Below are 72089 nucleotides of genomic sequence, written 5' to 3' on the forward strand. Positions count from 1 at the left end.
TATTACTTACAGGAATGGGGGGGGGAGAAATCTTAGTTTTCTCTTTAAAATTGGCTCATCTCAAAAATTCTCAACTCAGAATATTCCCTCTTTGAATATACTCACTTGTCTATCTCTCCTACTTTGTTACAGGAAAAAGGTGGTGTATTGATAGAGTATTGGAGCAAAAGTCATGAATAGGTTAATTCAAATTCTAACTCATAAACTTATTCAGTTATCCTACTCCAGCCTCAGTTTCCTCATCTATAAAATGGGCATAATAGCAATATAGTACCTACTTCATATGATTGTTGTGAGGATAAAATGAAATATTGTATCAATCACTTTGCAAACCTTAAATAATAAATAATTGCTAAGTGCAATTATTGTCATCATGGTCATTATCTCACTTGCTCTGAACCTATACTTCATTACACACATCCATGATCTTGCCTTGGTAATACAATATCCTTGTTCTGACCTTACTTGCCTGCTTTCACAATATTGACAAAATGAGCCATTTTAAGAAAATTTGTTCTATAACATTAGATCCATGATTCTATTTCTTCCCTACTTCCTACTTCATTTATATCACCAGTCTTTGTTAGGTATTTATAAAACCACATCAATAAGGTCTTCTAAAAGCCCGTGGTATCCAAGTATATGTGGGTCTTATCTCTACATTATATATATATATATATATATATATATATATATATATATATATATATATGTATATATATGTATATGTATATATGTAGATGTTTTTATTTATTCCTGTTTGATTTATTTTTCTTACAGCAGCTGTTCCAAATCATTCCTTTTTCATCAAATCATAATCTACATTCTGATAATCCTATGTCTCATTGAAGTAAGCTTGACTTTAATCATCATAGAACATTACAGTCACTTTCACTAAGCACCCATGTTCAATGGTTCAAAATTTCTTTAAAATATTTTCTTTCATCTACTCCAATTCTCAAAACTCAGAAAATAATAAGGCTTACTTCTTCATTGACAAAGTTGGAAATTCCATCAATTTCATTCTCTCATTTCTTTTCCAGGACTGTGCTCCACTGGTAATCTCTTTCCTCATCCTGTCTCATCTTCAATCTCTCCTTCCCAATTCAGTCTTTTCTCATTGTCTAAAATTTTATGAAAGCTCTCCTGTCTTTAAAATAAAATACGTTTCTCCTGATTTTACTTCACCCTCACGCTATTGTCCTAAATCTCTCTAGCAATAGATTGCTATACTTATATAAAAAAGTTGTCAACATTCAATACATTTGCTTCCTCACTATTCAATCATATTTCAACCATCTGATTCTATTTTTCATTCTCACAATTATATGACAGCTTATTTCTCCAAGTTTTCTAGTGAATTTTTTGATGTATCCAACACTATGTCATTTTCTCAGGCTTTACCCTTCTTGACCATTTAATAATTTTTCTCATTATTCACTCTTCTTTTTGAAAATGTCCCAATCTTCAATGTACCATAGAAAAATAGGTCATGAGGTTGAAAGGAACCTTAGAGATCATGCATTGAAATCCTCTTATTTTACATATGAAAAAGTTGAGGCTCTAGGAAATTAAATTATTTTTCCCAAAGTCATAGAAAGTAATGAGTACAGATTCTAGAGTTACTCTTTCTAATGGTACTACATCCTCTCTGATAATTTCTTTTCTTCCTCTCTTATGAATAATTCTTGCTTAACCTGCTCTAAAAGTCTGAATGCTCCCAATGATTTTGTTCTAACTTTACTTCTACTCTTTCTCTCTTAACATTCACATGTTGTTTTTTCTAGATTAGAAAACTTAAATCAAGAGAAATAAAACTACTTCATCAAGATCAAATAGGCAGTACTGTATAAAATGTAGCAGAATTCCTGTAACATTTCCATCTTCTGATTCTATTCATGGAAAAAGATAGGAAACAACTAGCAAAGTGAAGAAATATTTTTGAAGTCCATCTATGTTCAAGGCACTATGTTAAACTCAGGGAATAGAAATGCTAACAAAAATAAAGACAGAAAATGCCCTTAAGAAGTTTATAATTAAGTTATTAGATATGTAAAAGTAAGTTGAAGAAATGAGGAGAAAAAATATAGCCAATTAAAGAACCTCTGCATGTGAATATGCTAGAGAAAACCCACAGTCAGGAATATAGCCTAGAGAAAAATGAAAATATGATCACCTTGACCATCTGCCTTAAAATGAAGAGGAACCAGTCATTCAGAGGGGAAACCATGAACACAGATGGTGTGAAAAATCTAGTATTAAAGTGAAACTTTTGAGATGATTAGATTAAAAGAGCATAGCGGGGGGAAAAGTCCAGGCATTGTACATATATTATCTTCATTTTCAAGATGAGGTAATAAGATTAGAACAGTGGTTTGAGGAATAGACCAGGAGTCCATAATACCTAAGTGAAAATTAAGCCTTACATCCTTTCTAGTTTATTGTTTTCCAATGTGAAATTTATTTACAAATTGGCTGAGTACAAACAGAACACTAATTTGATAAAGGTAAGGTGAGCATCAATAACAAATTATATGGAGAAAATGAGAAACGTATATGTCAACAAAGTCATGGGAACTCCAATTTAATCTATTTCAAACAGTTCTTAATATTAACCCCTGAGAATGAATAAAAGAACAAATATTGTTATACACTACCACCATTTCCTAAGAGCTTTTAACTAAAGTAAATCAATTACCACATTGTAGACACAAAAAGAAAGCTAAATTAAAAAAAAAAACTTTTTTCTGTCAGGAAACATCTAATTTGTTTGCTAAATGGGGAGACATTGCAACTAAGGGTAAGATCAATTTTAAATATAAATACTTTTGTAAAACTTTATGAGGATAATGGAAGATTATGAGAAATGTAGCTTCATAAAACAGTGAGAAACACTAGAGAAAAGTGAAAAATCCAATAAAGTTTGGCAAGAGAAACAACTAAAGTGGCCAATAGCAAAGATTTTCACATAAAAGAATCTGTCAGAAGCATAATAGTTGTAAAATGGAAAGGAGTTGCAAATATATATATATAAAAAACAAAACAAAACTCTTTCCTCCATCAATGGCAAAGGATCCACTACATCTGTGTTCTAATATAACATTTTCTACTATACTGTTCAAGGAATTGGAAATTTCAAGAAGGAACACAAAGTTAGAAGGAACAAGTAGATTTGACCAAACAGAGGAAGGTAGGAAATGAAGATCATCAGAGACAGGTATTTGTAGAAAAGAAAATAGATCAATTAATTAACAAACGTAAGAGGTAACTGACCAACCAACTTCTCCATTGCTCTCTGTACAGTATTAAGAGATATAAGATAGGGGGCAGCTTGGTAGCTCAGTGGATTGAGAACCAAGCCTAGAGACAGAAGGTCCTAGGTTCAAATCTGGCCTCAGAGACTTCCCAGCTGTGTGACCCTGGGCAAGTCCCTTCACCTCCGTTGCCTAGTCCTTACCACTCTTCTGCCTTGGAGCCAATACACAGTATTGACTCAAAGATGGAAGGTAAAGGTTTTTAAAGAAAGAGAGAGAGAGAGAGAGATAAGGTAAGCACACTAGGGTAGCTATCACATGTAGAGTTTACTGTAAGAAATAGACAAGAGTAGTTAAAAAAAAGAAGTCATAGTTGATTGGGAACTGCTCTACTAGATTAAGTCCCAAGTTCCTGCCACTATAGTTGATACAAGAAGGCACTTATTATCATTTGGTGAACTCTACTAAACTGGAATTTGAATAAATGAAATTAGATTAATTCTTTTCTCAACCTCATACATGTTCAGATTTTCTTATGAATTTCATCACTTTCATTTAAATATCTTTTACTCTAGCTACAAGTGTAGCACATGTTATAATTATAAATACTCTTCAGCAATGCAGATTAAACATCATCATATCTTAGGAAACATTTTTGAATAAAGGTCTATAAACAAAAGTTTCATTTTGTAGTAAACACTTTTCTGGTGATGGAATTATATAAATTTATTTAGGCAAACGCTACAATGGCAAATGTATACTCTAACTTGAGGACTATGTATGAATCTTGTTATCATCCCAAACCTGTGACAATCTCTACAGAAGGAAAAAAAATGGGACCGAATTGAAATAGTTCTACATTACTTATTAAATGCAATAATCCCTCTGTTCTGTCAGGATTCTTAACTCTGTCCTACAAGTGTTTGTTTTTAGCTTCAGAGAATTTTGATTGATGAATGTCAGTCTCTGCACTCTGCTCCAAAATATTTTTAAAACAATTACACACACATATACACATCTATGAGTATTTACTTTTACTAATATATACATACAAAAGTATGAGCATGTACATATGTGCACATACATCCATATACACAAGCAGGTAGATAGTTCAGTGGAGAAAGCACTGAGCCTGGATTTTAAAAGTTCTGAATTAAAATCTGGCCTCAGACACTTATTAGCTATGGGACTGTGGACAAGTTATTTATCCATTATTTGGCTTAATCTACTAGAGAAGGAAATAACTCCATGGAGAAATAGGGTCATGAAGAGTCTTGTAAGAGTGATAACTGAATAACAATAATATATGCATACATACATGTATTCATACATACATAATTATTCATATTCTCCTATAAATGCACGCCTACATAGTAAATATGTTTATGTAGATATGAGCATAGCATAGGTATACACACATGCATATATACACACAGAGGTATGCATGTTTTTATGTGCATGCATGTAAACACACACAAGAATCCCTTCCATATCGTGGGAGTTGGGGTATGGTGCCCCCGATATCTGGGAAATTCATATAAAAATTTTGGTCCATCCTTTCCTATGAGAGTAAAAGTCTGATTTTGTTTATCTTTCTTTGATGGGATGTTTACTTATTATATCTTATTGTAATGGATCTTATTGTAAATTTTGGGTTAAGTATGTATTTCTGAGTTTTTAAACTTTGTGTCATCTGCTGGTCTTTGAGTGTCATCTGCAGCTTCTGCAAAAGTCCTTAAAATTTCCATTTAATTCTTATTGGATCATTTCCAGAAACTTCCCCAACCACAATTTACATCTGTTATGAGTCAGCCCAAGAAACTGAATGGGAATTGTATATATTTGTAATATACAATTAATTTTTAAATTAATGGTAATTTCATATATTTATAAAGTACATAAATGAGAGTTTTATATATTTAGAAATGTACGCATGTATGTAAATCGGTGCATATATACCTATGTATATTTGTATACATGTGTGTATTTGTGTGTGATTCATGTATCTGCTGATTATAAGTATCAGCACATTCATGTTTTTAGAAATTACATGTTAATTGCTATCATATTCACAATATAAATACATATGCATAATGCTTTAGCTCTCTCTTTTTAAAGACTGTTTGCTCTTTTACAAAGCATTAATAGGAAATATGATGATTCAGCTAATTACCAATTCTAGTTAATGGAGAGATCATGTATGCCAAGTATAGATTTTCAATTTTCATAGAATTGAGATATAATAATATTAAAATTATAATTAACCAAATGTAATCTTTCTTTGATGAGCAAGAAAGAACTTGAATATCTTGTGATGCCTCGAGGTCATCATTAGGAAGATCTATTACTACCATATTGTAGATATGCTAAAGTGTCATTTAAAGATATTTTTAGTAAAATATATGAACCGATTTCACTTTATCTCGATTGTCTGTTATTCTAAATTATGTAGCAGCTAATCTAGTTCTGCTAACTTATTTGAACAAATATTTATTAAGTGACCATTATGTGCAAATATAAAAGGTATAATATTTGCTAATATTCATGTCTGAACACATAATAGACTGGCCTATTCAAAGTAATACCTTCACAAAATGATCCTTCTTTATGTCAATTTGGGATAGTACTACAAATTTAAAGATTTTGTTATCTCAGTATTAAGAAATAAGTTCTTAATTTGTTAAAGCTAAGTCAATTCTCTAATAGCTGATTTGATAAGGTGCATATATGATCAATTGTCTCTCTTTACAATCTAAAAACAAAATACAACAAAACAAATACAAAAAGGTGTTTCCCTTATATTTTGATCATTGTCAAAAGTTTAAAAAAAAGTTTTAAAATATTTTTATTTTCCATTGTAGGTAGTATTTGGCTTTGGGAAAGCAAGCTTTGCCAGGAGATAAGATTTTGGAATTAAGAAAAGTTGATAAGAAATATTTCATTTTTTGAAACTACTTCTATTAGGTCACTTTTCTAGGTGATGTTTTTTCCCCATTGAGTTCTGTTTCTGAAATAAGTGTATTGGCAACCATTCCTGGAGTAAAGCCAAAATAAAATAAAGCTAGAATTGTACATTTTGCTTTTTTTAACACTACAGGCTGTTATTCTCTTCATGAACTTAAAAACATTTAAATATAACGTTGAATTCTCTACTGGGCAATTAGCTGGACAGTTCAAGAAATTTTTTCGGCTTACTCATGACCTATAACCCAAAACAGGAGCTCTGAGCTTATAGGAATCAACTTAAACTCTGAGTCTTATCAATAAATATATCTACTTATCTTCTGCCCTCACTCAGGTTTTCCTCTAGGAATATCAGAATTTGGTTCCTTTCCCTTCCATTCTGGTTCCCATGGGAACATCATTATCTAGTTTATATGTAGGTCTCGAAAAAGAAAAAAAAAAGAGAAAGAAATTGAAAAGCATGTTCATTTCCCCTGTAATCCCCCCCCCCGGGCTGAAAACACATAAAATATAGAATACCACTTATATAACCACAATTTAAAAAAATAATCAGGTAAAAGACTCACATGCAAATCTATAAACAATTAAAGCAATTTCCCTTCACTTCCTTGTAGACCTCTTTTTCTATTCTGTGAGACTTTATCACCTCTGCAATCCTCTACTATATGTATTACTCTCGATAGGTAAAATATTTAGAACTGCTGGGCAGTAAAACAATTTCCTCCTTGTAAATCCGACTTGTCCTAATTTCCTATGTAGATCTTCATATACTTACAGTAATATCTTCTTTCATAAAGGGAAAGAACTTAGGGTCTTCTGAGAGGCAGTCTTCACCCATTCAATGCTAGATGTTCCACATGATTCATAGTATTTCTGAAAGACAAAATAAAGTTAGACAGTGTTCATCCTCTTGGTGCCAAGCTTCTTCTCTTCAATTTTAGGCCCCACAGATCCTTTAGTCTTTGAATTGATCTAATAATCTGACATGTTTCATAAATTGCTCATCTTGCTTCTCTTCTAATGAAATGAATCCTGCCTCTTCTGAGGAACTGAGGGAATCATCTGGTTCCTAGGAGGTATTATGTATATAAGCAGAATGCCATTCAGGAAACAAATTCTTAATTTATATAGAGACTCTTCATTCTCTGCCTTTGGAGTCCTAAATTTGCCAGTTTTGATACTTTTGGAATCCACACCCAGTCTTTTGTTTTTCTTTAATTTTTTTCAGTTATATGTAGAAATAAGTTTTCAAAACTGTTTTCTGACATTTTAGGATTCAAATTTTCTCTGTACATCTCTTCCCACTCACTCTGAGGTGTTAATAGTGTGATATTGGTTATACAATATTTTCATGATAGAAGACATATATCACACATACAATAAAAATATCATGAAGGAAATAAAATGGAAGATGGCATTCTTTCATCTGCAACCAGACTCCAACAGTTCATTCTTTGGATGTAGATAGTATTTTCATCATGAGTCTCTTGTGGTTATCTTGAAAATTTGCCTTGCTGAAAATGGTTTAGTCCTGCATAGCTGACCAACATATAATATTTCTGTTACTGTATACATTGTTAACCTGATTCTGCTCACTTTGCTTTGTATCAGTTCATATAAAACTTTTCTGTTTTTTCTGAACTGATCTTGTCCATTATTTCTTATGGCACAATAGCATTTCATTATAACCACATGCCACAACTTGTTTAGTCATTCCCAAAGTTATTGGCAACCCCACACTTTCTAATTCTTTATCACTGCAAAAAGAGCCACTAAAATATTAAAAAATAAAATATAAAATAATCCTTTTTACTAATATCTGATCTCTTTGGGATACAGATAGTGATATTTCTGGGTCATAATGTTATGGCTATTTGAGCTTGATTTAATATTTCTCTCTAGAATAGTTGTACTAGTGTACAGTTCCCCCAGTAGTGTATTATTAGTGTCCCAATTTTCTTAAATACCTTCCAACATTTATAATTTTCCTTTTTGGTCATTTTAGCCAATCTCAGAGGTGTGAGGTGGTATCTCAGATTTGTTTTAATTTATATTTAGTGATTTGGAGCATGTTTTCAAATGACTATAGATATTTTTAATTTCTTCCTCTGAGAACTGCCTGTTTATATTCTTTGATCCTTTATCATTTGGGGAATCCTTTGTATTCTTATAAATTTGACTCAGTTCTCCATATATTTGAGAAATGAAACATTTGCCAGAGATACTTGATATAATTTTCCTAAAATTTGTTGTTTCTCTTGTTTTATTTTTTCATACAAAACATTTTAATTTTATCTAATTAAAATTAAATATTTAATTTTTCATAATGTTCTCTATGTCTTATTTGGTCATAAATTTCCCCTCATCCATAAGCCTGAAAGGTAAACTTTTCCATGATTCCCTAATTTTTTTATGCTTTCACCCTTTATTTCTAGAATAAGTATCCATTATCCTTGTGTATAGCATGAGATATTGATCTGTGCCTAGTTTCTTCCATACAATTTTCCAGTTTTATCTGGAGTTTTTGTCAAATGTTGACTTTTTTCCACAAAAGTTTGTATTTGGGGATTTATTAAACACTATGTTGCTATAGATATTAATTGCTATATCCCTCAAGTTTTTTAAAGGACAAATCTAAGATTGTATGACCCAGGATGAATCATCATTAATATGTTGTTAATATGAGCAATAAATATTGGATGTAAAGGAAGTTTTCACTTTGACAAGTATTCATCCTCAATATTAGAACAAAACACTCATGAAAGTTGTAATGAATTCTCAGGACAAAAAAAATTACACATGGTGAATGCCTTGATCTTTTCCCAGGAATTTCACATCATGTCCAGAAGACAGTAACAAAAAGTGACACAAATACACACACACAAATACATGCACACCTCACAACTTTGATATAAATATATTAATTACTTTTAGATTCCAAGAAATTCAGGAAAATGTGATGACAACAGTATTTTCAATACTTCAAAATCCCTATAACTTCACTTACCTGGGTACTTCTTTCAATGTTGCAGAGTATAACACCATGCTATTCATTGTTATATGGTTTCTTGAGTTACTGGGCCATAAAACTTTATCTATGGCCAACCTTCTAGGAATGGCCTCTTGTAAAACTCAGTGGAATATCTTATACTAGAAAAAAAATATTTTGCAAAGCCTTTACTGAGATCCTTTCTCTCATGATAGCATCTACTGGAGATTTTCTTCTTTTGTCATAGACCTCCACATGCCAGGGTCACATACATATCTACTGGGGCTTCCAGATAGGGCATTAATGGAGGAGACATAAGTCTACTAAATTCAATTATTTGGAAGTAGTTGTGTGAAATTTTGTTTGACTTCAGACCTACAATAATTAGGCTTTCAAATCCCATTGCCTTTTTCTAGTTCTTTAGGTTTTATGGCAATTTTTGGTCCATTTTCTTTCTAATGACTATACTTAATCTGATACTAAAAAAACTACTCTACAGCACTCAAAAATAATTTCTATTGTTGTATTTTTAAAACATCACTCTCATTCACCACTTACTCCACCCTTATCTAATGAGGCAACACAAACAACTAAATTTAAATGTTTGATGGAGAGAAAGCAGTAAAGCAAAAACAACACTCATATTAACTTAGTCTGATAGCATATGAAATGTTCACATCTATAGTTACAACTCTGCAAAGAAAGGAGGTATAATTTATCATTTCTTCTTCAACACCAAACTTGGTCATTATAATTATGTAGAGTTCAAGTCTTATTTTTATTATCCTTGATATTATTCTCTCATTTACATAGTTGCAATTATTATTGACAGTTTAATCAAAAAATAAGCCACTCAACTTAATGTATATTGCTTTCTGGTTCTGTTTACATCACTCTGTGCCAATACATATAAATCCTCTATATTTCTTTGAATACTTCATATTCATTAATTCTTAAAATGAAATATTCAGTTGCATTTATATGCCATTGTTTAGCCATCTTCTAATTGATGGGAACCTAATTGGTTTGTAATTATTTACTAGATTAAGAAAAATACAATGATTATTTTTATGCCTTTATAAATTTCTTTGACCAAATTCTCAGGAGTTGTGTGAAAAGATCTAAAAACTTTTTAAAAGGTTTGCTGATATTGGGAAATGTCAGATTCATATTTCCTAGAAAATAATTGACAGTCATTAAATATTTACTCATTGAAACTTTAAAGACACTATTTGCAAAAGCAATCAAAAATTGATTGATTTTCTAATATACAAAATATTTTTTTTATTTGAAAACACCTAATTTGTGCCCTATAACATCTATTTCAAAGAAAAAAAGAGAATTCAAGGGGCTTCCAGGTTAAGATGGAGGCAGAGTAAAAAGCAGCTGCTTGACCTCTCCTAACCCATGCATATAGGACTCCTCAAAGGGACATAAAAACAAATCCAGACAAAGGAAGGAACCCCACAACAGGGTACAGCATTGAAGGTATGTGGAATTGGGGCACTTCCATGCTATAAGGGGGTGAAATAGCTCTCACTAAAACGTGTGCTGAGCAAACCTCTACTCCCAACACCACCTACAGTGCTGAATGCAGCTCACAAGAGCTAGAGTGAGCTTGGGGCACCCAATTAGTCATTGGCAGCTCCAGGGCCTGTTCCAGAGAGCAGCAAGACTTAAGACCCCAAGAGGGTAAAGAATGTGTGGACTTTGAACACAGACCCTGAGCTCAGGCCCAGGTGCAGCTGCAGATGCGGATTCTGAGTGAGGGCACAGACGGTATGTGGGGACCCAGTGCAGAGGGGTGCATGACTGGGGAAGCAGCTCCCTGAGACTGTTAAAGGAGCTTCAGGCAGAGGAACAAGCAAGGGGACCACCAGGAGGCTTGACCTTGAGAACAACTAGACCTGAGACCTGGGGAGCCAAAAGAGTTCAGACAGACCCTGGGTGTGAGGATAAAGCTGAGAGGGTGCTGGGCTAACAATGGCAAGCCAGAGACAAGAACCCCAGAAGAGAAAGATCAAGAAGAAATCTTTAACACTCAACAACTTTTACACAGAAAAAATCCAGACAACAGAGCAAACAGCAGAGGAGAACAAAAAAGTAATCATATCTAAACCTTCCAAAAAAAATGAAAACTGGTCACAAGCTATTGAAGAGTTCAAATCTGAGATTATGAGAAAGATGGTAGAGAACTGGCAAGAAAATAACAGTTTAAAAGGCAGAATTTCGCAATTAGAAAGTGAGGTTCAGAAATCAAATGAATTGATGAGCAAATGGAAGACCAGAAATGACGAGCTGGAAGTCTTGAAGAACCAAACAGACCATATTCAAAAGGAAAAACCAAAAGATTAAAGGCAAAAATCAGCATCTAAAGACTAGAATTGGGCAATTAGAAAAAAGGTGCTCCCAAATCAAAAGAATTGATAAGCAAATTGGAGGCCAAAATCAAACAGCTAGAAAACAGGATAAACCAAATTGAAAAGGAAAATCAAAAGAATATAGCAGAAAACCAGTCTTTAAAGCAAGAATTGGGCAAATAGAAGCCAATGATCTCACAAGACAACAAGAACAAATAAAGCAAAGTAAAAAGACTGATAAAATAGAAGGAAACATGAACTATCTCACCAAGAAATTGACAGATAAAGAAAACCAGTCTAGAAGAGACAATTTGAGAATTATTGGTCTTCCTGAAAAAGCAGAAATTAATAAAAATTTGGACTCCATACTAAAAGAAATTATTCAGCAAAATTGCCCTGAAGTTCTAAAACAAGAGGGCAATATAGACATTGAAAGGATCCATAGATTGCCCTCTATACTATACCCTGAAAAGACAACCCCTAGGAATATAATAGCCAAATTCAAGAGCTTCAAAGTAAAAGAAAAAAAATTTGCAAGAAGCCAGAAAGAGACAATTCAGATATCAAGGAGCACCAATCAGGATCACACAGGATCTGGCAGCCTCCACACTAAAAGACCACAAAGCTTGGAATATGATATTCAGAAAGGCAAGAGAAATGGGTCTACAGCCAAGGATCACCTACACATCAAAACTGACTATATACTTCCAGGGGAAAGTATGGGCATTCAACAAGATAGAAGATTTCCAAGTATTTGCACAGAAAAAACCAGGACGAAATGTAAAGTTTGATATCCAACCACAAAAACCAAGAGAATCATGAAAAGGTAAATAAGAAACAGAGGGAAAAGAAAGAAAACTCTTATTTTTAAATTTGCCTCTTTAAGGGCTTCAATAAGATCTAATTATTTGTATTCCTATATGGAGAAATTTTATGCGTAATTCTCTGTAGCAAACTCTATTCACTATTATAGTATCCACTATTATAGTAATTAGAAGAATTATTCACAAGGAAATGTTGGAGTACTAAATGGTCTAAGATGATAAGGGGGTGGGTGGGAAAGAGGTGGGTGAATAGTAGAGGACACCAAGAGAAAATTGAATGAATAAGAAAAATAGGATATTCTATTACACACAAAGAGGGCATGGGAAGAGGAGGGGACAAATACTATTATAAGAAGGAGAGGAAGAGAGCATTAAGAGGTAATATTTAAACCTTATTCTCAGTGGAATTAACCCTGAGAGGGATGAGTAACTATATCCATTGAGATATAGAACTCTAACCCTACTGAGAAAGTCAGAAGGGATAAACCAAGTGGAACAGAGGAGTGGGGAGGTCAAAAAAGGGAGGGGAGATGAAGGGAGAGGGAATTCATTAGGCCTTAAAAATAAAAAGAGGGGAATAACAAGGGAGGGGGGTAAAAGGGTAGTAAATCAAGGGAGGGGACAAGGGTTGCTGGTTTAAAACAAATCTCTGGCTTAAAAGGAAATAGCCTAAGAAGAAGGGGTAGAAATAAGAAAGGATACCAAAACGTTTGGGGCATACACAACTGATAATTATAACTCTGAATGTGAATGGGATGATTGATTATACTAAATTAAAAAGCTTTTGCACAAACAAAAACAATGTAGCCAAAATCAGAAGGGAAACAACAAATTGGGAAAAAATCATTATAACAAAAAACTCTGACAGCAGTCTAATTACTCAAATATACAAGGAGTTAAATCAATTGTATAAAAAATCAATCCATTCCCCAATGGATAAATGGGCAAGGGACATGAATAGGCAATTTTCAGATAAAGAAATAAAAACTATCAATAAGCACATGAGAAAGTGCTTGAAATCTCTAATAATTAGAGAAATGCAAATCAGAACAATGCTGAGGTATCACCTCACACTTAGAAGAGTGGCTAAAATGATAGCCGGGGAGAGTAATGAATGTTGGAGAGGATATGGCCAAATTGGGACATTAATGCACTGCTGGTGGAGTTGTAAACTGATCCAACCATTCTGGATGGCAATTTGGAACTACGTTCAAAGGGCTATAAATGATTTTGCCTGCCCTTTGATCCAGCCATACCACTGTTGGGTCTGTACCTGAAAGAGATCATAGATAAACAGAATTGTATGAAAATATTTTTAGCTGCATTTTTTGTGGTGGCAAAAAACTGAAAAACGAGGGTATGTCCTTCAATTGGGGAATGGCTAAACAAACTGTGTATATGCTGGTGATGGAATATTATTGAGCTAAAAGGAATAATAAACTGTAGGAATTCCATGTGAACTGGAAAGACCTCCAGGAATTGCTGCAGAGTGAAAGGAGCAGAGTCAGAAGAACATTGTACACAGAGACCAATACACTGTGGTAAAATAGAATGTAATGGACTTCTGTACTAGCAGCAATGCAATGACAGAGGAAAATTCTGAGGGACTTATGGAAAAGAAACCTACCCACATTCAAAGGAAGAACTACAGGAGTGGAAACAGAACAAAAACAACCACTTGAACAAATGGGTTGAGGTGGACATGATTGGGGATGTAGACTCGAAACTACCACACCAAAGCAGCTATCAACAATTTGGAAATAAGTCTTGATCAATGACATATATTAAAACCAGAGGAAATGTGCATCGGCTATGGGGGATGGTGAAGCTTGGGGGGGTGAAGGGGAAAGTAAGAACTTGAATCATGTAACCATGATAACTTTTCTACAAAATAAAAATTATTAAAAAAAAACAAGAGAATTCAAGATCATTAAAAAAAGAAAAGGAACTAATGTTTCAATTAGACCAAACCAAGATGATGAATTTTTATTGTTAAATGTAAATGATTTTGAATTTCAATGTATAAAAAAATTGCTCTACTGATAAAATATTTATTTCATGATGCATTAATATATTATTTTAAGTCAAATAAATATTTCCACCCTCAGATCTTAAATAAAGTTTGCTCAAGTGAAGCATGACACAACTTTCACAAATAATCTAAGATGTTTTTCTCTTGGTGTTCATTCTAAATTTCATTTATTCTAATAAAAATTACTAAATGTTTATTTTTAGCTCTTCAGCAAGAGTTATAGCATAAAATATTCAATGTTACTGATTATTTGTTTAAGGAAAAGCATTGGTAATAAATACATTTCTAATACAAAACATATCCTAACTATAAACACACTAAAACTAAGTTAATCAGACTTTAATTACCCAGAATTCTACACTAACTGGCACTTCTCCCCATCTGCAGTACATGATGGAGGATTTTCATAATGGAATTTCTGGGGCCCTGAACAATGTAAAAATGCCTCCTGAAACATTAAGAAATATTTATTAAGCATAGTAAAGAATTAGTGATGAGTATATTTAAGATTTTTACATGTACTCATATGACAATGATACCTAAATAACTTAATAGTAACCAAAGTTATAGATTAATGAAAAGATCCAATTCCCCCATAATTCTAGGCAACAGAAAATTTACTATAATTAGTAATATATATGTATTTATTTTTATTATTATGACTATAAATTGGAAAAGAAGAAAGCCTTTTGTAATATTTGGGGGGACAGAATTAATATTTTCTTAAGATTAAGCATGTTATATAGAAGTTTATAGTATATAATTAGAATTCAGGAAATATAGTCAAGTAGAATAGAAAGAACAATGAAAATTGAGGGGAAAAGACTTGCATTTTATTTCTGACTTCAGTATTTACTTCTCATATGACTCAGGAAAGTTGATCATCTTCTCTGTGTAACATTTTCCTTACTATAAAATGAGGATTATTAGATTAGTTCAATTCAATATACATTTATTAAACGTTTACTATGTTAGAGGCACTGAGCTAGTGCTGTGCTAGTGCTGAGTATATGAAAAGAGGAAAATGACATTATCCTGAAGGAGTTTATGTGCTAGCATTGATTGTCTAAAAACTTTCTAAGAATTCTAAAATTTTATAATCATGTAATTCAATCCTCAGATGATTTCAAATTTATCTCATAGCAAATTGCAACAAAAATGTGTTGTTTTATTCAAATATAAACATGCATGTACATATAAAAACAGGCAAAAAAGTATGGACATGTGTTTATCTTTGGATTGATGGATATATCTGGACATTTTTTTTCTACAGGGCAAAGAATCCTTCAAATGACAACTCCCTTGACTGATGCCAATTAGTATATGTCCCATATCTAATGTATGTAAGAGGGTTGATTGGAGCTCTGAGACATTAAGTCATCTGTACAGTCACACAGCTATATGTTAGAGGCACAATCTAAGTTAGTTCTGCATGACCCTAAGGTTAAGTCTACCAATGGCCGATACATCACAGGTTTTATTTTCACTACTAAATAAGCACAACTATTTCCAGGACCTTGGAGAAAAATAAGATGGCATCAGGGTTATGTCATGATTCTATACTTTTCAAAAACAATAAAATAATGAAAATAATAAAAAAAAAGGAGTTAAGTAGAAAGGAAAAAGTCCTATTTTAGAAGTTTGGTTGTTTGGTTTCCTGGTTTGTCCCTGTGTGCTTACTGGGAGAGGGAACCATAGATATGGTAGAGGACCAAATAAGACAAGGGCAAAGAATTAAACTCCCATCCAAAAAGCCCAAAGATTTAAGGAGATGGGATGAAGCAGAAGCAGAATCTTTATATGTTGCCTCCTGGTCTTATACTAAGCTTCTTGCATATTTCCTGATAAGATGACAGATCCAAAGCAAGGACCAATTTCAGAGCTCACATGCCCAACCCTCTCATTTTACTCAAAGGTAATCCAAGGTTTAGAGAAATTATGTTAGTTGCCAGAGTCATATAGATAGAAGTAAAATTTGAACTGAGGACCTTTGACTCAAGAGGTTGGGATTTGTTTTGTTTTGTTTTGTTTTTCCCACCAATCTCTACCTCCAAAAAACTTTAGTGCTACATCACTGAAACATTTTCATTTAGGTTTGCAAGGATCCTGATTCCAAGATCTCTGCCCCTCCTCTTCCCAGAAGGAAACTTGCCAGCCTTTCTCCAGCATATTTAGTGGGAAAGGAAGGTGAAGAAGCATTAAATAGTACCCTCTATATAACAGGCATTATGCTAAGTGCTATAAAATATTATCTCATTTGATCCTCACAACCCTACAAGGCAATTTAACCCTTATTTTACATTTTAAGGAAATAAACAAAGAGAGGTTAAATGACTTGCCCAGAGTCATTCATCTAGCAAATACAGAAGATATAGTAAGATGCATTTTTGTGCAACAACAACAAAAAAATGAGTTGCATGGGTCTCCCTATCACAATTATTTCTTTATTCTTCATTTAAAAAGAGAGAAAAAACTAATTTTTTTGCAAAAAGACTTAGTTTTTACGTATATGTGTTTTTATATTTATATAAATACATTTATATTTATATAAATGTATATGTGTATTCATGAAGACAATAGGAAGTAGGATACCACATAATAAGTACTGGAGTTGGAATCAGGAATTCTTGTATTCCTCTGCCACTAATTAGTTGGGAGTTCTTGATTAGGATCTCTATTGTCTAATTTTTAATACAAAAGGGCAAAACTAAATTATCTCTTGTACATCTATCTAGATGCAGTGAATTGCTACATGGAGTATTTAAAGCTCTTGATTCAAAACTGTAGGGGAAATGATATTTTGAAAAAAAGTAAAATTCTATTTAGGGCAACTTGAATTTCCAATATGTCCACATATGTCCCGTAAGATCATTGTAGATTATTTTAGATTGTTTTTTGAAATAAAGATTGATGTTAGTGTAAATAAAACTGAGTGCCTTGCTATATAGGCTTATGTTAAGGACAGAGAATTTGGTTAATGGGGAGTAAAACATTGATTTCAATTGTATGGTTAAAGTAAATCATTTTGTTTCCTCCAAATATTGTGATGGGACAGACCCATATAGTTCTGTGGGATTTTTTTTATATAATGTCACCTGAAATGGGTTTGAAAGTACAAGATTTTAAGTAGGAATAAAACCAAGAGTTAGGTGTAATTGCTAAGTCATAATGAGAAGGAAGACTTTGAGAGATATCTCATCCTTGGTGACCAAAATATACCAATTAAAAAACAATAATAACAATTCTGAAAGCATTGATTAAAACAAAAAAATATGAATATTCAGAGAACTTGGTTCTGGAACTGAGAAATCTCTTTCTGGAAAGGAAATATCCATTCAACAAAGGGTCAGAGCTCAAAACAACCTCTCATAAGTATACATATATTAACTTTTCTAGAAGTTATAACAAAAAAAAGTTTCTGTTAACCCTTTTTCTTTTTTTTAACCCTTACCTTCCATCTTAGAATCAATACTATGTATTGATTCCAAGGCAGAAGAGCTGGAAGGGCTAGTATTAAGTGCCTTGAATTAAGTCACACATCTAGGAAGTATCTGAGGTCAGATTTGAACCTCTGGTCTCTGGGCCTGGCTCTCAATCCACACTGAGTCACCCAGCTGCCCCTGTTAATACTTTTTCTAAGAACTCCCACCAAACGCAATTGTTGAAAACAACAACAACAACGTCAAAAAATCCACAAGCCTGTGTCCAGTTCCCCGGTTATACTATGTGACTGGTAGAGACTTTTAAGAGATGAGGCCAGAATAAAACCTGATGGGAGAAGTATGATTCTATCACACAAAGATGTCAGAGGCCCACCAGGGTCAGAGTCTTGAATTCTTCTCATTCACATGTAAGCCTGACCCCAACATTCCCTAAATATATGCAACTCTAAGGGAACACCCTGGCTTTACGTGTTCTCATTGAGTGTCTGTTCCTATCACTGGTGTTGTAAGTAGTATGACCCTGCATAAGTAAGGAGAGTTTGTCCCTATGGCCCTTTGAAACCTCCAGAACTTTTTCTTTGTAGTTCTGTGGGAATAACAGCAACTCATGAATTCTGAATTATACCTTGGGAGAAGATACCTCAAAGGTTGAAATGTGCCTACAGTAGAAATCAAGGAGGCAGCAAGTAATAGATTTGGTGGCTTTAGAGAGAGGTAGAGTATTATAATAGAAAGGACATTGGAAATCAGGAAAAGTAGGCTTGAAAAATGGTTCCGACGGTTTTTTGGTTTTTTTGTTTTTGTTTTTTTGCTATGTCCATCAACAAACCACTTAACCTCTTTAGGCCTGATGCTTTTATTTTTTTAAAACCCTTACCTTCTGTCTTGGAGTCATTACTGTGTATTGGCTCCAAGGCAGAAGAGTGGTAAGGGTAGGCAATGGGGGTTAAGTGACTTGCTCAAGGTCACACAGCTGGGAAGTATCTGAGGCCAGATTTGAACCTAGGACCTCCTGTCTCTAGGCCTGACTCTCAATCCACTGAGCTACCCAGCTGCCCCCAGGCCTGATGCTTTTATAAAGAAAACTTGAAGGCAGCTAGGTGGCTCAGTGGGTTGAGAGCTAGCTCTAGAGTCTAAAAATCCTGAGTTCAAATTTGGCCTCAGATACTACTTAAGTGTGTGATCCCAGGCAAGTTACGTAACTCTCATTGCCTAGTCCTTATGGTTCTTCTTCTTGGAATCAATACACATCTAAGACAGAAGATAAGGGTTCAAAAAATAAAAGAGAGAGAGAGAACTCATTTAATAATTGGAAGCTTGGTTCCAGTTTCAAACCAGAACTTACTGTATGTATGTCCTTGGAAAAGTCATTTAAACTCTTTAAGACTCTTACCTCTTGTTTCAAATAACGAATTTGGATTGGAATATGGATGTTCGCCTTTATTTTTATAGTGATACATAATTGAGGTGTTTTTAAAAATATTTTTAAGGGGGAAATACTGGGAATTCCTGGATTGCCTAGGAAAGGAAGACCCAGAAAACAATGAAAACAAATGGACATGATGGACCTTATATCATTGAAATTCATAGGCTCATTCATGTAAAGCTCTGGAGTCAACCCTCTAAGTCATTTTTCGGATGAGGAGTGAGACCCAGAGAGAAGTTCATTTACCTAGCCAGGATCACAGTTAGTATGTTGCTAATGTGGAATTTGAACCCAAGTCCTCTGTGGCCTGAGGCACTTGTCTTCCTACTGGATGCTACTATCTCCTTTATTTCCTCTCTGTGTCTATGGGATGCTGTATTTGACGCTCTCCAGAGACTCCAGATCAGGGAAAATCTCTGCTTACACTGTTCTATTGAAATGATAACTACACATCAGCACCATTTCTAATTACAGAGAAGGGCAATGCTACCCGTTAGTCTGCCTGCATCTCTTCAAGAGACTCTTCTGTTAGATTAACACCACCAGCAAAATGCCATGCAAGGTAGACAGAAGCCAAATCCCCTGGAAGCTACCCCCATTAAACTCTGTGTAGCTCCAATTGCAATTTAATAATATACATGTAATGAAACTCATAGTCGGATATTTGAAAGCCCTCAGAAAGCCCTTACTAAGGTGAAAATGTAAGTGCTATTCTAATTACCAAGCATGCCGGGAGATTAACAGACCTCATCAACAAGAACGTTTCTCCAAGTGAGCAGGACTCAGCACCCTCATCCACCTATTGTTTGCTTCCACTTTAGGGATGCTTTAAGGCTGATAGTTCTAGGCTTACATATGGATTAAGCAGCCAGGGAGGAGAAACACTTCAGCATATAATGAGTGAATAAGGGGAGGAAGCCATTCCTGGGACCAGACTGTCACCGCAGCAATAGGCAGCCAAGTTTAGTTGGTGTTCTTTGTCTGCCCACCCACTAAACTTCATCCTTCCGGCCGTTCTCTCCAGCTCTCTGTTCAGTTTAGAAACAAGACATAATATTGCATTTCTCGTTTCAAGCTCCAGATATAATATCATAACACAGATTGTTGGTGTCTTCCCCCTTCTCCATGGTTCTCAGGAGGAGTTGGATTGAAAACTGGGAATAAGTCAAGTGCTAAATTCAATATCCAGAATGTAGGAAGGTTTCTCAAAGGAATATGTTTACATGATAATATGCTCATTCTGTTTAAAGCTTCTTTTAGAATGCAAACATTCTTCACTCTTATCAAAAGCAAAAGGCTTTTACTTGCCTTTTCTCTTCAACAATGATTTTCCCCTTCTACTACATAAGAGTGTACACACACACACACACACACACACACACACACACACACACACAGGCACACACACAAATCCCCAGATAATGCTTTTAAAAATACACTGATAATACCGGAGGCATATTTATGAAGCCAAAATACTAAAAGTCAGACTAGCATCCAGATGTCTTTCTTTTCCTGAATTCAAACATTTTCTTTAGCTCTAAGGGGGAAAAAATAAAAAAAGAAAAAGCACAAAGTGAGAATTTACCTGAGCCAAAAAGACATCCAGTCTGGGAAAAGAGTATCTGACCCAAAGGAGGCTTAATATCTGCTACTTGCATCCTCATTGCTCCCTAATTTTTGTATAATGTAGAGATTAAAATTAATATGCAAAGAACTAAATATTATAATTTTATAAAGTTTTATTAATAATAAACAAAAAAGAAAACTAACTAAAAGGTACTAACCAGCCCACTCCCAAGAGCAAAAGAGGAAGAGGGAGGAGTTACAGCCAACTATAAAACGATATAACATGACAACACAAACGTGGAGGCGCAGGAGAGATTAAAGGCAATTTGGGGAAACAGTAAGGGACTTATGGGGGATGTAGTCCAAAGTTCAAAATCTCTGTTTATACAATAACTGCAGTGAAAAGTATATGGATCATCATTTCAGTGACTCATAAAGTAATATATTGACTGGAATTATTATGTGCCTCAAAGAACTAAGTCTTCTGAATTGGTCTAGTTAGGTAGGTTGTTTCTAAATTAGGTTAGTTCCAGTTTTCTTGTCTTCCTTCAACTCAATTCAAACACTTTTTAAGCATCTACTGAGTGCCAAATAACTATTCTAGATTGTAAGTTCCTTGAGGGCAGAGAGTGCCTTCTTTTTAATTGTATTTTTATTTGGAGAAGGGAAAGGAGAGCAGGAGTGGAGAGAGGAGAAATGAGAAAGAAGGAGCATTAATAACTGGGAAGAGAGCATCATGAAAGTTCTTAAGTTGAATTTGGCACTTGGAATATAATTTGAATTGAAATGTACTCAAAGGCAATCTCATCAAATCATTCCTGAACAAGTGTACTCTCTATTATATGTCCAATTTGCAGATAACTCAAAGTAGGAAGGAATAGCCAATATACTGGATAAAAGAATTGTGATAGAAAAAAATTCTTAGTAAGCAAGAACACTCATTTTTAACATTTGTTAATAGAATTAAAATATTTCCTGCAAGATGTTTAGAAATTACTGTTATTTTTCTGAGAAAGCTACATGGAGATTTTGCTACAATAATTCATAATACATCATTTTTATTACAATTGAGGCAGCCAGTCAGATAAACTCCTTCTGATAAGGAAAATGTAACCTTTTGGGAAACACAATCAGTGGTTGCCAGGAAATGCAGAGTGGGTTCACAAAGAAAGTCTAATCATATCTTCAGTCTCATTAGTAATAAATGTCATTATTAGTTCAATAATAACCTAGAATCTGAATTCAAATATTTCCTAGGCTTTTCTTTTCTTCTCTTCTTGTTGGCACTTCAAGTATATATATAGTATTTTATTCAGTATTTAACATAAAGAGTGGATTCCTGTTCAGAGCCCTTCATTGTTCTTTCTTCTAAAAGTTCAAAGCAGTAACTATTCTATTGCCCAGTACAGAGAAAACAGCATTTCTTGTCAAAGAAAAAAAAATTGCCAAAAAGGGTTCCTTCACAGTTTTATAAAGTAATTTAGCAAGTTTTTGCAGAGGACAGCATGCTGAAACATCAAAACCACTTCTCTTTTAAAGGATCATTTAGATACCACAGCGTAATCTTAAATAGAAGATTTATCATGTTATCATAGTGTCTGTTAAATTTGTATTTTAGCTGGAGAGGGAAAGGGTATCAAAGAAGCCATTCCCAAGCTATAGTTATACCCAACTGAAGAGGTGTAGTAATATTCAAGGAGACTCAGTAACCCTGGTATCAAGGGCTTACTGAGCTCTTTTCTTGATCTTCCATCTTTGGTGTCTACCTGGCACTCAACTCTCATCTGTGGCTCCAAGAAACTATTGCATATTCAGTAGTCACACTCCAGTAAATCATTTCAGCAGATGGGCTAAACCAGGTTGTGGGTAACTTGAAAAGTCACAAACCCAATGGCGAGTAGGAGGGGTATCTGCGTGGAAGCATGTGAAAACTTTCTTCAATGGAATGGGAAGATGAGAAAAACTTGCTAAAATGGTCATGAAACAAATTAAAGTAGCTGCTATAGAATGCTTAGGCCTTGGTCAGACATGAAAGATGCCACAGTCATTCACTGGACCCTTGCTCATCACCAAAAATATCTTTACTTTTGCTTTGCCACTGGTGAGGTTGAAGACTTTGTGCAATTTTGTCTCATTTAAATCCAATTCACAAATCAAGACATCACAATTACTGTCCTCTTTGGAAACAAAGGAAAAATGGGGCAACTAAGTGGCTCAGTGAATAGAGTGCCAGACCTGGAGATGGGAAGTCCTGGGTTCAATAGCCTCAGATATTTCCTAGCTGTGTGACTCCTGGCAAGTCACTAAACTCCCATTGTCTAGCCCTTACCACATTTCTGCCTTAGAACCAATACTTAGTGTTGGTGTATCACAATGGGTAGCTTAGGCAAGGGGGCCACAGCTAAATGTTACTTTAGCTATTCTCAATGGGTGCCATTTTGGAAGAACTTCATCTCATATGTCCAAGTAAATCTCCTTTAGCTTGCTACTGGATGAACTATGAATGTCTCACTTTGTTTTAATATTGTCTGGTCTATGCATTTCAGACCACAAATAATATTTTTTTCTTTTTGGACAATAGCAATTTATAGAACAATCTATTAAGGTATAGATTTTTTTAAAGGAGCAATTTTATCTATAAAATCTTTTAATTTCATTGATGATTTAAAAACATAATCAAGTTTCATAAAATAAAAGCACAGATAGATGGAAAGAAGACATCTTACAGGTTAAATGACTTGCCTAATGTCATATAACTATTGATTGACTGTACTTTCATTTTTTTCCAAGTATAATAAACACTTTCTGACACTTTGTGATCCATGTTCTCTTCCTCTTTCTCTTCTCCTTCTTCTCCCAGATATGACAGGTAATATGATATAATTTCTACATGTGCTATCATGCAATGCATAATTCTATGTTTGTCATATTGTGAAACAAGAAAAATGTTCAGGAAATAAAGAGAAGATGCAATACTTCAATCTACATTCAGACTCCATCAATTCCTTTTATGGCAGTAGATAGTCTTTTTCATTATGAGCTTCTTAGAATTGTCCTGGTTCATTGTCTTGTTGATAATACTTATGTCATTCACAGTCTATAATCATACATTATTCTTGTTGCTATATACAACATTTTCCTGGTTCTGTTCACTTCATTTTATACCACTTCATATGTATTTCCTGTTTTTTTGTGATCATCTTGTTTGTCATTTCATATGGGACAATAGTATTCCATTATAATCATATACCACAACTTGTTCAGCCTTTCCCTAGTTGATGGACTTTTTTTTAATTTCAAGTTCTTTGCCACCACAAAAAGAGCTGCTATACATATTTTTATATAAGTAGGTACCTACCAATTATTCTTGATCTCCTTGGGGTTTAGACCCAGTAGCTGTATTGTTGGGTCAAGTGGTATATAGAGTTTGATGACACCTTAGTCATGGTTCCAAATTGCTCTTCAGAATGGTCATATCCATTCACAACTCCATCAACAGTGTATTTTCCACATCCCCTCAAACACTGAATATTTTAGATTTTTTGTTATATTAATCAGTCTGATAGGCATGAGGGTTATATAGCCTCAGGGTTATTTTAATTGTTATTTCTTTAATTAATAGTCATCTGGAGCACTTTTTTCAAATGATCAAAGATAAATTTTTTTTGTCTGAGAATTGCAGGTTCAAATCCTTTGGCCAGCTGTCAATTGGTGAATGTTTTACATTCATATAAATCTATCTCAGTTCTTTTTCTCTATGTATCTATTTGAGAAATGAGGCCTTTTTCAGAGATAATTGCTCTAAAGGCTAAAAAAGGCTTATTTTTCTAATCTGTTGTTTCCTTTCTGCTTTGGTTACATTGGTTTTGTTTGTTCCAAGACTTTTTTTTAAATTTAATGTAATCAAAATGAATCTATTTTACATATCAAAATGTTCGCTATGTTGTAAGTGGTCATAAATTTTTCCTTCACAAATTGATGTAAACTATTTTGAACTTCCCTAATTTGTTTATGAAATCAATTTTTATTTCTAAATCCTGTATCTATTATGACTTTAGCTTGGTATATTGAGTGAGGTGCCAGTCTATGTTTTAGCCATACTGTTTTCCAGTTTTCCTAGCAGTTTTTCTCCTAGAATTTCCCATTAAAAGAGAAAGTCCTAGCTCTATTTCTGAAGACAATATCATTGAAGATTTGATAGTAATATCAATATCAAATAAAATTTTGTTTACTGTATGAGATATTTTAGAAAGAATGAAACTGAAATGATGATAAAGATGTTCTAATGAGGTAAATTTTTCCTAGAGAAGGCATATTATTAAATATGCTCAGTTGTCATTCTTGGTGGGGTGGATGAAAGTGATCTTGGGTTAATGAGTAACTATCAAAAAGATAGGAATGCCCAGTCTTTGAGGCAATCTTCAGTTCAAGAAATCCAGAGATTCTGGACGCCATTAGTTTGTAGGTGAATTCTCACAGACAGGACTATTTCAACTCTCTTAAACTGTAGGTTTAATAATATTGCCCTTCTAACTGTGGGAATAGAAACATAGAAGAAAAACAACTGCTTGAACACAAGGATTGATGGGGATATGATTTGGGATGTAACTCTAAACAACAACCCCAGTGCAACTATCAATGATATGGAAATAGATCTTGATCAATGATACGTGTAACAACCCAGTGGAATTGCACATCGGCTATGGGGAGGGTGGGGGGGCATTTGGTGGGGTAGAGAAAGGACATGAATCATGGAAACATGGAAAAATATTCTAAAAACTTTTAAAAATTAATAAAAGAAAACCCCAAAGAGAGTCACAAAGAGTCAGAAATGACTGAAATAACTAAACAAAAATAACAAGGGATCATAGACAAAATAGAAGAAAGCTTCTGAAGTATCATGGAGGATTCATTAAAAGACATGTATAAGAATACACAGGATGAACTAGCATGAAGGAATTTTATTTTGCAATTAAGGGATTACCTACACCTGTGGAGTTATATGGCCTTCAAAGTTTCAAAAGTGTTACACTGAGTAAAATTGTCAAAATATTTCAATATTAAAAAAATAATATTGCTTTTCTATTTTGTAAATTCATGTTCCCCTCTATCATCTTCATTACTAAATATAAAATCTTTAGTCTTTCTTTTAAGGCCCTTTATAGCATCTTTCCTTTTTTACCTTTCCAATCATCTTATACTTCATTCCCCTTTAAGTCCAGCAAAACTGGTCTCTTTCCTTTTCCTTTAAAATGAAACCTTGTCTTCAAACTTAGAAAAATTTTACCAGATATCCTCTTTGTCTAGACTTCTTTATTTTCTCATCTCTATCTCTTGGCTGCCCTGGTCGAAACTAATGTCTTGCCTTCTGCAAGAAATATTTTCAAGTTTTCTTTCATCTTTATGTCTTTCTTCTGAGATTATTTCCCATCTATCCTACATATATTGTGTTTATAGATAGTTGTTTATATGTTGTCTCCTGCAAGCTTGTGTAGGTCAGGAGCTGGTTGCTGGTCTTTTGTTGTTTGTTTGTTTGAGTGTTGTGTTTTGTATTTTTTGACTTAGTATCCTTAGCATTTAAAGAGTATCTGACACATAGCAAGCACTTGGTGAAAGCTTGTTAATTAAGTTAACCATTTTCTGGAAAGGATATGTTCTTTCAAGAAGAATGAGCTGAAGACTTTCCATAAGGGTTAAAAATTAAAGGTTGTACTAAATGTATAAAAATGTGGTTGCTGAAAATATATTATTCCAGTCAGGATGATTTTTATGCTAATTTATTTACAAAAGGAGAAAAAGTGAAAGTAAGGAAGTGAGAGAGAGTAGATAATTACTCCTGCCAGGTGTGAACCACACAGGGCTTCAGAGGCCACAGCAAAGGGGGCCCCAGAGGTAAATTAAACAAGGATTCTAGCCAGAAGGCCTCCTCCTAGATGAGAGGCCTCTCCCAAGATTAGTAGCTCCAGAAAACAAACAAAAAAACAAACAGGAAAAGGAGTTAGCCTTTTTCACTCACCCACGTGGTAGTTTAAAGGAAGAGATTCAAGAACAGTCTCACCAAATTACAGAGTCTCAGGTCCACAAAGCAGATCCTTCACCAGCCTCCAACTCAAACTCAAACTCGGAACTCCAAAGAACTGTGAAGGACTCACTTCACAGGAAGTTGCCATTGCTTTTAAAAACCCTTCTTTGTGTCACTTCCTTGCATTCCTTCTACTTCACATGGACCAATTATAGCTTTAGCTTTGCTTGGGACTTTAGACTGCTTTAGATTGCACAGGGGGCAGTTGGTCATTTCTGATTCATCACTCACTATAGCACACATGGGTCAGAGATCTCCTCATACTTAAGGGTAAGTGGGATGTATACCCTTCTGGTGATTAAATCTAAAAGTGAGCAAGGGGAGAGTTAATCCCATCTTCACACTTAGCAGACACCATCAGAAATTGTTATGATATATAGAGTTGAGGTGACATGTAAAATGTCTAATTAGTTCTGCAAATTGCTTTTTGTTCTAATGGGGTTGACATGTGATCATTCTAGCAGATTCCAAAAGTAGTTGTAATTTAAGCAACTGTATCATGTTTTCAAACATATTCTTATTGATTCTTCTGAAACTTTTATGTTTAGCATTTCTTTTTAGGGTAGGAATAAATTAGTTGTCCCATATGTAATTCATACTCCATTTTATGCATATCCCATTTTTTCATCTCTTTTCAGAAAAAAAAACCTAAATATAAAGCTTGGCCTAATCTATAAGTAAATTGTCCCAGGATTCCAGAACCATATTTAAAATATTTCACCTAGTATGAATATTTGTTTTATTTGCCCTCCAAAGAGTTCCAAAAATCCAAAATACATGAAGCCAACATCCCCGGAATGGTACTTGGTAAAATAGTATGGAAGGATAAACAGATTCATAAACTATGATATATGCCTCAAAAAAGTTGTATACGTTATCTCATGGCCAGCTTGTGGTAAAGAGCTTTAACTCTATGAATAGCAAGCTTGCTCCTGGATCCTAGTGTGGGTCTAGACAGGGAAGGACAAGAAATGACATAAAAGACCCTTTATCTCAGGAGTTCCATAAGCACAGCTTTATGAAGTCAGAGGATATATGTAATCTAAACTGGCACTGCTTAAATGAAATGACTTTAAAATGAAGAAGGCTGACCTTCATTAAATGGGAATACTCACTTTCTGTTAATAATCCAATTTCAAAGAAAACAATGGAGACTTGAAATGAAACAGAAAAGACAACAACTAGAATTCTAATACTGTTTATGTGCATTTACATTTATAATAGTTCAATTAAGTAGATCCATGTCTTTCATCTCATTTAGACAGTTATTTTGAGATCATAAAAAAGAATGTGTGTGAAGAACTCAGAAAGATTATTTAAGTTTTTTTTAGAACACTGATAATGTGATTTTGATGAGTATGAATGAATTAGAAATACATACAGATGAGAAGCAAAGGGGTTTTAGATTAAAAGAAAAAAGGCTTTTCAAAATATAAAATATTTTCAAGGGCCATGAAGAATGGGAAACTGGAAGAAAATAAAAATCAGATGTAAGAAATGTAAAGGACATAAATAGGAAATATTTTTCTTAAAAATTAGTTGGTTTATATGAATTGGAAGATTTCATAGGTATAATTTATTTTTTACCTGCTTAGTAACAAGTTTCACTATGTTCTTTTTGCCCGAGTATAAAAAAAAAACGCCAGACTAAATCTGAAAGAAATCAGGCTTTAAGAAATTAACCATAGTAATTAACATAGAAATAATTACTCTGCATATGGTTTTATTATCATGACTTATTGAGCCTGATTTTCTTGGTGCCTGCATTAGTCTTTGGCTATAGGTTAGGCATTTTGTAATGATGAATCATATTCAATAAATTATTATACTTCTAAATTATATGTTAAGGTATAAAACTGATAGAAGGGCAGAGGGGAGGGTCTTCATGGTCCAGTGATAATTACAGTTCACATTCATATTATCCTGTACAGTTTATCATTATTAATAATTATTAAAACTCAAACTTATGGAATTTTAAAGTTTACAAAGTGCCTCTTCCTCTGTCTCTCCTCTTCTTTCTCTTTCTCAGGTCTGTGTATACACCACACAACACACACAAACACACACACTCACAAGCACACATGCACACATATACACACACACTCTCAGAACAATGCCCAAAATAAGTAATATTGTCTCCAGTTTGCAAAAGAGTTAATTAAAGAGATTCTAGATTTGAAGTTAGAGACTGTGAGTTAAACCTTTCCCTTTCATCTTCATGACCCTTAGAAAATTACTGTGAATTTTTAAAAAATTATCTTACTATGAAAAGTGAATTACATCATTTATATGAACTACCATGTTTTCCTCATCTGCAACAGAAGAGGGTTGAATTTAGATCATCTTTAAAGTTCCTTCTAGTCCCAAATCTATCATCCTAAATGATGCTAATATATAAATTACTTGACAATAAGTGGCAAAACCGTAAAAGAAACTTGGAGCCTTTGGGTTCCAAGTGCTGTATTCTTTGAAATTATGTCTGAATATTGGACCTAGTGTCAGGAAATCCCAAGTTCAAGTTCTATCTCTGTTGTTTATGAGTTGCTTGCTCATTGGAAAATTACTTAACCTCTCTGAAGTTGTTTCCTTATCTATAAAATGAGGGTGGGGGAAAGCCTTATTCCCAAGGACTTTATGGTGGATCTCAAAGCACCTAATAAATATAAAGATTTTAGTAACCCTTAAAGTGCTAGATAGATATGAGTTATTATTAGTTCATCAAAATGATGATGTATTGGATATTGAACAACAAAAATATGTTTAATTAGCATTCCTTTTACAAAAGTTTTCTCATATATAAATTCTGAAACAAAGACTGCTGGCCGGAGTTGGGAATTTCTCAGGTAACATATGATTGATAAAATTCACTTTTCATAATATGATAATTCCTTTTTTTTCAGCAGCATATCTTGTTTTTTATTGGTTATTGTAGTTAGTAGCATAAAGCCTAAAATTGTAAAAAAATGAAGGCCATTATGAGATTTCATATAGAAAATCATGATTGCAGATAACATGCTTTTGTATTAGAATAATTGAAATCTGAAGGAAAACTGCACAGTTGAAAAAATCTTATTCATAATTACTTTTGGATTTTGTGAGGAAATTTTGTGATTAGTTGATAGATATTCCTATCTCATATGTTTCCACAGTACTATATGGGAAAATAAAAAAGACATTTTAGATGAAATTGTTACTCAGTTTTCCACTAGCTTAAAATAAACTTATTTCAAAAGAATTAACTATTTCAGAGATAGGTGGGAGGAAAGGGAAGCAATATAGAATACTGGAGAAAAGCTGTGGATTTGGAGTCTAAGTCAACAAACATTTATTAAGTGATTAATATGTGGCAGGATCTGTGTTAAATGTTGGGAATACAATTACTATGAGAAAGACTGTCCCTGCTATCAAGTTGCTGACCTAATGGGGAAAGACCGTACATAAAAAGGAAGTCTTGTGCATGATAGAGAAAATCTGATGTGCAGCCTAGAGAGGAATAAAGAAGGACCTGGCTTTGCCTAAGAGGACCATAAATTTAGATTTTGAAGGAATCTTAGAGATAATCAAGTCTAACTCCCACATTTTATAGATGTGGAAACGTAGACTAAGAGCACCTAAGTGGCTTGCTCAGGGTGACAAAGCTAGTGTCAAAGGTGAGATTCAAGGCCTTTCTTTAGATTCTAAATATGATAATACTTTTAAACACTCTCCATACTCACTAGGTTGTAAGACAACTCTATTATCTTTATAGAAAATATTAGCCCATGCAGTTTGCACTACTTTAACTAATCTGTTTATGTGCATTTACATTTCTAATAACTCAGTAAGTAGAAATATGTCTTTCATCTCATATAGCCAGTTATTTTGAAATTGAATATAAAAGGAATAGGTAGGAAGAATTGTTCAACTAGCTAGTACAATGAAGAGAGCTCTGGACCCAAAGTCAGAAAGACTTTAGTTGAAATCCAGCTCAGACACTTAATAACTATGAGACTTGGAAAAGTAACTTAACCCTGTTTGCCTCAGTTCCATAATCTATAAAATGAACTGGAGAAGGAAATGGCAAACTACCCAGTATCTTCGGGGGAGAGGGGAGGAAGGCAGCACACAGAATCAGACATGACTGAAAAGATTAAGCAACAAGTGATATGAGAAAAAGAAATATAGAAAGAAATGTAAAAGATCTCTTCTCCATTCCTGATGAGGGAATGCTATAGAAAAATCAGCAATGAATATTGCAAGATAAACCAAACACCTGCCTAATCAGAAAGAAATGAAAGCTCATTTAAAACTGGCACATCATCAACTCAAGAGTGAGATTCAATCAGCAGACAATAGAAAGGAGTTCCTTTCCCCAGCACTATAGAATCATTGCTTTGACTTGCTTGATATTTTTACAGTTAGGATTGTTACAGGTTTATGTATGCCTTGCATAAGTCAAATTGCTTACTGCTACTATTCTATCTCAGAGGGCTTAGAAAACAGCATTTGTTCTCCTCTCTGGAATGACACCAGTTACATATAAACCAGTTTGAGAATGTATAGACAATTCCTAAGTATGATGAAGTTCCCACATTCTATCAGAAAAGTCCCCAGTGCAAAGACACCCCAGTTGTAAGTACCATTCCCCTTTAGTCTAAAGCTTATTCTAATTTCATTAACACATCACAGTATCTTATAATTTTAAGCAGGGTGCAGAGACAATTGAACAAATTAATCAACTTACACTCCTTAAATATACAAGTTGTCCCCAAAGTCTTAGTACAGTTGCACCTCATCATTTCCTTCCTAGCTTATATCTGGGATTTCATCTTGGTTTCCAGTAACATCTTCCTGCAAGATTATATCAATTCGAAAACCCATACCTCCTCATTCCCAAGTGTCTCTGAGATTCCATCCTTCATCTGATTTGAAAAGAATAGAAGATGATCATGGAGAATTTCTCCCAGATCCTTCTCCATTTAAGGAAGAGGCCTAGTAGTATACATCTCATCATTTCCCATAAGACTGCAGGTCTTCATCATGTTATTAAACCAAATATTCCCCTCCCACTTCCTTTCTAGTTTATTTCTATATTTTGTCTTCCCTGTTGAGATTATGAGCTCCTTGAGGCAAAGACCATCTTTTGCCTTTCTTCATATCTCAAGTAGTTAGCACAGTGTCTAGCAAACATCAAGTACTAAATTAATGTTTATTGACTATTTTATGATTCAATAATCTTAGAAATATAAATGGTTCAGACATAACAATATTTAGAAGATTAGTTGCTTAATATTTTAAAATATTAGTATGTTTTTTTTGAAATTTCAGTATATCCCCCATCTCATTTGAAAGTCTGGTGCTTAAAGAGATGGTGATTTCCCATCAGGAAGCTAATAGGGTTAGAGTAAGGAATATTCCCCGACTTGGCTTTCTGATAAGAACCCAGTCAAAATTCAACCTTGGCCTTGGTCTGTTCTGAAACCAATGAGACCTTTTGTGTTTTGATATGACATAATTTATAACTTCTGCACATCTGCAAAGTTTTGGGGGGGTTCTTTTGTGTGAAATGAGTCTTGAAATATATATATAAACTCCATGCTCCTGAAGAAAGAGCTCGAAGCATGAGTTAAAAGATGTTCAGTGTCCTTTATTTCCTTATCAACTAAACTGTCCTTATCAGATTATCAGAGATGATAAAAAGATCTAGAGAGGTAACTTCATCAACTTTCTTGCTCTTTGCACATTATAGGATTTATCCTCTATGGCAGGTCCACTCACATTCCACTAACCTGCTCATTATTTGGAATACTTTTCTCTCTAGTCCTTTGAGACAAACCTTGTATGTTATGTTTTGTTTTGTTTTTCATCCCAAATGTCATCCAAAGTTTTGGCCATTTTATTTTTACCCTTAAGCATAACTGTGGCTCAAGATAGTTGCCTGAAGGTAGGCCACTAAAAATCTAAACATATAAGGCCATTTTCCTTCCATTTTTAATTAACTTGCTATAAATTCCAAGATGTGGCCATTTGTTCAAATTGCATGCCTAGAGTGTAGAATGCAACTTACAAGATTTAGAGGCCTTATTCTATTCAGGTCTATATTAACATGCACTTATATTTTATTATTCTTTTGACTGTCCTGAATGATTCAGTTACGACTATCTGAATTAGGTTCCCTAGCTATGACTAACCTTTAATAATAAGTAAAAATATGACATGTAAACCAAAGAGTCACTGCATTTAGAAACTGCGGAAGGCTTCATAAAGTGCACTAGGAAAACTGATGCAGGGTCATGTTTAACATTTCCTTTTTTAATCATTTGTATTTGAAAAACTCATTTAAAATATAAAAGATTACAGGACTTGAATAAATAAAAAATGATAATTTAAAGTTTATTAGATTTTATCTGCATAAGGAAACAACTAAGATGGCATACATAATTTCTAGGATGTTGTCTGAGTCAAAGATGGAGTTAATTGACTTGGTCAAATTCTTAGAAGCAGTAATTATCATAATAAGTAAATATCATAAATATGAACTCAGGTCTTTCTGACTCCAAAGTTCAATCTTCATTAATCTCTTCCAGTACAAGAATATGAAAGAGTGATTTCAACTGGGTGATGCAGACATTAAAGAATTCAAGAGTTGGACATGTATCTGAGGGCTAGAAGTGTGCTAGGAAAGCTTCACAGAGATGGCAAGACTTGCATTATATATTGAATGATGAAAAGGACTGACATAATAAAAAAATAAAACCCAAGAGGGGCATTTCATTGTTTGTTTCAGTTTTGTGGTAGTTGAAGAAAGAGATATTGACCCATGGGGAAAATACCTCTTGGTGGATACATATCAGTAATTTGTTTGAAATTTTTTCATAGAGCTTCCTACAAGAAATAAGATATTGAGCAACTAGTCTAGAGACACATAGCCAGTATGTGAGGCCTTATTTAAACTCAGTTCTTTCAAACTCCAAAGCTGGTCTTCTATCCACTGTGCCAGTTCACATCTCTGGCCTCTCTATAAATGCAGATAAGTACATTAAACAAATCCATTTTTCTATTGACCTGTAATTAATGATTATTCTTATTAACTTTGTGAAGTAACATCTTTTTTATGGAGTCAAATTTTAAATGTTATTGTTTTTCAGTTGTTTCAGTAATGTGCAGCTCTTCTTGACCCCATTGGGAGTTTTCTTGGCAAAGATACTGAGGTGGTTGGCCATTTCCTTCTAATGCTCATTTTATAAATTTTGAAATTAAACTGAAGAGAATTAAGTGACATGCCTAGGGTCACATAGCCAGTGAGTGGCTCACTCTCAGTGAGTCTTTCTTATCTAGGCACTGTGCTAAACACTGGAGATATAAAGAAATGTACAAGCCAAATTTTAACTGATGAAGATGAATCTTCTTGATTCTAATACCAATGTTGCATTGATTTTGTGAGAATGGAGGCAAAGGATGGAATTCTTGCAGGGGGCACAGAATTTTGGAAGAAGGAAGGACCAAATGACATTTGGAAGAGAAGGGACTTCTGGGAAGTTTGGACCTAAGAGAGGGTCCTTGGAATGAAGAGCTCATGGAAGGGAGATGTAGGAATTGAGCTCTGAACAACCAGAAGACATCTTTGAGGTTCCTGACCTCTAGAGAAGACTTGCTATTGAAGATTTGATAACATCTTGACATCTCCTGATTACATGAAGTGCTATTCAATATTTAGAGATTCTGGACTCCTTAGAGAGCAGTTCCCTGAACCCCTCATTCCTTGAAGCTTGCCTTATACCGTCCCTCTTCTAGAATAACAAACTGAATAGATACTTAGGCAATAGAATTAGCTGGGAAGGGCAGGTGAAACTCTAGATCGAGACAGACTTGGTCTCTCCAGGGCAAAGGACCTGTTAGGGGAAACTATGTTAGAGTCACTTGCACCCACTGTCCTCCATTATCCTGCATCTATTCCTTTAGTCCTATAATTACAATAAATACTAGAAAAGATCAGATCCTCTTCAGATCCATTTGGCAGACTGCTAGAGGAGGGAGCGTTGCAGATAAGTCAAGCTATGTAAGGCTATCTGTAAGCCTGACCACCTGTGGTGAAGTGGGAGGAGGCTTCTGTGAACCCTGGTTTGCAGCAACATTGAGCCAGGTCAACACATACCCCACCTTGTGGGGTAACCTTTCCTTCAGCCCCCCCCCAAGGGCAGCACACCCTCCTAGGGTTCCCCAGTTTCCAAGGGACCCCCATAAAATCTCATAGTTAGGGGATAGCAGTGGGTAAGGAGGGGATTGCTACACAGACATCTCCTTGTTCCCAACTATATCCCCCTCCTCAATTAGCTCCCCAATACAATTTGCATAATTGATATTGGTTCTAATAGGGTTCATGTCCATTAGTTTGGCCATTTTGACTAGAACTGCTGTTTCAGATCAAGAAATTATTTATAAAACCATGAAGTCTCTCCTTAAGTAGTATCAAAAGGTGACTTGAGAGCCATTTAAAAATTCGTATTTATATAAAGTTTTAAAGTTAATAAATTACTATACACATGTGTGTGTATTTATATATATATATATAGATAGATATGTATAAGTATAAATATATATATATATATAAAGAGAGAGAGAGAGAGAGAGAGAGAGAATCAGAGAAAGAGAAACAGAGACAGACATATACAGAGATAGTTTAATTCAAAGCAGCTTCACAACAACCCTTTCTGTCAAGTCTATTACAAATATTATCCCCTCTTTATATCTGAGGAAATTGAACCACAGAAAATCCGAGTGACTTCCCTTAGAGTTATATAGCTGCTAAGTACAAGAGGCAAAATTTGGACCAATTTCGTCTTGTCACCAAGTCCAGCATTCAGTCTACTATGTTATGAAGGCTCTCAGTGTGCTCACAGTTTTGTGTAGGTAGAATTACATAGAGTGATTTCCAGCTTTCTACAGTATTGACTTTGCTACTGCACATAGGAATGCAAGGTGTTTAGACCAATATAGAAACATGTTCAGATGTTTTTCTTGATAACAGGAAAATTCGGTGATATTACATTGAGTATAAGTCAATTTCAGACCAATATATTGAATACCTATTATGTCCAAGGAATTGAGTTAAGGACTAAAGAGAGTATACAGTTGGAAAAGCAATAAAACCTGTCTTTCAGGAGGTTATAAACTTGGAAAGGACTTGCAACCTCTCCTGTGGAATCGAGGGAACAAAATGTATACAGAACCCAAGTGCCATAACTATTTGTGTAATTTTATTAAGCTATCTACAAAGTTCTTAGCTTAAGAGTGGCTAATAGATGATTGTCTGTGGAAACCAATTAGACATCAGTGAAGTTTAACAAACTTGGTATTACCAACATGTCTATGAGATTTTCAGGTCACATTTTAATTGCTTGCTGGTTGCCAGAATATGATTCCTGAATTTAGAGAAAATCATTAGACAGTACAAATGAATTGTCAGATTGAAACATCTATCATTAAAATTTCATGCTCACTAACATTAATTTCTCATGTAGGCAGTTGCAGAAAGGCGAGAGGAAGAAAAGCTGTGTATAGGCTTTTTGTATAGAGTTGTTTTCCATTTTTCTCTTCATTACAACAACAGTGACTGATAGAATTATTCTGTTATCTCCACAAACATGAGCAGCCTTATGCAATTTTAATTTTGACAATGAAGACCAGACTGAGTTTTTTTAGATGACTCAGACCAGGAATATGAACTTATTTTACCAGTGATAGAAACAGTGAGGCTCCCAGCACCTATTTATTTAGCATCAGTCACTTCCAATATGGGACTATTTAGTTGTTTTGATGCTTTCTTGTAAACAGAAGAAGTCCCAAAGCCCAAGATCAATTCATTTCCCCTGCCCAGTTGTAATTACAAACTGCAAATCTTGTTTTCTAAAACCTGACCCAGTTTTTCCAATAATAATAATAATAATAATATACATAAATATGTCTTTTCCACCTCCCCACCCCCATCTTCCTTACCATTTTGCTGAATTGTGTTCCTTAGAGTTTAAAGGACAGCCTCTCTTTAATTTTCTGGATGATGTTGCATTATTATACATTCAGGATTAGGAAAATTTTCATTTCTTAATGTAAATATGTAGGCAAAAGGGTAGTTTGATTTCCAGAGGTTTACTTATACATCTGATCTCCCTATGCTCATTTCATCAAAAAGCTCATTTCCACACCCTGTTTCCCAGATCCATTCAAAGAATTACCAGATTTATATTTTTTAAAACAGCCAAAAAATGAACATGAGTGAAATTCTATTTTTTCCTGGACTGCTTCATTTGAACTTCAATTTAAAATTAAATTGTCAGGATCTTAAATAGAATATGTTTATGGGTGTTTCCCCGAGAGAAATTACTAGGAAATTCATTTTTGAAGCACATGCAAAGTAGATTGTCTTCATCCTGATACATTCTAGATGAAATACAAGAGGTGCAATATTGATGTTATAGAACTAAGAAGCATGAGTGGAAAAATTGTTGAAAGTATGTCATTAAGTTTTCAAATGGGCTCTGCTTTCTATTTGGATTAGAGAAGGGCATAAAAAGAATAAACGTTTTTGGATGAAGTAGAAAAAGATAGCTATTTGAGTGCAAAGACCTTCCTCTGTGTTCCATCTGTTATTATTGTGCTTCTTCCTGCTTCTCATTGTTTACTTCTTCTAATCGAGCTCCAGTTTAAAACTGGCTTTAAGGTATTCACACTGACCCTTTATTTGCTTCAAATTACCTACTTAGAGAAGAAATTGCAGGGAATTAAAAGGTGAAGCCCCAACCACTAGTTTTATAATAACTGCCCATTTCCCAACCTTTGCATTATCAGCAATCTATCATCCATACAGAGAATAATTCTAAAGTATAATAATGATCTTATCATTCTCCTATTTTAAAATTCCAGTGACTTCTACTTTCTTTAGAAAAAATACTAGCAGTCTGGTTCTAAATGAATCATTTTTGTTTGTTTACTTAAATTTCCTTGCCAGAGCAATAATAGTGATAGTCATAACTGACTTTTATATAGTACCAATTATGTGCCAGGAAACCTAAGAAAAGAATTCCTCCTCAAAAAAAAATGAAATGAAAAGAAGTACTTTGAATTAAAAAAATTGCAGAATGAAGAAAAGAAAGAAAAGAGAGTAAAGGTAGAAATAACACCTTTGAAGATTATATATTGAACTTTTTTACTTTTAAAAAAGCAAGAGGGTCAAAGTCAAGAAGGCAGAGAAGATAGGTAGATCCAAATTAACTCTATCAAATTACCCTCCCAAAATATTTGATATAAAGAATCAAAATGAATTCTGGAAAGACAGAATCCACAAAAGGATTGGATGAAACAATTTTCTTCAGGCAAAAACAATGCAAAATTCCAATGTGAAAGATCCATCACACTGAGATGGAAGTAGAGCACAGAACAGAACACCAACGCAGGTACCATCTAAGCAAGCCAGAAAAGGCATTACAAATGGTCAAATTAGGAAAAACAGTTTCTATAGGTCTCAGCCACAGATGGAAAGGAGGACTGGGTCAGACAACCATTCAGAAAGAAATAGAGATCCTTTTGCTAGTTCTGGGGCATGAAAATATGTCATATTGCTCATATACAGACCCAGGTCACAGTCATGGGTCATGATCCCAGGACAAAGAGGATCACTAGCATACACCAGCAATTTGGCTACAAGATAACATGTGAGCCTTGTCATAGTTCCTAGATAGCAAAGAATGCTTGTGATGGATCACTGTCCAGAACAGAGGCTAGGAGATTATTATACACATCTCCTTGAATCATATCAACTTTGAAGAAATGAAAATGTATGCATCCCCAGAGCTAGTGGTGAAGACAGCTACACAAAGATTCTGAAGCATGGAACAGGGCTCCCTTAACCACATGAAAGGAGCTTATCTGTAACAGTTTTTTTTTAGTTGAAAGACAAGGAAAAATCTGGAAAGTGAGCAAACAACAACAACAACAGAAACATAGCATATAAACTTATTTTGGTTGTAGGGAAAACCAATATTCAATCTCAGAAAAAGATAACAAAGTCAATACTGCTGGATCTAAAGCATCTAAGAAAATATGAGGAAAAGAGGGTGGAGCCAAGAGAATGGAATAGGAATAGGTAAGATCTAAACCACCATGAGAATCCTCTCCAACCAGTCTTAAAATAATTCTACAAAATGAATCCAAGATTGAAAGAACAAAGAGACAGAGTGAAGCAACTTTTATGCAGAGAATAACTTGAAAGGTAGGCAGAGAGTGTCTGGATCACTGGGGTGAGAGAGGAACAAACCAACAGGATGCCCCTATCCAACCCATATCTATAGTTCTATTCTGAGCCTGGGCCTAAGCCAACATATAAATCATAAGAACCCTACCTAAGTCAACAGTAGTGTAAACCAATGCACATCCCTATAAAGTTCCAAGCAAATCTGTGGTTTGGTCCAGCATTCTAAGCCAAGGAATTCTATGTAGCACTATGGGTCAGTGTAAAACCAGAGCTGGGATCTGAGAAAGTTGGGACAATCTTCAAAGTGGTAGCCTGTGGGAGCCCACACCAAGCTGGACCTTACCAAATCTCAAGGTGGAGCTGCAGAGCAAGACAGTCAGAGCTGATCTGATAAAGCCGAGAGGAAAACCAAAAGCCCCTATCCAAGCCTGAGGCTAAAAATTGAGACATCTGCAGTATAAGGAGGTGATTGAACCAGAAGTGAGATGTAAGACACAGAGCTCCCAGTTCATAGGCCTTCATAGTACCTTTGAAGCACTGAAACTTGAAGAAATCCAGAAATAAGTCTAAAGGTAGCATCAAGGAAGTACTAAGTTTATCAGAGGGTCCTAACCTCCCTGAGAATGGATCCTACCTTTAAAATAGAAGTGAAAGTGAAGAAAAAGTCTTGGAAAATGAGAAACAAAAAATAAAACCTAACCAAAGAAAATGTTGATGGCAACAAACAGCAAGGAAAAGGCAGGTTCAGTGAAAGCAAAGCAAACACATAACATTTCAAACAAAAAAAAAATTAATTTGGCTCAGATTCTAGAAAAGGTAAAAAAGAATTTCAAAAATCAATTAGGGAATGGGCATCTGGGTAGCTCAGTGGATTGAGAGTCAGGCTTAGAGACTAGAGGTCCTAGGTTCAAATCCGGCCTCAGACATTTCCCAGCTGTGTGACCCTGGGCAAATCACTTGACCCCCATTGCCCATCCTTACCACTCTTGCACCTAGGAGACAATACACAGAAGTTAAGGGTTTAAAAAAATTAAATTTAATTTAATTTAAAAATCAATTAGGGAGACAGAGGAAAAATGGGGAAGCAATGCAAGAAGAAATTGGCCAAATGAAAAAGGAGGCTCATAAGCTTACAGAATAAAATCATTCCTAAAAAATTAGAATTGGGCAAGTAGAAGCTAAAGACTTTATGAGACATCAAAAAAAACTGTAAGGTTAAAATGTTAAGAGATATATATATATATATATANGGTAGCTCAGTGGATTGAGAGTCAGGCTTAGAGACTAGAGGTCCTAGGTTCAAATCCGGCCTCAGACATTTCCCAGCTGTGTGACCCTGGGCAAATCACTTGACCCCCATTGCCCATCCTTACCACTCTTGCACCTAGGAGACAATACACAGAAGTTAAGGGTTTAAAAAAATTAAATTTAATTTAATTTAAAAATCAATTAGGGAGACAGAGGAAAAATGGGGAAGCAATGCAAGAAGAAATTGGCCAAATGAAAAAGGAGGCTCATAAGCTTACAGAATAAAATCATTCCTAAAAAATTAGAATTGGGCAAGTAGAAGCTAAAGACTTTATGAGACATCAAAAAAAACTGTAAGGTTAAAATGTTAAGATATATATATATATATATATATATATATATATATATATATATATATATATAGTATATATTTATGTGTAAAAAAAGAGGGGAAAAGGAGATAATATTAAGAAAAATGGGAAAACAGACAAAATTGATTAAATTTATATTCCATAAAGAAGCACATGGGGTGGACAGGGGAGAAAATGAATACAATGGAAGAGTAAAGAGGTTGGAGAGAGGAAATATTTAATACTTAAGAGCATTGAAATTAATTTAAAGAGGGAAGAACAATCAGATCCATTGGGGGCAGAGAATTGATTCATGCCCTATAGAGAAGGGCAACAAAAGGACTAATGGGGAGGGAAGCAACACTAGGGAGGGAGAGGGTAGGGGGATAGCTTAAAAAGACCCTAAAGAAGAATGAGGGGAATAAGAAGGGAGAGGGGGATTAGGGAAGTACAATAAAGGAGGGGACTAGGGGAACTGATTAAAAACAAAACATTAGTATAGAAGGAAATAGTGAAAAAAGAAAGGTCAGAGCAAGGAGAGAGAATCAAAATGTCTGGGAATACACAGTTGATATTTATAACTCTGAATATGAATGGGACGAACTCGCCCATAAAACCTGAGCAAATAGCAGAGCGGATTAGAAACCAAAATCCTACCATAAGTTGTCTATAAGAAACACACATGAGATAGGCAGACAAACATAGAGTAAAAATGAAAGGCTGGTCCAAAATCTATTGGGCTTCAACTGAGAAAAAGAAGGCAAGAGTTGCAATCATGATTTCTGATGGAGCCAAAGTAAAAATAGATCTGGTTAAAAGAGATAGGAAAGGTACATTCTGATGAAAGGCAGTATAAACAATGTAGAAATATCATTATGCAACATGTATGCACCAAATGGTATAGCATCCAAATTTTAAAGGAGAAACTGTTAGAGCTCAAGAAAAAAATAGATAATAAAACCATAATAGTGGGAGATCTAAATATTCTTCTTTCAGATCTAGATAAATCAAACCAAAAAATAAATAAGAAAGACGTAATAGAGTTGAATGAAATCCTAGAAAAATTAGAGTTAATAGATATGTGGAGAAAAATAAATAGGGACAAAAAGGAATACACTTTTTTTCAACAGCACATGGTACATTCTCAAAGACTGACCATGCACAAGGACACAGAAACACAGAAAACAAATGCAAAATAACAGAAATAATAAATGCAAACTTTTCAGATCATAATTCAATAACAATAATAATTAGTATAGGCATATGGAAAGGCAAATCAAAAACTAATTAAAAATATATAGCCAAAGCAGTACTTAGGGGGAAATTTATATCCTTGAGTGCATATATTAACAGATTAGGGAGGGCAGAGGTCAATGAATTGGGCATGCACTTCAAAAAACTAGAAAGCAAACAAATTAAAAATACCCAGATGAAAACTAAATTAGAAATACTAAAAATCAAAGGAAAAACTAATAAAATTGAAAGTAAAAGAACTATTGAATTAATACATAAGACTGGAAGCTGGTACTTTGAAAAAAATAAAATTGACATAGTACTGGTCAATCTAATAAAAAAAGAAAAACAAATTAATGGTTCAAAAATGAAAAGGGAGACCTCACCTCTAATGAAGAGGAAATTAAGGCAATCATTAAAAACTATTTTGCCCAATTATGTGGCAATAAATATAGTAATCTAGGTGATATGCGTGAATATTATAAAAATATAAATTGCCTGGATTAACAGCAGAAGAAATAGAATACTTAATTAATCCCATCTAAGAAAAAGAAATTGAACAAACCATCAAGGAACTCCCTAAGAAAACATTCTCAGGACTAGTTGGATTCACAAGTGAATTCTAACACACATTCAAAGAACAACTAATCCCAATACTATACAAATTATTTGACATAATAAGCAAAGAAAGAGTTCTACCACATTCCTTTTATGATACAGATATGTTACTGATCCCAAAGCAAAGTAGATTATAAACAGAGAAAGAAAATTACAGACCAATCTCCTTAATGAACATAGATGTAAATATCTTAAATAGAATACTAGCAAAAAGATTCCAGCAAGTGATGAAGATGGTTATTCATTATGATCAGGTGGGATTTATACTAGGAATGCAAGGATGTTTGTATGTTAGGAAAACCAGACACATAATTGACCATATCAACAAACTAACAAACAAAAAACATATGATTATCTCAATAGATGCTGAAAAAGCCTTTGACAAAATACAACACACATTCCAACTGAAAACACTAGAAAGTATAGGAATTAAAGGGCCTTTCCTAAAAATAATAAACATTATATATATATTAAACCATCAAAAAGCATCATGTGAAATGGGGATAAATTAGAAGCATTCCCAATAAGATCAGGAGTGAAACAAGGATACCCATTATGCCTTCTATTACTTAACATTGTACTAGAAGAAAAAGAAATTGAAGGTGTTAAAATAGGCAATGAGAAGACCAAGCTATCACTCTTTACAGATGATATGATGGTGCACTTAAAAAATACTAGAGAATCAACTAAAAAACTAGTGGAAATAATCAACACCTTTAGTAAAGTTGCAGGATACAAAATAAATGCACATAAATCATCAGCATTTCTATCTATTTCCAACACATCTCAGCAGCGAGGGTTAGAAACAGAAATACCATTCAAAATCATCCTAGACAATATAAAATATTTAAGATCCATCAAGACAAACACAAGAATTATATGAACTCAACTACAAAACTCTTTCCAAACAATTAAAACTAGATCTAAACAATTGGAAAAACAGTGATTGCTCATGGGTAGAATGAGCTAAAATAATAAAAATGACCATTCTACCCAAATTAATTTACTTATTTAGTGGCACACCTATCAAAGTACCAAAAACTTTTTTACTGAATTAGAAAAAAAACTATAACAAAAATTCAATTGGAAGAATAAAAGATCAAGAATAAAATGGGAAATAATGAAAAAAAAATGAAGTGGCCTAGGAGTACCAGATATTGTACTGTACTACAAAGCAGGGGTCATCAAAACAATATGGTACTGCCTAAGAGACTGAAAGGAGGATCAGTGGAATAGACTTGGGGTAAGTGACATCAGCAAGACAGTCTATGAAAAACCCAAAGAGCCCAGCTTTGATGGCAAAAATCCACTTTTTGACAAAAACTGCTGGGAAAATTGGAAAACAATATGGGAGAGATTAGGTTTAGATCAACATGTCACACTCTACACCAAGATAAATTCAGAATGGGTGAATGACTTGAATGTAAAGAAGGAAACTATAAGTAAACTAGGTGAATACAGAATAGTATTCTTGTCAGATCTTTCGGAAAGGATAATCAAAACTATCAATAAGCACATGAGAAAGTGTTCTAAATCTCTTATAATTAGAGAAAATGCAAATTAAAACAACTCTGAGGTACTACCTCACAGCTAGCAGATTAGCTAACATTACAGGAAAGTGGAGAATATTGGAGGGGATGTGGCAAAATTGGGACATTAATGCATTGCTGGTAGAGTTTTGAATTGATACAACCATTCTGGATGGCAATTTGGAACTATGCCCAAAGGGCTTTAAAAGACTTTCTGCCTTTTAGTCCAGCCATACTACTGCTTGGTTTATACCCCTAAAGAGATAATAAGGAAAAAGACTTGTACAAAAATAACTATAGCTGCACTTTTTGTGGTGGCAAAAAAATTGGCTTTTATGGTAGTTTATTTACAATTAGGAAGGTTGAAGGTAGGGAGAGAGAGAGAAAAAAACTCTGGTCCAGACCAGCAGAGGTCCGGACCCGGTGAGAGTTAAAAGATTAATTAAACTAGGCTACTAGCCACAAGGCCTTAACAATTAGAGAGGCAAAAAAGCCTCCTTGAGGTAGAGACTCTAGAAATGCCAAGGTAGGCGAAAGGAAGTCAGCCTAACTTAACCACACTTGACAATTCAGAGGGGAAGCCGCTTGAAGTCTCAGCAGAGATCCTTCAGCACCAAGTTCAAAGCACAAACTGAATTCAACAGGAAGTTTACCATCATATTTGAAAGACAGCATCTTTCATCACTTCCTGGAAGTCCACCTCTAATTCAAGTGGACAAATGGCAGCCTCAACACTGTTTTGGACTGCCCAAAGGGCAGTCCCTTGTTCTTCATTTGTTACTTATTGTCACGTGTGGGTAACTCATCTCCCCTCCCTACTAAGGGAGGTGGGGATGACATTATCTCTGGTGGCTAGAGTTTTAACTATGAATGGGCTTGAGCTAATTCCATTTACACACACCCCCTGATGATCAATTTGGGTGCCTAGTCACCCCAAGTGATCATTTTACATAATCATCTTATACCCACAAGGTCTTCTAACTACAATAGTTAGAGATAAGAGGGGAAAGTAAGAGAGAGAACACAAAGTATATATTTGCTAAGTTCATTGACAAGAAACCAATTGGGGGCAGTCCCCTATTGGCATAAAATGTACATTCAAAGTAACTGTTCAAACCGCATCAGTTCAATCATTTGTACCCCAGAGTTCATTCTGCATCTCTTGATTCAATGTAGATTCATTAGGCATCTCTCTGCAAACAGTTCATTCTCTGGATTAAGGAATCAGCAAGCTTCTTTCCCTGAGAATTGTTCTTGAAGAAAAAAATAAAAAACTTGGATTTTATAAAAATACAGAGCCTATGGGAAAATAGCATATTACATTTCCATAACCACCAAAACTGCAATTTTTTGCTAGAGATTGGTGTACTACATGAGAAAAAAAGCATTTCATAGGTTACCAAATTTATTTTGTGTATTGCTACTGCATGGTTATTGTGTTAGAAAAAGTTCTTAGTATCAGAATTAATACTTTTTTATAAAGTATTGTTTCCCAAATTATAGCTGCTCATGTGTGTCTGTGTGTCTTCTCAGAATACAACTTCCAAAAGAGGCTTTTGAACACTAAAGGTGCATGCTAAAACACAGATTGTAATTTGGGACCTAGGAAGATGCTTCTTTTGCCTCCCAGTTTCCAGACAAATCTAGATATCCACCACCACCCCTTTTCCTTACAGACAGCCTGCATTCTCCTATGCCTTCTTCACTTCCTGGAGAGAAAAAAGGGAGCCAGACATTTAGTGCTCAGTGTTAGAGGATCTTGCCTCAGTCATTCATTGAAGTAATCCCAGAATAACTTTAGAGTGACTGCTTTGGGGGCATGACTGAAAAACAAAAACAAAATAAGTTTTAGGGCCAACTAATCATTATGGATTGCAGAAATGAAAATTAATACAACTCTGAGGTTATACTTCTCACTGTTGGACTGGCTAATGACAGAAAAGTAAAAGGATAAATACTAGAAAGGAGGTAAAGAAATTGGGATGCTAATGCACTGTTCTTGGAGTTGTAAACTGATTCAACTATTCTGGGGAGCAATTGGGATAATGTCCAAAGAAGTATAAAATTATGCAATACCACTATTAGGTCTGTCCTCCAAAGACATACTTTATTAAAAAGGACCTATTAGACTTCTGGTTAAGATGGCGGCAGAGTAAGGAGCAGCTGCTCGATCTCTCCTAACCGAAGCATACAGGACTCCGCAAGGGGAAATAAAAACGAACACAGACAAATGAAGGAATCCCACAACAGGGTGCAGCATTGAAGGTACGCAGAATCGGGGCATCTCCACGCTATAAAGGGGTGAAATAGCTCTCACTAAAACACGAGAGGAAGAAGCCTCTCCCTCACCCCCCACACCACACACCTCACACAACATCAAGGCCAAAGCACAAGAGTGAAAACAGGACTGGGGCAACCAGTAAATCACTAGCAGCCCCAGTGCTTGTACCTGTGTGCTGCAAGATGAGGGAACCCAAGTGGCTAGGGGTCTTGCACGGACTTTCCCAAGCATCTGCGCTGGCAAGACAAAGATCTCTAACGCAGGGACTTTCCTGAGCTTCTGTGCAGGTGAAGGCATCGCCCCAGGTGTGAATAAAGATCTTCCGTAGCTTCTTTGTGGGTGAAGATAGTGCCCTAAGTGAGAATAAAGATCTCTAACACAGAGACTTTACCTAGCCTCTGTGCAGGTGAAGGCAGTGCCCTAGGCTTGAATAAAGATCTCCAGCCCAGGCTTGGACATCAAGTGAGGACCCAGAGCAGAAGGAAGCAGGGCTGTGGAAGCAGCCCCGGAGACTGCTGAAGGAGCCTCGGGCAGAGGGGCAGACTGGGGTCTACCAGGAGGACTGACCCCAAGTACAAGGAGACCGGAGCCCCCAGGAGCTTAGAAAGCTCAGGCAGACCCTGAGTGTGAAGATAAAGCTGAAAAGGAGCGGGGCTAATGATGGCAAGCTGAGAACTCCAGAAGAAGAAAAAGATTATCAAGAAAAACTCTGGAACACTCCACAACTTTTACATAGAGAAAATCCAGACAACAGAGGAGGACAAACAAGTAATCATATCCAAACCTTACCAAAAAAATGAAAGCTGGTCACAAGCTATTGAAGAGTTCAAAAATGAGATGTTGAAGAAGATGGAAGGGATCTGGCAAGAAAATAACAGCTTAAAAGGAAGAATTTTGCAATTGGAAAGTGAGGCTCAGAAATCAAATGAACTGATAAGCAAATTGAACACCAGAAATGACCAGATTGAAAAGGAAAACCAAAATATTATAGCCAAAAACCAGTCCTTAAATGTTAGAATTGAAAAATTAGAACACAATGATCTCTCAAGACAACAAGAACAAATAAAACAAAGTCAAAAGACTGATAAAATAGAAGGAAACATGAAATATCTTAATGAGAAAGTGACAGACCAAGAAAACCGGTCGAGAAGAGACAATTTGAGAATCATTGGTCTTCCAGAAAAGGCAGAAATTAATAGAAACTTGGACTATATACTTAAAGAAATTATTCAGCAAAATTGCCCTGAAGTTCTACAACAAGAGGGCAATATAGACATTGAAAGGATCCATAGATCACCCTCTACACTAGACACAGAAAAGTCAACACCAAGGGATATAATAGCAAAATTCAAGGGCTTTCGAGTAAAAGAAAAAAATCTTACAAGAAGCCAGAAAGAGACAATTCAAATATCAAGGAGCACCAATCAGGATCACACAGGATCTGGCAGCCTCCACGCTAAAAGACCGCGAGGCTTGGAATACGATATTCAGAAAGGCAAGAGAGATGGCCTTCAGCCACAGATCAATTACCCATCGAAACTGACTATATACTTCCAGGGGAAAGTATGGGCATTTAACAAAATTGAATATTTTGCACAAAAGAGACCAGGAATAAATGGAAAGTTTGATACCCAACCACAAAAATCAAGAGAAACATGAAAAGGTAAATAAGAAACAGAGGGAAAAGAAAGAAAACTTATAATATTTTAAATTTGACTCTTTAAGGGCTTAAATAAGATCTAATTATCTGTATTACAATGTGGAGAAATGCTATGTATAATTCTCTGTAGTGCTCTCTATTCACTATTATAATATTCACTATTATAGCAACCAGAAGAATAATTCATAGGGAGAGGATAGGATACTAAATGGTCTAAGATGACATGGGGGGTGGGAAAGAGGAGGGGAATATTAGGGGACACCAAGAAAAATCTGAGTAAATAAGAAAAATAGGATATTTTGTTATACACAAAGAGGGCATGGGAAGGGGAGGTGATAAATACTATTATAAGAAGGAGAGGAAGAGAGCATTAAATGGTAATAATCAAACCTTACTCTCAGTGTAATCAACCTGGAGAGGGAAGAGTAGCTTTATTATTCATTCAGATAAAAAACTCTATCTAACCCTACTTAGAAGTCAGAAGGGATAAACCAAAGGGAGCAGGGGAGTGGGGAGGTCAAAAAAGGGAGGGGAGAAGAAGGGGGAGGGAATTCATTAGGCCTTTAAAAAACAAAAATAGGGGAATAACAAGGTAGGGGGCAGAAAGGGAAGTCAATCAAGGGAGGAGATAAGGGATACAGGCTCAAAGCAAACCACTGGTTTAAAAGAAAACAGTGTAAGTAGAAGGGGTGGGTCTAGGGGAGGATACAAAAATGTCAGTGAATGCACAACTGATAATTGTAACTCTGAATGTGAATGGGATGAACTCGCTCATAAAACAGAAGAAAATAGCAGAGTGGATCAGAAACCAAAATCCTACCATATGTTGTCTACAAGAAACACATATGAGGCAGGCAGACACACACAAGTTTAAGGTTAAGGGCTTTAGCAAAAGGTTTTAGGCGTCAAATGAAAAAAATAAGGCAGGAGTGGTTATTATGATCTCTGACAAAGCCAAAGTAAAAAATAGATATGATTAAAAAAGACAGGGAAGGTCATTACATCCTGATTAAAGGCAGTATAAGCAATGAGGAAATAACACTGCTCAATATATATGCACCAAGTGGTATAGCATCCAAATTCATAAAGGAGAAACTGGCAGAGCTCAAGGAGGAAATAGATAGCAAACAATACTAGTAGGAGACGTGAATTTTCTCCTATCAGATCTAGATAAATCAAACCAAAAATAAATAAGAAAGAGGTAAGAGAGGTGAATGAAGTCCTAGAAAAATTAGATTTAATTGACATGTGGAGAAAAATAAATAGGGACAAAAAGGAATACACCTTCTTTTCAGCTGCACATGGTACATTCACAAAGATTGACCATGTAATAGGACATAGACTCATTGCAAACAAATGCAAAAGAGCAGAAATAATGAATGTAACCTTCTCAGATAGTAATGCAATAAAAATAATAATTAGTAAGGGCACCTGGACAGGCAAATCAAAATCAATTGGAAATTAAATAATATGATTCTCTAAAACCAATTTGTCAAAAAAGAAATCATAGAAACTATCAACAATTTTGTTGAAGAGAAAGACAATGATGAGATATCCTACCAAACTCTGTGGGATGCAGCCAAGGCAGTACTCAGGGGAAAATTTATATATTTGAGTGCATATATTAACAAATTAGGGAGGGCAGAAATTAATGAATTGGGTATGCAACTAAAAAAATTAGAAAGCGAACAAATTAAAAACCCTCAGATGAAAACTAAATTAGAAATACTAAAAATTAAGGGAGAAATTAATAAAAATATAGTTGCAGGATACAAAATAAATGCACATAAATCTTCAGCATTTCTATATATTTACAACACATTAGAGCAGCAAGAGGTAGAAAGAGAAACACGATTTAAAATCACCCTAGACAATATAAAATACTTGGGAATCTATCTACCAAAACAAACACAGCAATTATACAAAAAGAACTACAAAACACTTTCCAAAAAAATAAAACTGTATCTCAACAATTGGAAAACCATTAATTGTTCATGGGTAGGAGGAGCTAACATAATAAAAATGAACATTCTACCCAAATTAATTTACCTATTTAGTGCCATACCTATCAAGCTACCAAAAAACTTCTTTATTGAATTAGGAAAAACTATAACAAAGTTCATTTGGAATAACAAAAGATCAAGAATATCAAGGGAAATAATAAAAAAAATGTGAAGGAAGGGGGCCTAGCAGTACCAGATATTAAACTATACTATAAAGCAGCAGTCATCAAAACAATATGGTACTGGCTAAGAAATAGAAGGGAGGATCAGCAGAATAGACTTGGGGTTAAGGACGTCAGCAAGGCAGTGTATGATAAACCCAAAGAGCCCAACTTTTGGGACATGAATCCACTATTTGACAAAAACTGTTGGGAAATTTGGAAAACAATATGGGAGAGATTAGGTTTAGATCAACATCTCACACCCTACACCAAGATATATTCAGAATGGGTGAATGACCTGAATATAAACAGGGAAACTATAAATAAGTTAAGTGAACACAAAATAGTATACCTGTCAGATCTCTGGGAAAGGAAAGATTTTAAAACCAAGCAAGAGTTAGAGAAAATTACAAAATGTCCATTAAATGGTTTTGATTATATTAAGCTAAAAAGCTTTTGTACAAACAAAAATAATATAGTCAAAATCATAAGGGAAACAACAAATTGGGAAAAAATCTTTATAACAAAAAACTCTGACAGGGGTCTAATTACTCAAATATACAAGGAGTTACATCAATTGTATAAAAAATCAAGCCATTCCCCAATTGAAAAATAGGCAAGAGACATGAATAGGCAATTCTCAGGTCAAGAAATCAAAAGTATCAATAAGCACATGAGAAAGTGTTCTAAATCTCTAATAATTAGAGAAATGCAAATCAAAACAACTCTGAGGTATTACCTTAAACCTAGCAGATTGGCTAAAATGAAAGAAGGGGAGAGTAATGAATGCTGGAGCGGATGTGGCAAAATTGGGACATTAATGCATTGCTGGTTTAGCTGTGAACTGATCCAACCATTCTGGCTGGCAATTTGGAACTATCCTCAAAGGGCTATAAAAGAATGCCTGCCCTTTGATCCAGCCATACCATTGTTGGGTTTGTACCCCAAAGAGATCATAGATAAACAGACTTGTACGAAAATATTTATAGCTGCACTTTTTGTAGTGGCAAAGAACTGGAAAGTTAAGGTATGCCCTTCAATTGGGGAATGGCTGAACAAATTGTGGTATATGCTGGTGATGGAATACTATTGTGCTAAAAGGAATAAATTGGAGGAGTTCCAGGTAAACTGGAAAGACCTCCCAGAACTGATGCAGAGTGAAAGGAGCAGAGCCATAAGAACATTGTACACAGAGACTGATATACTATGGTAAAATTGAATGTAATGCACTTCTGTACCAGCAACAATGCAATGACACAAGACAGCTCTGCGGGATTTATGGTAAAGAATGCTGCCCACATTCAGAGGAAGATCTGCAGGAGAGGAAACATAGAAGATAAACAATTGCTTGAATGCAGGGGCTGAGGCGGACATGATTGGGGATGTGGACTCGAAACTACCACACCAATGCAACTAACAACAATATGGAAATAGGCCCTGAACAAGGACACATGTTACAACCAGTGGAAATATGCGTTGGCCATGGGTGAGGGGATATTGGGGGGTTAAGGGGAAATTAGGGGCATAAAGTATGTAAACAGGTTAAAATTGAATATTAATAAATGTTTTTTAAAAAAGGACCTATTAATAGAAAAAAAATTGACCAGCTCTTTTTGAAGTAAAAAAGAATTGGAAATAGGTATCAATCCATAGTGGAAGGATTGAAAAAGTTCTGATATATGATTGTAATGGAATACTATTGTGATATAAGAAATCATGAGCAGGATGCTTACAAATTAACCTGGAAAGACTTAATTTAGTTGATGAAAAGTGAAGTGAAGGTTTCCTGGGTTAAAATGCTGGCATATTAAAAAGCAGGTCCTTAACCTCTCCTAACCCATGCATATAGGACTCCTCGAGAAGACATAAAAACAAATCCAGAGGAATGAAGGGACTCCACAACAAGGCGCAGCATTGAAGGTACTTGGAATCAGGGCACTTCCATGCTATAAAGGGGTGAAATAGTTCTCACTAAAACGTGAGCTGAGCAATGCCCTGCACCCTTACACCACCTACAGTGCCAAAGCCAGCGTAAAAGAGTTAGAGAAAGTTTGGAGCACACATTAAGTCATAGGCAGCTCCAGGGCCTGCTCCCAAGAGCAGCAAGACTTAAGACACCAAGAGGCTAAAGATCACATGGACTTTGAGCACAGACCCTGAGTGCAGGAGCAGACACAGATCCTAGCTCAGGCACAGACTTGGATCCTGAGTGCAGGCTTGGACCTTGAGTGGGGACCCAGTCCAGAGAGGTGTAAGATTGTGGAAACAGTGCCCTGAGACTGTTAAAGGAGCTTCAGGCAGAAGAACAATCAAGCGGACCACCAGGAGACTTGACCCTGAGAACAACTAGACCTGAGACCTCAAGAGCCTAAAGAGAGCAGACAGACCCTGGGTATGAGGATAAAGCTGGGAGGGCTCACAGCTCACAATGGCAAGCCAGAATCAGGAATTCCAGAAGAGAAAGATGGAGAAGAAACTTTTAACGCTCGACAACTTTTACACAGAAAAAATCCAGACAACAGAGCGAACTTCAGAGGAGAACAAACAAGTTACCATATCCAAACCTTCACCCCAAAATGAAAACAGGTCACAAGGTCTTGAAGAGTAAAAATCTGAGATTATGAGAAAGATGGAAGAGATCTGGCAAGAAAATAACAGTTTAAAAGGCAGACTTTCACAATTGGAAAGTGAGGCAAGTAAATCGAAGACCAGAAATGACCAGATTGAAAAGGAAAACCAAAAGATTATAGCCGAAAACAAGTCTCTAAAGGCTAGAATTGGGCAATTCAAAAAAGATGCCCCCAAATCAAAAGAATTGATAAGCAAATTGGAGACCACAATCAAACAGCTGGAAAACAGGACAGAACAAATTAAAAAGGGAGATCCAAAGCTTATAGTAGCAAACCATTCTCTAAAGAAAAGAATTGGGCAAGTAGAAGCCAATGATCTCTCAAGACAGCAAGAACAAATAAAACAAAATCAAAAGACTGACAAAATAGAAGGAAACATGAAATATCTCAATGAGAAACTGACAGATCAAAAAACAGTTCTAGAAGAGACAATTTGGGAATCATTGGTCTTCCTGAAAAAGCAGAAATTAATATAAATTTGGACTCCATACTAAAGGAAATTATTAAGCAAAACTGCCCTGAAGTTCTACAACAAGAGGGCAATATAGAAATTGAAAGGACCCATAGATCACCCTCTACACTAGACCCTGAAAAGACAACCCACAGGAAAATAATAGCCAAATTCAAGAGCTTCCAAGTTAAAGAAAAAATTTTACAAGAAGCCAGAAAGAGACAATTCAGATATCAAGGAACACCAATCAGGATCACACAGGATCTGGTAGCCTCCACACTAAAAGACCGGAAGGCTTAGAATATGATATTCAGACAGGCAAGAGAAATGGGTCTACAACCAAGGATCTCCTACCCATCAAAACTGACTATATACTTCCAGGGGAAAGTTTGGGCATTCAAGAAGATAGAAGATTTCCAAATATATGCACAGAAAATACCAGGACTAAATGGAAAGTTTGATATTCAATCACAAAATTCAAGAAAAACATGAAAAGATAAATAACAAACAGAAGGGAAAGTAAGAAAACTCATATTTTTTTTTAAATTTGCCTTTTTAAGGCCTTCAATAAGATCTAATTATTGATACTCCTATGTGGAGAAATGTTATGTATAATTCTCTGTAAGGAACTCTATTCACTATTAGAGTATTTACTATAATAGTAATTAGAAAAATTATGAATAGGGAGAGGTTGGAATACTAAACTAAGATGATATGGGGCGGTAGGAAAGAAGGGTGTGAATAGTAGAGGACACCAAGAGAAATTTGAAGGAATAAGAAAAATAGGATATTCTATTACACACAAAGAGGGCATGGGAAGGGGAAGAGATGAATAATATTATAAGAAGGAGAGGAAGAGAGCATTAAGAGGTAATATTTAAACCTCACACTCAGTGTAATTGAGGTAAGAGTAGCTATATCCATTGGGATATAAAACTGTATCTAACCATACTGAGAAAGTCAAAAGGGATCAACCAAGGGGAGCAGGGAAGTGGGGAGGTCAAAAAAGGGAGGGAAGAAGAAGGGGGGAGGGAATTCATTAGGCCTTAAAAATAAAAAGAGGGGAATAATAAGGGAGGGGGTAAAAAAGGAAGTAAATCAAGAGAGGGGAAAAGGGTTACTGGCTTAAAGGAAACCACTGCTTTAAAAGGAAAGAGTGTAAGAAAAAGAGGTAGAACTAGGAGAGGATACTAAAATGTTGGCGAATACACAACTGATAATTATAACTCTGAATGTGAATGGGATGAACTCACTCATAAAATGGAAGCAAATAGCAGAGTAGATTAGAAACCAAAATCCTACCATATGCTGTCTACAAGAAACACATATGAGGTGGGTAGACATACGCAAGTAAAGGACTTGAGCAAAATCTTTTGGCCTTCAAATGAGAAAAAAAAGGCAGGAGTGGAGATCATGATTTCTGACAAAGCCAAAGTAAAAAATAGATATGATTAAAAAAGACAGGGAAGCTCATTAAATCCTAATAAAAGGCAGTATAGACAATGAGGAAATAACAGTGCTCAATATGTATGCACCAAATGGCACAGCATCCAAATTCATAAAGGAGAAACTGGCAGAGCTCAAGAAGGAAATAGATATTAAAACCATAATAGTGGGAGATCTAAATATTCCTCTTTCAGATTTAGATAAATCAAAACAAAAAATAAATAAGAAAGAGGTAAGAGAGGTGAATGAAATAGAAAAATTGGATTTAATAGATATGTGGAGAAAAATAAATAGTGACAAAAAGGAATATACCTTTTCAGCTGCACATGATACATTCACAAAGATTGACCATATAATAGGGCATAGAAACATTGCAAACAAAGTCAAAAGAGCAGAAATAATAAATTTAATATTGTCAGATCATAATGCAATAAAAATAATAATTACTAAGGGCACCTGGACAGGCAAATCAAAAACTAATTGTAAATTAAATAATATGATTCTCCAAAATCAGGTAGTCAATAAAGAAATCATAGAAAAAATCTACAATTTCATTGAAGAGAATGACAATGATGAGACATCCTACCAAAATTTGTGGTATTCAGCCAAGGCAATGTACTCAGGGAGAAATTTATATCCTTGAGTGCATATATTAACAAATCAGGGAGGGCAGACATTAATGAATTGGGCATGCAACTTAAAAAATTAGAAAGCAAGCAAATTAAAAATCCCCAGATGAAAACTAAATTAGAAATACTAAAAATCAAAGGAGAAATTAGTAAAATTGAAAGTAAAAGAACTATTGAATTAATAAATAAGACTAGAAGCTTTTATTTTGAAAAAATACATAAAATAGAGAAAGTACTGGTCAATCTAATAAAAAAAAGGAAAGAAAAAAAGCAAATTGACAGTATCAAAGATGAAAAGTGAGACCTCACCTTTAATGAAGGGGAAATTAAGGCAATCATTAAAAACTATTTTGCCCAATTAAATGGCAATACATATAGCAATCTAGGAGATAGAGATTAATATTTACAAAAATACAAATTGTCTTGATTAACAGCAGAAGAAATAGAATACCTAAATAATCCCATATCTGAAAAAGAAATTGAACAAGCCATCAAAGAACTCCCTAAAAAAAAATCGCCAGGGCCTTATGGATTCACAAGTGAATTCTATCAAACATTCAAAGAGCAACTAATCCCAATACTATACAAATTATTTGATATGATAAGCAAAGAAGGAGTCCTACCAAATTCCTTTTATGACACAAATATGGTACTGATTCCGAAGCCAGGGAGATCAAAAACAGAGAAAGAAAATTACAGACCAATCTCCCTAATGAACATAGATGCAAAAATCTTAAATAGAATATTAGCAAAGAGACTCCAGCAAGTAATTAAGAAGATCATTCACCGTGATCAGGTGGGATTTATACCAGGAATGCAAGGATGTTTCAACATTAGGAAAACCATCCACATAATTGACCATATCAACAGTCTAACAAACAAAAACCACATGATTATCTCAAAAGATGCTGAAAAAGCTTTGACAAAATACAGCACACATTCCTATTGAAAACACTGGAAAGTATAGGAATAGAAGGACCTTTCCTAAAAATAATAAACAGTATATACCTAAAACCATCAACAAGCATCATATACAATGGGGATAAATTAGAAGCCTTTCCAATAAGATCAGGAGTGAAACAAGGATGCCCATTATCACCTCTATTATTTAACATAGTACTAGAAACACTAGCAGTAGCAATTAGAGAGGAAAAAGAAATTGAAGATATCAAAATAGGCAAGGAGGAGACTAAGCTATCACTCTTTGCAGATGATATGATGGTCTACTTAAAAAAATACTAGAGAATCAACTAAGAAGCTTGTAGAAATAATCAACAACTTTAGTAAAGTTGCAGAATACGAAATAAATGCACATAAATCATCAGCATTTCTATACATTTCCAACACATCACAGCAGCAAGTGGTAGAAAGAGAAACACCATTTAAAATCACCCTAGACAACATAAAATACTTAGGAATCTATCTACCAAAACAAACACAGGAATTATATGAAAACAACTACAAAACACTTTCCAAACAATTAAAACTAGATCTAAACAAGTGGAAAAACATTGACTTCTTATGGGTACGACGAGCTAATATAATAAAAATGACCATTCTACCCAAATTAATTTACCCTTTTTGGCACCATACCTATCAAATTTCCAAAAAAACATTTTTCTAGAATTAGAAAAAAAACTATAACAAAGTTCATTTGGAATAACAAAAGATCAAGAATATCAAGAGAAATAATGAAAAAAAAAATGTGAAGGAAGGTGGCCTAGCAGTACCAGATACTAAGCTATACTATAAAGCAGCAGCCATCAAAATGGTATGGATACTGGCTAAGAGACAGAAGGGAGGATCAGTGGAATAGACTTGGGGCAAATGACATCAGCAAGACAGTGTATAATAAACCCAAATAGCCAACTTTTGGCACAAAAACCCAGTATTTGACAAAAACTGCTGGGAAATTTGGAAAACAATATGGGAGAGATTAGGTTTAGATCAACATCTCACATCCTACACCAAGGTAAATTCAGAATGGGTGAATGACTTGAATATAAAGAGGGAAACTGTAAATAATTTAAGGGAACACAGAATAGTGTACTTGTCAGATATCTGGGAAAGGAAAGATTTTAAAACCAAGCAAGAGTTAGAGAAATGTTACATAAAATATAAAATAAATTTTGATTATATCAAACTAAAAAGCTTTTGTATAAATAAAAACAACGCAGCCAAAATCAGAAGGGAAATAACAAATTGGGGAAAAATCTTTATAACAAAAAACTCTGACAGGGGTCTAATTACTCAAATATACAAGGAGTTAAATCAATTGAATAAAAAATCAAGCCATTCCCCAATTGATAAATGGGCAAGGGACATGAATAGGCAATTTTCAGATAAAGAAATCAAAAGTATCAATAAGCACATGAGAAAGTGTTCTAAATCTCTAATAATTAGAGAAATTCCAATCAAAAAAACTCTGAGATATCACCTCACACCTAGTAGATTGGCTAAAATGATAGCAGGGGATAATAATGAATGTTGGAGGGGATGTGGCCAAATTGTGACATTAATGCATTGCTGGTGGAGTTGTGAACTGATCAAACCATTATGGCTGGCAATTTGGAACTATTCTCAAAGAGCTATGAGAGTGCCTGCCCTTTGATCCAGCCATACCATTGTTGGATTTGTACCCCAAAGAGATCACAGATAAAAAGACTTGTATGAAAATATTTATAGGCTTGCTTTTTGTGGTGGCAAAAAACTGGAAAATGAGGGTTTGCCCTTCAATTGGGGAATAGCTGAACAAATTGTGGTATATGCTGGTGATGGAATTCTATTGTGCTAATAATAATAATAAACTGGAGGAATTCCATGTGAACTGGAAAGAACTCCAGGTATTGATGCAGAGTGAAAGGAGCAGAGCCAGAAGATCATTGTACACAGAAAACAATACACTGTGGTAAAATAGAATGCAATTTTCTTCTGTACTAGCAGCAATGCAATTACCCAGGACAATTCTGAGGGACTTATAGTAAAGAAAACTACCCACATTCAGAAGAAGAACTGCAGGAGTGGAAACACAGAAGAAAAACAACTGCTTGAACAGATGGGTTGAGGCAGACATGATTGGAAATGTAGACTTGAAACTACCACACCAATGTAACTATCAATAATATGGAAATAGGTCTTGATCAATGACACATGTAGAAACCAGTGGAAATGCACATTGGTTATGTGGTAGAAGTTGGGGGGGTGTGAAGGGGAAAGTAAGAGCATGAACCATGTACCCATGTTAACTTTTCTAAAAAATAAATATTATTAAATGTTAAAAAAATAAGTGAAGTGAACAGAACCAAGAGAAGATTTTACTCAGTAATAGCAATACTGGATATTAATAACTGTAAAGGAAAGCTATTCTTAGCAAGACAATGATCCAAAACAAAAATCCAAATTCTGAAGGATTTCTTTTAGAAATGTTATCCACCTCTCATGAAATAACTGATGTAATCTGAATGCAGATTGAAACTTACTATTTTCACTTTATTTTCTTCATTTTTTAAAAAAAATATTTCTTCTTCAACATCATGACTAACATGGAAATATGTTTTTAATGTATAACCTTAATCAAATTGCTTACAGTTTCAAGGACAGGGGAGAGAAGGAAAGGAGAGAGAGAATTTAGAATTCAAATTTTAGAAAATAAATGTGAAAAAATATTTTATATGTAATTTGAAAAAATAAAATATTATTTAAAAATAAAGGCAAATTAAAAATATGCAACAAATGCTTGGTAAGCTTCTTACAGCAGTAGAGAGAACAAGATCAGTAAAGCATAAGTTACCAGCCCCTCCACAAATTTGCTCACTTTAGGCTTCTCATTTTTTTAAGTGGGCATAGCTGAGAATATGGCGTTAGCTAGATGTCTCAGTAGATTGAGAGCCAGGATTAGAGACAGGAGGTCCTGGTTTCTAATCTGATCTCAGGTACTCCCTATCTGTGTGATCCCTGAGTAAGTCACTTAACCTTCATTGTCTATCCCTTACCAATCCTTTGCCTTGGAACCAATATACAGTATTAACCCTAAGACAAAAGGTAAGGATTTCCAAAAAATTAAAATAATTTTTTTGTAAAAGTGAATTAAACCATGACAGGGGAAAAAAACCTTCATTAAGTAAGGTCTAGCATCCCAAACAAGGATAGTGGTCAAGTTGCCAGATTTTGTTTCAATCATCTCAATATGTCTAACATCTGGCATCTATCTTTCCCTTGCACTAAAACTCTACAGGTTGAGTTCCTTATCTCTTTTTGACCTAAACTAAACATAACAATCTTCTAAACAGTCTTGTTGTCTCTAGTTCATCTGCTACACTGTTGTGCAAGAAATCTTCACACATTACTCTGATCTCATTAGTCCTCTACTCAAAAATTTTCAGTAGCAACTTACTACCCACAGGCTTAAATGTACCCTTATGTGATATGACACCAATGGTGGCATTCAGAGGCCTTCACATTCTGGCTTGCATAAACCCATTCAGTTATTCCTTATATTCGATGTACTCAAACAACTTTCAAGATCACTCAATCTAGTTCTATCCTCTTTTTTTGTTCTTCATTTGTTTCAGTTGTGTCTCATTTTTAATTACCTCATTTGTGACTGTATTGGCAAAGGAACTGAGGTGGTTTGCTATTTCTTTCTCCAACTCATTTGACTAATTTGGAAACTAAAACAAACAAGGTTGAAGGACTTTGCCAAGTATATACCTCAGGCCAGATTTGAACTCTGGAAGAAAAGTTTTTTTCTGGCTCCAGAAGCAGCACTTTATTCATTGTACAATCTACTTGCCTCTGCCCTCTATCGATCTCTGCTTTTATTCATGTCATCTACAATATCCAGATTTGACACTCCCTTCCCTTTTGTGTTTTATTGTCCTTTCCAAAGATAGTGTCACTTGACACTTTCTTAAAGCCACTCGGTCCCTCCCTCAACATAACCCCATACACCTATATGCAAATTCACACAAAGATAGAAATGTTTATCAAAATTTAATGTAGTTCACAAAGGACATCAAATGAGTGCTTCATTTATGTCTCAGTATAGCAACTGCCCTTGCTGCCTGTGTTTCCGAACAAAGTATGATTTCTGATCACCCTGATTCCTTTGCTTCTCTTTTATCATAGAAATCATCTGAGTCATTCACTCCTCAAAGCTAGATGTGACTTTTGCTCCCCACCCATTATAAGTCACATTTCTGTTTGTCTATGAAAGGAAGAAGTTTCTTTCCTCTCAGTCTAGCACCACCAATGCTAAGTTGACAGCAGCTTCTAATAGGCAATGACTCAATATTTTCATTTTCATTTTGCTTTTAGATTGGAGTGATTCATTATCTGCAGAAACTTTTGTTGACACAAAATTCTAAGTTCAGATTTTCATATATTGTATAATCATATAAAATTTTCTCACTTGGAGATTATATAGGACCAACTAGGAAAACTACCTGGTGAGTAGCCAGAATGAAAGCTTTATTTGATCTGTTTTCTTAATACTTCCAAAAGGTCAGATGCATTGGATGATTTTTGGCTGGGCCCATACTGGCCAGTTCCTTGTTATATTAGGGTAATTAATTTTACAATATTTGAATGGTTGGTATGCATATACTTACTATATAAAACTAAAGGATGTATTTTATAAAAGTCAGAAGTCAATATATTACTCATTTTGCCATATATAAGGAGATAATTATTTTTGCATACGGACAAGTTCTTCTTCCTTCAGGGACACTCTAAATTTAATGTTCATTTCTTTCTACTAAGTATGTATCCTTTAGGATATTCTTGTGGTTTAATTTGACTAATGAACTCTGTCATGCAGAAGTAAGAAACAAAGAGGTTAGGAATTTTCTCCTAAAGAAAATGTAAACTTCATTAGAGTGCTATGTTTTACAGTGTTTGAGATGCCAACTAGATATTACTTAAGTGGCTGTCAAAAGTATACTAGACAGGGATTCAAAAGATCTGAGTTACATTCCAGGATCTACCACTAATTAGCATTGTCATGTAGAGAAAGTCAAAGAATTTTAGTTTCCTCATCTGAAAAATGAGGGTTTCAGATTTATCCCTTTTTAGCTCTAAAATTAGAATAATTCATGTGTCATGTCTCTACTGTGAAAAAAGGTGAATGTCTTCCAATAATCAGTGAATTCAATGTCCCCTTTACAGAGTCTAGATGATGTAAGTTCTAATTATTTTAATGGAGTATTTTGATATTTTGATGACTTCAAGGATTCATCAGTATGAGCCCCTCTCCTTTAATGCAGATCTCCTCTAAGTCTTATTATCCTGAGATTCCTGTACATGAACACTCCTACCCTCATTTACACACCCACTAAATCTTCCAAACAAGATCTATCTATCTAATTTACTCTAGGCCTTCATCTTCTTTATTTAATATCTTTGGATCCCAATGTAGCACTATGATTCTCCATCTGTTACTAATTCTCACTATAAGATCAGCCAATTAGTGTTATGCTCATCCTCAATGTGCTTTACACTTTGAATAAGTCATCACTGGTAGCATGTAGCAATCTGCTTATGCTCTAGGATGTATTCCCAGTGTAGAGAGGGTTGGGACACTGTGTTAAACTGCAAACTTATTTGTACTAGTAGTGCAGAGGTTATTCTAGGGATTTTGAAGTTTTCAATGCTTCTGAGGTTATGTGATCCAAGGAAAAATATGTTCACTGCTTTCCTGGTCTTCACTCTCATCCTTACCCAGGAAGGATCTTTGCTTCATTGCAATTAGAAGATATTACTGTTCTGCAGAATTCCTAATCCTTTGTGACTGAAGGTAATACTGATACTCAGAGTCCCTGCTCCTTAATATCTTAATGTGTTCCTCTGTGGCCTAAAACTGGCCCTCAGAAAAATGGAGTTTCCACATACTGTCTCAGATTACATCCAGTGGTAGCACAGGAGTACCCTTTAATCTATTTCTAACTAGTTATAATATCCCTTTGAGAGCTCTCAAAAGTCTTTCTGTTGCTCTTGCCATCTCTGACCTCCACCTCTAGCATTTCAAATCTCCTTAATCCTCTAAGTTGTATTAGGCTACAAAAATGGTCTCACCCATATGGGAGAGACTAGGTTTAGATCAACATTTCACACCCTATACCAAGATAAATTCAGAATGGATGAATGACTTGAATATAAACAAGGAAAATATAAGTAAATTAAGTGAACACATAATAGTATACTTGTCAGATCTATGGGAAAGAGAAGATTTTAAAACCAAGCAAGAGTTAGAACAAATTACAAAATGTAAAATAAATAATTTTGATTATATTAAATTAAAAAGTTTTTGTACAAACAAAAACAATGCAACCAAAATCAGAAGGGAAACAACAAATTGGGAAAAATCTTTATAACAAAAAACTCTGACAGAGGTCCAATTTCTCAAACATACAAGGAGTTAAATCAATTGTATAAAAAATCAAGCCATTTCACAATTGATAACTGGGCAAGGGACATGAATAGGCAATTTTCAGATAAAGAAATCAAAAGTATCAATAAGCACATGAGAAAGTGTTCTAAATCTCTAATAATTAGAGAAATGCAAATCAAAACAACTCTGAGGTACCACCTCACCCCTAGCAGATTGGCTAAAATGATAGAAGGGTAGAGTAATGAATGTTGGAGGCGATGTGGCAAAATTGTGACATTAATGCATTGCTGGTGGAGTTGTGAACTGATCAAACCATTATGGCTGGCAATTTGGAACTATGCTCAAAGAGAGCTAAAAGAATGCCTGCCCTCTGAGCCAGCCATAGCATTGCTGGGTTTGTACCCCAAAGAGATCATAGATAAACAGACTTGTACAAAAATATTTATAGCCTCGCTTTTTGTGGTGGCAAAAAACTGGAAAATGAGAGTATGCCCTTCAATTGGGGAATGGCTGAACAAATTGTGGTATATGCTGGTGATGGAATACTTTTGTGCTCAAAGGAATAATAAACTGGAGGAATTCCATGTGAACTGGAAAGACCTCCAGGAATTGATGCAGAGTGAAAGGAGCAGAGCCAGAAGAACATTGCACACAGAGACTGATACACTGTGGTAAAATCAAATGTAATGGATTTCTGTACTGGCAACAATGCAATGACCTAGGACAATTCTGAGGGATTTATGGAAAAGAACACTAACCACATTCAGAGGATGAATCACAGGAGTAGAAACACAGAAAAAAAGCAACCTCTTGAACACATGAGTTGATGTGGACATGGTTGGGGATGTAGATTCAAAAAGACCACACCAATGCAATTATCAATAATATATAAACAAGCCTTGATTGATCACACATGTTAAAACCAGTGGAAATGTAAATAGGATATGGGAGAGAAGGTGAAAGGGGGGTGAAGGGGAAAGTAAAAAGAAGAATCATGTGACCATGGAAAATTTTTCTAAAAAAATAAAATATTTAAATGTAAAATAAATTGTCTCACCCTCACTTTTGGTTGGTTCTGCCACTCCAGAATTCTATTTGAGGAGTTATTTTAAAATTATCTGGAGAGGAATTTTATCTTATCTGAGTGCTTCTTATACTCTTATTATCTTATCTCTTCCCCACAGAAGTTCTCAGACCTATAAGGTTTAAGTAACTGTATTCTTCCCTGGGGAAGGTAGAGGTTATCAGAAAGATGATGTTAGTCTTTATATAGTATGTATAAGTTAATTCCCTGCTTGGTGGGCTTTCAACTTATGGATGGCACATCTTGAGTAGAGGTCCCTGGGAAAATGGAAGCCAATCAGAGAGGAAAGGAAAGTTCTTTAGACTGTGTATAGACTTGAGTATGAGTTCCTTGCATTTTCTGTCAAGTTAAATAAAGTCTACCCCATACTCATGATCTTAAAAATTTAGAGTTGCAACAGACCTGGTCCAAAAAGCCTCATTTCCCAGATGAAGAACTGAAAACCAGTCTAATTGATTGGGACAGAGATTTTAGTAAATATTAGAGATAAGATCTGATCCAAAATTTTATTCATTCCAACTCTATCACTCATTCACTACTTCATGTTGCTTTATTTTTTGGTGTTTTCAAGTGATTTGAAGGCAGTTAACAATTCATTAATAAATAAAAGCAAATTGTCATTTCTAGGGGAAATCCTGAATTAGGTAAAAAATAAGTCAAGTTCTAATATTTTCAGGATGGAGTCCACAAACCAAAGAAGATTTTAAGAATCTGGCTCTAATACTTAACTCAGTTTTTTGAGTCTTGTTGCCTGGTTCAAAGTGCAATCATATCTCCTATAATTTATTATACTCAGAAAAGTATTTTAAACATTATGTAATATTATATATTTTTATACTTCTTAATCAGTTAAGTGACTGAAAAGGTATATTTTATTATTGTAAAGCATCATAAAATGCCTTTTCTCATATGAATATCCTTGCTTTCTTTAGATATATAAAAATACGCACACACACATACAAATAGATCATTGGAAATTTTGTTTCTATAGAGCATAGAGGTTTAAAGAATCATCCAAGTGCCTCATTCAGCCTTCTACCAATAATTAAGATAAACATCATGAGAATTTTCATGACAAATAATATTAATAATCTCAAGATTTACTGGTATCCTTTTTTACAGAAAGATGATGTGCTTTAATTTTAAGGTTAGTTTTCACACATTGTATTTTATCTCAATTTTGTTTTCATTTAAAGTTCTATTCATTCATATACTTGTTGTAAGTGTATACATTGTTCTTTTGGCTCTGCTTCCCTCAGAGTTATGAAAAATTTCCTGTTCTTGTTTGAATTTTCAATATTCATTATTTCTTACAGCACAATGACATTTCATTCCACTCACATATCACAATTTGTGTAGCTATTATTCCAAAACTGGGAATGTAGTTTCTGTCAAACTTTTTGATTTTAGAAATACATGTCTATACCACTCCTATAAAATGTTCTAAAAACACAAAAGTAAGCAAATGGGATGTGTTTTTATCTTTATGAAAAAATTATTATTTATTTCAAATATTCTCTACTTTTGAAATTTGAGTTCCAGAGGCTCTCTTTCTATCCCATACTCTCCTGATTCTGCTTGGAAGGCAGTCAATATGATATCAATTATGCATGTGAAATCATACAAAACTTATTTCCATGTTAGCCATATTGCAAAATAGCAAGAAAATAAAGTGGAAAATTTTAAGTTCAATTTGCACTCAGAGTTAATCAGTTCTTTCTCTGGAGGTGGAAAGCAATTTTTTATCATGTTTTCTTTGGAGTTGTCTTGGATCATCATATTGATCAGAATAGTCAAGTCTTTCACGACTGATTATGATTATGACATCACTAGTTACTATGCACAATGATCTTCAGATTCTTCTAATTTCATTTTGCATTAGTTGACAAAGGTCTTACCATGTGTTTTTTTCCCACTGAAACTATCTCTTCATCACTTCCGTCCATCACAATCATGGATCACCACTTGTTCAACCACTCCCCAGTTCATGAGCATTCCCTCTCAGTATCTAATTCTTACTACCACAAAAAAGAACTAATATCAATATTGTTGTACATATAGGTACATATATTTTTCTTTTCCTTTGATCTCTATAGGGTATTGCTTGGCCATAGAGTTTGCACAGTTTCATATCATTTGGGTACAGTTCTACTAGAGAGAGATGTGGTCACTCTTCTGTTTTACACTTTGTTCTTTTCACAGGGAGGTCCTGTATTCCCTTGCAGCTCCTCTCTGCCTTGGAAATGTGACCTATGACCCTGTTCTACTATGATCAGACAGAAATGTTCCTCTCCAACCTGCAACTGCAACCCAGAACTGTGTATGGTCAATAGATTTGTAATCAGCACCAGTTGCATCAAGTTACAACAAAAGATCTCCTGTAAGCTCTAGTTGTCTAATCTCAATTCTGGGCTGAGAGCTCATAAATCTGTTTCTGTTGCCATTATTACTGCCTCTGCATTTGTTCTTTCCAGATAGGGCTCTTCTCTGGTGTCATGGACTTCTCTTATCAACTTTCTAAGTTTTCTAAGGCTGGAAAAATCATTCACCCTGATCTCTGCTTTGTGCATCCACTCAAAAATTTGATTCAAGGCATTATTAAAATAGACATTCTTTGCCTACCCTTTGATCCGTCCATCACATTGCTGGGTTTGTACCACAAAGATATATTAAGGAAAGAGATTTATATATAAATATTTATAGCCATGCTCTTTGTGGTCGCAAAAAATTGGAAAATGAAGGAATGTCCATCAACTGGGGATTGGCTGAACAAATTGTGGTGTCTAATGGTGATGGAATATCATTGTGATGAAAGGAATAATGAACTGGAGGAATTCCATGTGAACTGCAAAGTGAAAGGAGTAAAACCAGGAGAATATTGTACACAGAGACTAATACACTGTGACACGATCGAATAAAATAAACTTTTCTACTAGCAGCAATGCAATGATCCAGGACAATTCTGAAGAACTTATGAGAAAGAATGTTATCCACATCCAGAGAAGGAACTGTGGGAGCAGAAACACAGAAGAAAAACATATGATCAATCATATAGCTTGTTATGGATATGGTTATTGTTTTATGTTAAGATGATGACTCTACTACAAATATGAATAACATGGAAATAGGCTTTAAACAATGACACATATATAATCCAGTGGAACTGCTTGTCTCCTCCAGGAGGGGAGAGGGAAGGGGAAGGGGGAATCATTAATCATGTAATTCAAAGAAAAATATTCTAAATTAAAAAAGAAAAAGAAAATAGACATTCTTCAAACTGCTACTTCATTATATAGGTAGTGATTTTTTTCTAAATTCAGATGTTGGGAGGATAATACCATTATGTCTGCTGAGATTAGATTATTAGGGTAAATGATGGCTGAGCTATTTTATTTCCCATCTTTTGTTAATCAACTTCTGATTTCAACTATCAGTTTTCTTGGAATGATCTGATTTGCTTCCTACCAATCTCTCTCTAGACTTTTTCTCAACTCATTGTTCCTGCATTAAAATGAGTCATTACCAATGATTTCATTTTTTTTGCAAAATTTTTGCACTCTTAATTAAGTATTGTTCCATAGATGTCATGTTTTTATATTTGGCAAGGAAATTTAATACCTCTTGGCTAAGGTAACTCTTTTAACCCCATCATAGCAAATAGTTAACACCTGTTACATTTGTTAATAGATGGTTACAATTAAAGTTATTTATTTTATTTTATACATTTCAGAATTTTAAGGATTACTATTTAAGCAGTTCTAATTCAACTTATTGAAATTACAGATTATCTTCTCAACCTTTCTACCATTCTTCTCATTCCTTTTTTATTTTGGCCTTTGTTCTAACTAGTTACTACTGCCACAACAATCAACAACTGAATATGAAGTGGATCTATAGTCAATTCTTTGCTGTCATTCAAGATAAAGTTAATTTTAAAATTATTTTGGTGTTCCCTAGTGGGCCTGCCCTTTGACATATTTTTCAAAGTATTTGTGAAATAGTTTGTGACATATAATGAACATGAGTATTCTCAGTAGATGGAAAGTCTTTGGCCTCAATTTTTTTTCATTCCAAACAATATTTTTTTCAATAATTTGTTCCATTGTACTCAATGTTCACTTCACACTAAATTAATCATGTATAAATATACCTTTTGATTTCATTTGTAGATCAATATCAAGTTTTTTTCAATTTATTTAACTTCTTTACCTTCTTAAACTACAAATGTATCTAACCTGCCACTGTCTTCCCTTTATGTATTGTTGTCTCCACTTGTTAGAACATGAGGTCCTTGAAAGAATGGACTCTTTTATATATATATATATATATATCTTATCACTTATCAAAGTGCCATGTACATAGTGAAAACTTATTGCTTCATTTTCTTTGCTTCCATTCATTTATCATTTCTTGGAGTTCTTGTTACTTACACCATTTATTAGCATTAGAAAGCAAGATGACAAATTGTCTCTTAAAATGTTTCCTATTGCTTTTTGTTAGACTACCCACTTTAGACATCTTTCTGAGGAGAAGCTGTCCCATTCTACCATTTAATGAAATAACTATTAGATTATAAAATTTCATAAAGAATGGGAATGTAAATATGTGTATAGTTTAGTCACTCAAATGCTACACTTTGAATAGTTAAACATTAAAAGTAACAACAGTTAAGCTAACTGTATAATTCAAATTGATGCTTCCTTCTTTTTCACTCTTCTGCCTCCTTTACTTTAAAAATAGAATTATAGGACTGATGACTAGTTTTTGAATTTGTCCATTTCATGATTATCTATGATCATAGCAATTCATTTCCTGGTAATCAACATTCTGGTATTGAGTAATTCCATTTTGGTCAAGATTAGTTTTTAGATAGCAAGTAACTTACAAAGCTTCCAAATCAAATTCTAAATGAAGCTTGGATTGCTCATTCTAACCTAAAGGAAAGAGCAAGATCTTGTATACACAATCAATGGATCACCTCCACACCATGAGGTATAGACATCACAGTAGATTTTTCATGATTTATTATTATGACATATTTGTCCTTATGAGTAGAAATTTACCAAAGGTGGTGGAATGAATTCTATGTGCTAATTGTTAAAAGTCATCATTTTTCTTTCTTTAAAACTTTCTTTAAAAGGCCTTTAGAAGTTTAGAATAATATAACCTCTCTTGGACAAATTATACAGAACTACATTTTGGATTTCCAGACCTTTTGTTATGTTTTAACATGAAACCATGAAAAAAATATAGTGTGTCCTCTGTTACAGCAACCTGCTTATCTAAATTGTTGTCATATAAATCTATTGCTATGTCAATTCTTCAATTGCAGCAGTTAAACTCTTAGGTTGCAAAGGGTTCTAGTTTTTTTTTTATTGGCATCATTCAGTTAAGAATAATTTCAGACTGGCTGCTGTCTCTGCATAATAGCTTTGAGGGTGATTTATTCTTCTGGTGTTATTGCAAGAGTAGATTATCTCGACGTGTGTCACTGGATAATGTTTCTCTGTGAAATAATAATGAATCACCATTTTTCTTCTCTATTGTTTTCTCTTGCAGGTATCTGATATCAAATTTCCATATTTTTTCTCATTTTATTCTAAGTAAAGAGTAATTGCTAGAATCTTAACCAACTAATAAAATGGAGAAAAGGTAAAAGGTTTGTATTTCTTCCCTCCCTCTAATAACCTGATACCTGCAGTAATCCTATGCTTTGCAAATAAATACCTTTATTTATGCTTAATCCATTTCAAAACTATTATAAGAGTCTTCTTGAAAGTCCTAGACCTTAATAACTATCCCTTCCCTCAAATATCCACTGCCAAAGTACAGGTCTAGCCATTTCATCTCCCTATTGGATAAAGTTTAGTAGTTCCCTATTGCCTCAAGCATCATGTATAAATTCCTGTTTTTAGCTTTTAAAGACATTAGAACCTGGTACTTTCTTTTTGTTCCAATATTCCTTTTTAGAATATTTTTTTCCATGGCTACATGATTCAGGCTCATTCCCTCCCCCCTGAAACAATACCCCTACCTTCCCCATAGCTGAAGCTCAGTTCAACTGGGTTTTACATGTATCATTGATCAAGACCTATTTCCATATTGTTGATAGTTGCACAGGGATGGTCATTAAGAGTCTATATCCCAAATAAAATCCTCATCAGCCCATGTGTTCAAGCAGTTGTTTTTCTTCTGGGTTTCTACTCTCACAGTTCTTCCTCTGAATGTGGATAGCATTTTCTCCCAAATTTCTCAGAATTTTTCTAGATCATTGCATTGCTGCTGGTGGAGAAGTCCATATATTCGATTGTACCACAGTGTATCAGTCTCTGTGTATAATATTCTTCTGGTTCAGCTCCTTTCACTCTGCATCAATTCCTGGAGATCATTCCAGTTCACATGGAATTCCTCCAGTTCATTATTCCTTTGAGTACAATAGTATTCCATCACCAGCAGACACCACAATTTGTTCAGCCATTCCCCAAGTGAAAGACATTCCCTCATTTTCCATGTTTTTGCCACCACAAAGAGCGTGGCTATAAAAATTTTTGCATAAATTTTTTCCCTATGATCTCTGGGGTAAAAACCCAGCAGTGGTATAACTGAATCAAAGGGCAGACAGTCTTTTATGGCCTTTTGGACATAGTTCCAAATTGCCATCCAGAATGGTTGGCTCAATTCATAACTCCACTAGCAATGCATTAATGTCCCCATTTTGTCACACTCCCTCCAACATTTATTACTTTCCTTTGCTGTCATGTTAGCTAATCTTCTAGGTGTTAGGTGGTACCTCAGAGTTATTTTGATTTGCATTTTCTCTAATTATAAAAGATTTAGAACACTTTTTCATGTGCTTCTTGATAGTTTTGGTTTCTTTATCTGAAAATTGCCCATTAATGTCCCTTGCCCATTTATCAATTGGGGAATGGCTTGATTCTTTCTACATTTGATTTAGCTCCTTATATATTTGAGTTATTATACCTTTATCAGAGGTTTTTGTTATAAAGGTTTTCCCCCAATTTGTTGATTCCCTTCTAATTTTGGTTGCATTAGTTTTGTTTGTGCAAAATCTTTTTAATTTAATGTAATCAAAATTATTCATTTTATATTTTTTTACTTTTTCTATCTCTTGCTTGGTTTTAAAATCTTTCCTTTCCCAAAGATCTGACAAGTATACTATTTTGTGTTCACTTAATTTACTTATGGTTTCCTTCTTTACATTCAAGTCATTCACACATTCTGAATTTATCTTGGTGTAGGGTGTGAGATGTTGACCTAGACCTAATCTCTCCCATATTGTTTTCCAATTTTCTCAGAAGTTTTTGTCAAATACTGGATTATTGTCCCAAAAGCTAGGCACTTTGTGTTTGTCATAGACTGTCTTGCTGAGGTCACTTACCCCAAGTCTATGCCACTAATACTCCCTTCTGTCTATTAGCCAGTACCAGATTGTTTTGATGACCACTGCTTTATGGTACAGTTTAAGATCCAGTACTGCTAGACAACCTTCCTTCACTTTTTTAATCATTTATGTGATATTCTTGATCTTTTGTTCTTCCAAATTAACTTCATTATAGTTTTTCTAATTCAGTAAAAAAAATTCTTGGTAGTTTGATAGGTATGGGAATAAATAAGTAAATTAATTTGGGTAGGATGGTGATTTTTATTATGGTAGCTCTTCCTACCCATGAGCAATTAAATTTTTTCAAATTGTTTAGATCTGGTTTTAATTGTGAAGAAAGTGTTTTGCAGTTGTGTTAGTATAATTCCTGACTTTGTCTTGGCAGATAAATGCTAAGTATTTTACATTGTCTAGAGTGATTTTAAATGGAATTTCTCTTTCTAATTCTTGCTGTTGAAATGTGTTGTAAATATATAGAAATGCTGATGGTTTATTTTATGTAGGTTGGTTTGGTAATCTACAACTTTGCTAAAGTTGTTGATTATTTCTACTAGCTTTTTAGTTGATTCTCTAGGATTTTTTAAGTAGACCATCATATCATCTGCAGAGTGATAGCTTTGTCTCCTCATTGCCTATTTTAATACTTTCAATTTCTTTTTCTTCTCTAATTGCTACTGCTAGTTAAATAACAGAGGTGATGATGGGCATCATTGTTTGACTCCTGATCTTATTGTAAAGGCTTCTAATTCATCCCCATTGCAGATGATACTTGTTGATGGTTTTAGATATATACAGTTTATTATTTTTAGTA

Source organism: Gracilinanus agilis, chromosome 5 (genome assembly GCF_016433145.1).
Source record: "Gracilinanus agilis isolate LMUSP501 chromosome 5, AgileGrace, whole genome shotgun sequence".
NCBI lineage: Eukaryota > Metazoa > Chordata > Mammalia > Didelphimorphia > Didelphidae > Gracilinanus > Gracilinanus agilis.